General features: G+C 47.5%; 2 protein-coding genes across 4 annotated transcripts; both read right to left on the reverse strand.

The window, feature by feature from the left end:
* Nucleotides 1-17,128: 17,128 nt before the first annotated feature.
* cyp27c1 (cytochrome P450 family 27 subfamily C member 1) lies at nt 17,129-26,924 on the reverse strand. Of its 2 annotated transcripts, none has more exons than NM_001011341.1 (9): nt 26,662-26,924; nt 22,367-22,557; nt 20,728-20,927; nt 20,318-20,527; nt 19,857-20,020; nt 19,164-19,330; nt 18,992-19,070; nt 17,782-17,985; nt 17,129-17,678 (listed from the first exon to the last, which is right to left on the reverse strand). In NM_001011341.1, the coding sequence occupies exons 1-9, from the start codon at nt 26,737-26,739 to the stop codon at nt 17,562-17,564; spliced, it is 1,410 nt and encodes a 469-aa protein (NP_001011341.1). In that variant the 5' UTR covers nt 26,740-26,924; the 3' UTR covers nt 17,129-17,561. The 2 variants fall into 2 exon arrangements, with proteins under 2 accessions (NP_001011341.1, XP_031748479.1); XM_031892619.1 differs by lacking the exon at nt 26,662-26,924 and adding an exon at nt 26,020-26,041.
* A 2,569-nt stretch (nt 26,925-29,493) lies between these two features.
* On the reverse strand, nt 29,494-49,721 carry ercc3 (excision repair cross-complementation group 3). Of its 2 annotated transcripts, NM_001130340.1 has the most exon segments (16): nt 29,497-30,422; nt 31,285-31,440; nt 32,360-32,478; nt 33,233-33,350; nt 34,038-34,134; nt 35,278-35,480; nt 37,587-37,771; nt 37,888-38,202; nt 38,324-38,528; nt 39,273-39,440; nt 40,090-40,225; nt 40,372-40,421; nt 42,483-42,719; nt 45,472-45,680; nt 47,690-47,786; nt 49,334-49,721. In NM_001130340.1, coding segments are annotated over 15 exon segments (2,361 nt in total). In that variant the 5' UTR covers nt 47,718-47,786; nt 49,334-49,721; the 3' UTR covers nt 29,497-30,287.
* Between the last annotated feature and the right edge of the window lie 22,368 nt (nt 49,722-72,089).

Genomic DNA, 72,089 nt, shown 5'->3' on the forward strand with positions numbered 1-72,089 from the left:
GCCCCCTAAGTTTGCTCATAGCCTGTACAGGCAGAATAAATACAATGTGACACTTATCAGACTAATGAAGGAAATGTGACCAGCAGAAGCCACATCACTGCTGCGGCCAGAAAATCATTTTAAACAGGGAGAGGTGACAGAGCTGTGACACCAGGGAACTGGCACACGAAAATCAGGGACAAAGTCCAAGGAGCCGAATGAATTATCACTAAATACATGACATTTTAACTGGGCTTAATATGCACTGAGAGTCCAACATGTGGGGAGAAAGGGAAAGTGAGGAAATTCAGTTCAGCCACAAATATACAGAGAAGGAATGTTCTGGGCACACAATAAGCTGTACCCCCATACTGTACTGTCTAAGGGAAACACTATGGCACCTCCTACCCATATGTATAAATACAAATATACAGAGAAGGAATGTTTCTGGGGCACACAATAAGCTGTACCCCCATACTGTACTGTCTAAGGGAAACACTATGGCACCCCCTACCCATATGTATAAATACAAATATACAGAGAAGGAATGTTCTGGGCACACAATAAGCTGTACCCCCATACTGTACTGTCTAAGGGAAACACTATGGCACCCCTACCCATATGTATAAATACAAATATACAGAGAAGGAATGTTCTGGGCACACATAAGCTGTACCCCATACTGTACTGTCTAAGGGAAACACTATGGCACCCCCTACCCATATGTATAAATACAATATACAGAGAAGGAATGTTCTGGGCACACAATAAGCTATACCCCCATACTGTACTGTCTAAGGGAAACACTATGGCACCTCCTACCCATATGTATAAATACAAATATACAGAGAAGGAATGTTCTGGGCACACAATAAGCTGTACCCCCCATACTGTACTGTCTAAGGGAAACACTATGGCACCTCCTACCCATATGTATAAATACAAATATACAGAGAAGGAATGTTCTGGGCACACAATAAGCTGTACCCCATACTGTACTGTCTAAGGGAAACACTATGGCACCCCCTACCCATATGTATAAATACAAATATACAGAGAAGGAATGTTCTGGGCACACAATAAGCTGTACCCACATACTGTACTGTCTAAGGGAAACACTATGGCACCCCCTACCCATATGTATAATACAAATATACAGAGAAGGAATGTTCTGGGCACACATAAGCTATACCCCATACTGTACTGTCTAAGGGAAACACTATGGCACCCCCTACCCATATGTATAAATACAAATATACAGAGAAGGAATGTTCTGGGCACACAATAAGCTGTACCCACATACTGTACTGTCTAAGGAAACACTATGGCACCCCCTACCCATATGTATAAATACAAATATACAGAGAAGGAATGTTCTGGCACACAATAAGCTGTACCCCCATACTGTACTGTCTAAGGGAAACACTATGGCACCCCTACCCATATGTATAAATACAAATATACAGAGAAGGAATGTTCTGGGCACACAATAAGCTGTACCCCCATACTGTACTGTCTAAGGGAAACACTATGGCACCCCCTACCCATATGTATAAATACAAATATACAGAGAAGGAATGTTCTGGGCACACAATAAGCTGTTACCCCCATACTGTACTGTCTAAGGGAAACACTATGGCACCCCCTACCCATATGTATAAATACAAATATACAGAGAAGGAATGTTCTGGGCACACAATAAGCTGTACCCACATACTGTACTGTCTAAGGGAAACACTATGGCACCCCTAGCCATATGTATAAATACAAATATACAGAGAGGGAATGCTCTGGGCACACAATAAGCTGTACCCCCATACTGTACTGTCTAAGGGAAACACTATGGCACCCCCTACCCATATGTATAAATACAAATATACAGAGAAGGAATGTTCTGGGCACACAATAAGCTGTACCCCCCATACTGTACTGTCTAAGGGAAACACTATGGCACCTCCTACCCATATGTATAAATACAAATATACAGAGAGGGAATGTTCTGGGCACACAATAAGCTGTACCCCCATACTGTACTGTCTAAGGGAAACACTATGGCACCTCCTACCCATATGTATAAATACAAATATACAGAGAAGGAATGTTCTGGGCACACAATAAGCTGTACCCCCATACTGTACTGTCTAAGGGAAACACTATGGCACCCCCTACCCATATGTATAAATACAAATATACAGAGAGGGAATGTTCTGGGCACACAATAAGCTGTACCCCCATACTGTACTGTCTAAGGGAAACACTATGGCACCTCCTACCCATATGTATAAATACAAATATACAGAGAAGGAATGTTCTGGGCACACAATAAGCTGTACCCCCATACTGTACTGTCTAAGGGAAACACTATGGCACCTCCTACCCATATGTATAAATACAAATATACAGAGAAGGAAGTTGCTGATTCGTCGGCCCATGGTTCTGGTGGGTAAGTGGGGGGTGGGGGGGAGTGTCGGACATTACTGGGATGCCATTGCTGGAAATGAACAGAGATGAAAGAGCAGAGACATATAATAATAAGTTGGTTTATACAGGAATTGGGATTTCTGTTTCTCCAGCTGCTTCCGCTACTCACCCTGGGGGGGGGGGTCATATATTTGGTTCAGCCCATTATGGCCCAGTCCCGGGTTTGGGCAAGTGGGTGTGGCTGCTCTAGGCCTCCGTCCAGCTTTGCATTGGGGACAGTCAATGAGTATTTATTTCAGTTGAGGCTTCACTGAGCGCAATAAGGGGGCGGAGCAACTGGTGAAAAGATGGCGGAACACCGTAGAGCTGACAGGAATAACAAAACGGGGCATCTGCTTCACAAACAAGACATTTACCTGCAATGGATAGAAAGTAATTAATACACCCGCTGAAATAATTAATTTACACTTTTATTTACTTTTAATTATTTGTTTACTTTTAATTTACACTTCCTGGTGCTTAAAGAGAAACTGCCCAACCAATTACACCCAATGGGCCGGCTTGGTTATTATACAGCAAACTGGGCAGTGAGCTTCCCCTTTACACGATACGGCATGGGGGATCCTATAAGGACTTGGGGTGCAGGGAGTGGTGACCCCCAAAAGGCTCGACGTGTTGGATCAGAACAACTGGGTCCCGCCCCCTCCCTCCCCCAGCAACAATGGTGTCAGAATCGGCACTTTTTTTTTTCATAACAGGAAGACGAGTCTATAATTAGAGCAGAACAATTAGCGGAGAGTCAGACGTCAAGGGGAAGTAAAACTGCGTATCGAGAGAAATTAGGAATATATCAAAACTGAGATCTGTGGCCCAATAGCTTCATTGTTGTACTGCAACTCCCAGTACCTACTGCTTCCGGGTTTGCCACCCATTTAATTATGGGGGCAGATAGGCAGCCCAGTACCTGGGGCAAACGGGGGCAATAGAAGGGTAAGCAGGTCAGGGGCCCTGTAGGACTAGGGGGCCCCAACAAGAGATTCATGGGTCGCAAAGTGGGTTGGGCTTACAGAGAGGAGGTGTGGTTGGGTGGAGAGTGGGCAGGCTTACAGTGCATTAGGGTGTGTCTGGGCGGGTAAGGGGCATGGCCATATATGCAAAGGGTATGTTCTTTTTCATTGGGGCCCCATTTACTTGTTGGCACCCATTGGCCAAGGGTCCCAGGGGATTGGGGCGGGGGCCCTTCTAACTTAGTAGCATGGGGCCCCATTTACTTGTTGGCACCCATTGGCCAAGGGTCCCAGGGGATTGGGGCGGGGGCCCTTCTAACTTAGTAGCATGGGGCCCCATTTACTTGTTGGCACCCATTGGCCAAGGGTCCCAGGGGATTGGGGTGGGGGCCCTTCTAACATAGTTGCATGGGGCCCCATTTACTTGTTGGCACCCATTGGCCAAGGGTCCCAGGGGATTGGGGCGGGGGCCCTTCTAACTTAGTAGCATGGGGCCCCATTTACTTGTTGGCACCCATTGGCAAAGGGTCCCAGGGGATTGGGGCGGGGGCCTTTCTAATATAGTAGCATGGGGCCCCATTTACTTGTTGGCACCTATTGGCCAAGGGTCCCATGGGATTGGGGCGGGGCCCTTCTAACTTAGTAGCATGGGGCCCCATTTACTTGTTGGCACCCATTGGCCAAGGGTCCCAGGGGATTGGGGCGGGGCCCTTCTAACTTAGTAGCATGGGGCCCCATTTACTTGTTGGCACCCATTGGCCAAGGGTCCCAGGGGATTGGGGTGGGGGCCCTTCTAACTTAGTAGCATGGGGCCCCATTTACTTGTTGGCACCCATTGGCCAAGGGTCCCAGGGGATTGGGGCGGGGCCCTTCTAACTTAGTAGCATGGGGCCCCATGATTACACATTGCAGCCCTGAGGTAGAAGGGACTAAGCTGCTGCTCTTACAGCTATGGGGGACTCCATTTCCCATCATCCTCAGTAACTAACTAATGCTCTAATGCAAGAATGGGTGGAACCGAGTGAACTGAACTGGGAATTTCTGTGAGGTTTTGCTTTGGGGGGGGGCGGGGGGGGGGGATATTTAATCTGAAGGAGAGATTCCTAAGGGTCAGCAGGGTAACAGAGATCTCTAGACCCCCCCAAACATATGTCCCCTTAAAGGAACAGGTGGGAAACAGGTGGCCTGGGAGTCGGAGCCAAGTGTCATCGGGTCGAAATTCATTCAGACGATTCCCAAAATAAGCAGGGGCTACTGCATGGCAAGAGTGGGCTAGTATGTGGGCTACTGCATGGCAAGAGTGGGCTAGTATGTGGGCTACTGCATGGCAAGAGTGGGCTAGTATGTGGGCTACTGCATGGCAAGAGTGGGCTAGTATGTGGGCTACTGCATGCAAAGAGTGGGCTAGTATGTGGGCTACTGCATGCAAAGAGTGGGCTAGTATGTGGGCTACTGCATGCAAAGAGTGGGCTAGTATGTGGGCTACTGCATGGCAAGAGTGGGCTAGTATGTGGGCTACTGCATGGCAAGAGTGGGCTAGTATGTGGGCTACTGCACGCCAAGAGTGGGCTAGAATGTGGGCTACTGCACGCCAAGAGTGGGCTAGACTTGTCACTGCCTTAAATATTAAAGGGGATATAAACCCCCAAAGCAAAATATAGTCCCACTAAAGAAAATCTAATTCTGAATATCTTCCCAATATCCATTCCTGCACTGCTGGTTCTGACTCCTGATACAACTCCCCAATATCCATTCATTCCTCATTCTCACTGGGTTTATAGTTATGTGTAACTGTCACTGTGCCTGTCCCTTTCCCTTCCCTGCACTGCTGGTTCTGACTCCTGATACGACTCCCCAATACCCATTCATTCCTCATTCTCACTGGGTTTATAGTTATGTGTAACTGTCACTGTGTCTGTCCCTTTCCCTTCCCTGCACTGCTGGTTCTGACTCCTGATACAACTCCCCAATATCCATTCATCCCTCATTCTCACTGGGTTTATAGTTATGTGTAACTGTCACTGTGTCTGTCCCTTTCCCTTCCCTGCACTGCTGGTTCTGACTCCTGATACAACTCCCCAATATCCATTCATCCCTCATTCTCACTGGGTTTATAGTTATGTGTAACTGTCACTGTGTCTGTCCCTTTCCCTTCCTGCACTGCTGGTTCTGACTCCTGATACAACTCCCCAATATCCATTCATTCCCTCATTCTCACTGGGTTTATAGTTATGTGTAACTGTCACTGTGCCTGTCCCTTTCCCTTCCCTGCACTGCTGGTTCTGACTCCTGATACAACTCCCCAATACCCATTCATTCCTCATTCTCACTGGGTTTATAGTTATGTGTAACTGTCACTGTGTCTGTCCCTTTCCCTTCTCTGCACTGCTGGTTCTGACTCCTGATACAACTCCCCAATATCCATTCATCCCTCATTCTCACTGGGTTTATAGTTATGTGTAACTGTCACTGTGTCTGTCCCTTTCCCTTCCCTGCACTGCTGGTTCTGACTCCTGATACAACTCCCCAATATCCATTCATTCCTCATTCTCACTGGGTTTATAGTTATGTGCCGGGCAACACTGGGCAGGTTGGTGCAGGAATGATGCCATTGGGTGCCAGTGGGTGGAGGAGGTGGGTGCAACCGCACGTGACCTTTTACCTACTGGTGCCCTCGGGGTTAAGCACTTTCATTTCTCGGCCAATAGGGGCCACAGGGTCCCAAAATAATACCCAGAGACTAAAATTAGCCTGTTCCTCAGCAGAGAGTCGGGGGGGGGGGGGGGGGCAGCCTTCTGCTTCAGCAACAGCTGAGACTTCCCAGTAACAGGGCAGCCTGGGGGGCTCATTCACCTCCGTCTCATCTACATTCCTGCACCAATCAGAGCCGAGTCAGACACACAGGGACCTTTGGCCGTAGGGATCAGAATCTTTAAGACCAAAAAGCAAATATTCCTTCCTTGGAAGAAACATAACAACAGCTGCCTGACACTCAGGGACTGTGTAAGAACTTCTGCAGCAGCTGAGCCCATTGTAAACTCAGAGCCCAACGGCTAAAGCTGCTCCCCCACTGCTACTATAGGCACCATCTCTCCCTACTATACCTGCTATCCCACAGCCCCAGTCCCTTCCCAGAGGCTATTATCCCCCACTGCTACTATAGGCACCATCTCTCCCTACTATACCTGCTATCCCACAGCCCCAGTCCCTTCCCAGAGGCTATTTATCCCCCCACTGCTACTATAGGCACCATCTCTCCCTACTATACCTGCTATCCCACAGCCCCAGTCCCTTCCCAGAGGCTATTATCCCCCCACTGCTACTATAGGCACCATCTTCTCCCTACTATACCTGCTATCCCACAGCCCCAGTCCCTTCCCAGAGGCTATTATCCCCCCACTGCTACTATAGGCACCATCTCTCCCTACTATACCTGCTATCCCACAGCCCCAGTCCCTTCCCAGAGGCTATTATCCCCCACTGTACTATAGGCACCATCTCTCCCTACTATACCTGCTATCCCACGCCCCAGTCCCTTCCCGAGGCTATTTCCCCCCACTGTACTATAGGCACCATCTCTCCCTACTATACCTGCTATCCCACAGCCCCAGTCCCTTCCCAGAGGCTATTATCCCCCCACTGCTACTATAGGCCACCATCTCTCCCTACTATACCTGCTATCCCACAGCCCCAGTCCCTTCCCAGAGGCTATTATCCCCCCACTGCTACTATAGGCACCATCTCTCCCTACTATACCTGCTATCCCACAGCCCCAGTCCCTTCCCAGAGGCTATTATCCCCCCACTGCTACTATAGGCACCATCTCTCCCTACTATACCTGCTATCCCACAGCCCCAGTCCCTTCCCAGAGGCTATTATCCCCCCACTGCTACTATAGGCACCATCTCTCCCTACTATACCTGCTATCCCACAGCCCCAGTCCCTTCCCAGAGGCTATTATCCCCCCACTGCTACTATAGGCACCATCTCTCCCTACTATACCTGCTATCCCACAGCCCCAGTCCCTTCCCAGAGGCTATTATCCCCCCACTGCTACTATAGGCACCATCTCTCCCTACTATACCTGCTATCCCACAGCCCCAGTCCCTTCCCAGAGGCTATTATCCCCCCACTGCTACTATAGGCACCATCTCTCCCTACTATACCTGCTATCCCACAGCCCCAGTCCCTTCCCAGAGGCTATTATCCCCCCACTGCTACTATAGGCACCATCTCTCCCTACTATACCTGCTATCCCACAGCCCCAGTCCCTTCCCAGAGGCTATTATCCCCCCACTGCTACTATAGGCACCATCTCTCCCTACTATACCTGCTATCCCACAGCCCCAGTCCCTTCCCAGAGGCTATTATCCCCCCACTGCTACTATAAGGGTTGCTGATAGGGAAATTAGAGTGTGAGCTCTATGTAACACAATGGCACTCTCTTGCAGTTATAGAACAAGCTCCAAGAAAAATAAAATATAAAATCTCCATTGTAGCTCATTTTTACCCAATGCTGAAAATAACAAATCGATGTATTTTCTCTGCATCTGGACACTCAGTAGAATGTAGGAATGTGACTCCTATTAATGTTTATGGGTTGCACCAAATGTTCAGTAGGAGCTGCCGGTTGCTATGTGACGGTGCTGCGGAGACATGAAAGGGTTTCTCTCTAACCAGTATAAACCTCCTCTCCCGGTTCTTCTAAACCCCCAGAACAATTCCACCAACACAGACTGGAGACTCACTGGGGCCCCCAGGCCAGCGGGGGGGGGGGGGGGTGATATTTAGGGTCCCCATTGTGCTGATCAGCTCCAGGGCTCAGTGTGTAACAATGTGGTGTCACCGCGCTTTGTGCCCCTGCCCCTACACTGCCGGGTCTTGGCTTTGCTTCCTGGGGGGGGGGGGTCTGTAGGTTTCCCTGTGTTTGTTTGGATTTCCTCCGGCTGCACCGGTTTCCTCCCACAGTCCCACAATTTACTGCTACTCTTTCTTATTGAAGTCCATTCTAGCGAGCTAGATTGTAAGCTCACTGGGGCAGAGAGGGCTTATACTTGTCTACCATGAGTAATAGTTTTAATAAAGTAGGGCACAGTTGGCTTTAGGGGCAGGATGCCCAGGGCCCCATATAAAGTGTTACCCAACAGAGACCTGGCAAAGTAAGACAGTAGGGCAAGATGGAGACAGTAGGACAAGATGGGGACAGTAGGGCAAGATGGAGACAGTAGGGCAAGATGGGGACAGTAGGGCAAGATGGAGACAGTAGGACAAGATGGGGACAGTAGGACAAGATTGAGACAGTAGGACAAGATGGAGACAGTAGGGCAAGATGGGGACAGTAGGGCAAGATGGAGACAGTAGGGCAAGATGGAGACAGTAGGACAAGATTGAGACAGTAGGACAAGATGGAGACAGTAGGGCAAGATGGGGACAGTAGGACAAGATTGAGACAGTAGGGCAAGATGGAGACAGTAGGACAAGATGGGGACAGTAGGACAAGATTGAGACAGTAGGACAAGATGGAGACAGTAGGGCAAGATGGAGACAGTAGGGCAAGATGGGGACAGTAGGGCAAGATGGAGACAGTAGGGCAAGATGGGGACAGTAGGGCAAGATGGAAACAGTAGGACAAGATGGGGACAGTAGGGCAAGATGGAGACAGTAGGACAAGATGGAGACAGTAGGACAAGATGGAGACAGTAGGGCAAGATGGGGACAGTAGGACAAGATTGAGACAGTAGGGCAAGATGGAGACAGTAGGACAAGATTGAGACAGTAGGACAAGATGGAGACAGTAGGGCAAGATGGGGACAGTAGGACAAGATTGAGACAGTAGGGCAAGATGGAGACAGTAGGACAAGATGGGGACAGTAGGACAAGATTGAGACAGTAGGACAAGATGGAGACAGTAGGGCAAGATGGAGACAGTAGGGCAAGATGGAGACAGTAGGACAAGATGGAGACAGTAGGGCAAGATGGAGACAGTAGGGCAAGATGGGGACAGTAGGGCAAGATGGAGACAGTAGGACAAGATGGGGACAGTAGGACAAGATTGAGACAGTAGGACAAGATGGAGACAGTAGGGCAAGATGGGGACAGTAGGACAAGATTGAGACAGTAGGGCAAGATGGAGACAGTAGGACAAGATGGGGACAGTAGGACAAGATTGAGACAGTAGGACAAGATGGAGACAGTAGGGCAAGATGGAGACAGTAGGGCAAGATGGAGACAGTAGGACAAGATGGAGACAGTAGGGCAAGATGGAGACAGTAGGGCAAGATGGGGACAGTAGGGCAAGATGGAGACAGTAGGGCAAGATGGAGACAGTAAGACAAGATGGAGACAGTAGGGCAAGATGAAGACAGTAGGGCAAGATGGAGACAGTAGGGCAAGATGGAGACAGTAAGACAAGATGGAGACAGTAGGACAAGAAGAAGACAGTAGGGCAAGATGGAGACAGTAGGGCAAGATGGAGACAGTAAGACAAGATGGAGACAGTAGGACAAGATGAAGACAGTAGGGCAAGATGGGGACAGTAGGGCAAGATGGAGACCGTAGGGCAAGATGGAGACAGTAGGGCAAGATGGAAACAGTAGGACAAGATGGAGACAGTAGGACAAGATGGAGACAGTAGGACAAGATGGAAACAGTAGGACAAGATGGAGACAGTAGGACAAGATGGAGACAGTAGGACAAGATGGAGACAGTAGGGCAAGATGGAGACAGTAGGACAAGATGGAAACAGTAGGACAAGATGGAGACAGTAGGACAAGATGGAGACAGTAGGGCAAGATGGAGACAGTAGGGCAAGATGGGGACAGTAGGGCAAGATGGAGACAGTAGGGCAAGATGGAGACAGTAGGATGAGATGGAGACAGTAGGGCAAGATGGAGACAGAAGGGCAAGATGGAGACAGTAGGGCAAGATGGAGACAGTAGGATGAGATGGAGACAGTAGGACAAGATGGAGACAGTAGGGCAAGATGGAGACAGAAGGGCAAGATGGAGACAGTAGGGCAAGATGGAGACAGTAGGGCAAGATGGAGACAGTAGGACAAGATGGAGACAGTAGGGCAAGATGGAGACAGTAGGGCAAGATGGAGACAGTAGGGCAAGATGAAGACAGTAGGGCAAGATGGAGACAGTAGGACAAAATAGAGACAGTAGGGCAAGATGGGGATAGTAGGGCAAAACATAAGGGATCATTTACAACTGCCCCTGCAATGGAAAGGGGTACAAAAGTTGCCGTCATATTTAGATTGAGAGATTGTGACATTTCACACACAAAAACCCCAAACAGCGCCGCACAGGCCCAATATAAAGCAGCAGCCCCTCTAGGATTGGGCAGTTCCCAGATGACCTGTTTGGGGTTGGTTAGTTTTTGTCCCTTGTCTTCTATATAAACTGTTTGATATTTGGGGAACCCGACCCCCTCAATAGAGATTTATCTTCTGCTCCTGAATTCCAGGCGTCACCCTTAAACTATAATTAAATGGGGGTTCGGCAGGACTTTCCCCCTTTTATCTGAAGCTCAGACTGGGGGAGACACCTGCCCATGGGCATCTATAGACCGGACTGGAATATTCTATCCAGTCTATTTCCAGCCTAACATACAAACCTGGGGGCCACTCACAGGCCATTTGTGCTTGTACACCGCCACCTAGTGTTGCTTAGAGGGAACTGTCACTTTGACTGAATTTCACCTTATTTCTGTTAGGGGTTTGAAATACTGATATAACTGATATACTGATATAACTGATATATTGATATAACTGATATATTGATATAACTGATATACTGATATAATGGATATACTGATATAACTGATATACTGATATAACTGATATACTGATATAACTGATATACTGATATACTGATATAAGGGATATACTGATATAACTGATATACTGATATACTGATATAACTGATATACTGATATAACTTATATACTGATATAACGGATATACTGATATAACTGATATACTGATATAACTGATATACTGATATAACTGATATACTGATATAACTGATATACTGATATAACGGATATACTGATATAACTGATATATTGATATACTGATATACTGATATAACTGATATAACTGATATACTGATATACTGATATACTGATATAAGGGATATACTGATATACTGATATACTGATATAACTGATATACTGATATAACTGATATACTGATATACTGATATACTGATATAACGGATATACTGATATAACTGATATACTGATATACTGATATACTGTGATATAACTGATATACTGATATACTGATATACTGATATAACTGATATACTGATATACTGATATACTGATATATACGGATATACTGAATACTGATATACTGATATACTGATATACTGATATAACCTGATATATAAGGATATACTGATATAATGGATATACTGATATAACGGATATACTGATATAATGGATATACTGATATACTGATATAACTGATATACTGATATAACTGATATACTGATATAACGGATATACTGATATAACGGATATACTGATATAACGGATATACTGATATAACTGATATACTGGATATACTGATATACTGATATACTGATATACTGATATAACTGATATACTGATATAACTGATATACTGATATAACTGATATACTGATATAACGGATATACTGATATAACGGATATACTGATATAATGGATATACTGATATACTGATATAACTGATATACTGATATAACTGATATACTGATATAACTGATATACTGATATAACGGATATACTGATATAACGGATATACTGATATAACTGATATACTGATATAACGGATATACTGATATAACTGATATACTGATATAACTGATATACTGATATAACTGATATACTGATATAACGGATATACTGATATAACGGATATACTGATATAACTGATATACTGATATAACGGATATACTGATATAACTGATATACTGATATAACGGATATACTGATATAACTGATATAACTGATATACTGATATACTGATATAACGGATATACTGATATGATACTGATATAACTGATATACTGATATAACGGATAACTGATATAACTGATATAACTGATATAACGGATATACTGATATAATGATATACTGATATAACGGATATACTGATATAACTGATATACTGATATACTGATATACTGATATAACGGATATACTGATATAACGGATATACTGATATAAGGGATATACTGATATAACGGATATACTGATATAACGGATATACTGATATAACGGATATACTGATATACTGATATAACTGATATACTGATATAACGGATATACTGATATAACTGATATACTGATATAACTGATATACTGATATAACTGATATAACTGATATACTGATATAACTGATATAACTGATATACTGATATACTGATATAAGGGATATACTGATATAACTGATATAACTGATATAACGGATATACTGATATAACGGATATACTGATATAACTGATATACTGATATAACTGATATACTGATATACTGATATACTGATATACTGATATACTGATATAAGGGAATATGACTGATATAACTGATATACTGATATAACGGATATACTGCATATAACTGATATACTGATATAACTGATTATACTGATATACTGATATACTGATATACTGATATAAGGGATATACTGATATAACTGATATACTGATATAACGGATATACTGATATAACGGGATATACTGATATAACTGGATATACTGATATAACTGATATACTGATATACCTGATATACTGATATACTGATATACTGATATACTGATATAACGGATATACTGATATAACGGATATACTGATATAACTGATATACTGATATACTGATATAACGGATATACTGATATAACGGATATACTGATATAACTGATATACTGATATACTGATATAATGGATATACTGATATAACGGATAACGAGCCCTAATCCCATATCTGATACTTTCCCAGGATCAATATTAATTACCCCCCTTATGTATAAAAGCCAGCGGTACTCAATATATTCCCCTGAAATAGAATAAATTCCATCTGATCCCAGGTTACATATAACAATATTGCCCATAGGCTGTCACGGTACTGCCTGCCCATCGGGTCACTCCTAATTCCCTCTCTTTGTTCTCTCCCTCTGCTGCCAACGTTTCTGCAGAGCTAAAGGTCATATTAAACCTCAAGGCACAAAATAGCTTTGATTTGTTTCTAGCACAAGGCTGTGTATGGGCAGGGCAGGTACAAGGGGCAGGTACAAGGGGCAGGTACAAGGGGCAGGTACAAGGGGCAGGTACAAGGGGCAGGTTACAAGGGGCAGGTATAAGGGCAGGTACAAGGGGCAGGTACAAGGGGCAGGTATAAGGGCAAGTACAAGGGCAGGTATAAGGGGCAGGTATAAGGGCAGGTATAAGGGGCAGGTACAAGGGGCAGGCATAAGGGCAGGTACAAGGGGCAGGTATAAGGGCAAGTACAAGGGCAGGTACAAGGGGCAGGTATAAAGGGCAGGGGCAGGTACAAGGGGCAGGTACAAGGGGCAGGTATAAGGGCAGGTATAAGGGGCAGGTACAAGGGGCAGGTATAAGGGGCAGGGGCAGTATAAGGGGCAGGTACAAGGGAGGTACAAGGGCGCAGGTATAGCAGTATAAGGCAGGCAAGGGGCAGGGCAGGCAAGTAGGGGCAAGTCACACAGTATAAGGCAGGGTAGGCAGGGTTATATAAGGCAGGTACAAGGGGCAGGTTAAAGGGCAAGTACAAGGGCAAGGTACAAGGGGCAGGTACAAGGGCAGGTACAAAGGGCAGGTATAAGGGGCAGGTACAAGGGGCAGGTATAAGGGGCAGGTACAAGGGGCAGGTTCAAAGGGCAGGTATAAGGGGCAGGTACAAGGGGCAGGCATAAGGGCAGGTAAGGCAGTAAGGGGCAAGGTATAAGGGCAGGTACAAGGGGCAGGTGTAAGGGGAGGTACAAGGGCAGGTATAAGTGGGGCAGGTACATAAGGGCAGGTATAAGGGCAGGTACAAGGGGCAGGTACAAGGGGCAGGTATATAGGCAGGTACAAGGGGCGGTACAAGGGGCAGGTACAGGGGCAGGTACAAGGGGCAGGTATAAGGGCAGGTATACAAGGGGCAGGTACAAGGGGCAGGTATAAGGGCAGGTACAAGGGGCAGGTACAAGGGGCAGGTACATAGGGGGCAGGTATAAGGGCAGGTACAGGGGCAGGTACAAGGGGCAGGTACAAGCAGCAGTAGGGCAGGTAACACAGGGGCAGGTATAAGGGCAGGTACAAGGGGCAGGTACAAGGGGCAGGTATAAGGGCAGGTACAGAAGGGCAGGTACAAGGGGCAGGTATAAGGGCAGGGGGCAGGTACAAGGGGCAGGTATAAGGCAGGCAAGCAGGTATAAGGGGCAGGTAGGGGCAGGTATAAGGGGCAGGGGGCTAGGTAGGGGCAGGTACAAGGGGCAGGTATAAGGGCAGGTACAAGGGGCAGGTAGCAAGGGGCAGGTACAAGGGGCAGGTATAAGGGCAGGTACAAGGGGCAGGTATAAGGGCAGGTACAAGGGGCAGGTACAAGGGGCAGGTACAAGGGGCAGGTACAAGGGAGCCCTGTGTTTATTTGCAGAGGGAGGAGGGGATATTAAAGCCGCACTCAGTACCAATAATCCCAATAAAATGAAAGTAATAAATACAGATAATACAAACCTGCTCCTGCCGAGACAGTAAATTCTAATAGGGAATTGGGCTGATTAACCCTTTGTATTGTCTCCATAGAGACCTCTAATGAACTGTTATAGATATTATTCCAATAACTCATTGCCGTTCCCCCCAGAGCACAGCCCATATATACGGGGGGGTCACTGAGAAACTAACCTGTAAGACTACAATTGACTGAGGGTCTCGCCCACAGAGCTTACACTGAGAGGGATGGAAGGAGAGCGCCCCCTACCCCTGGTCTGTTTTGGTGAATTGAATGCAAGGTGAACATTAAAGGGCAACTAATACCTGAGTTCTCTATGCCCCTCCCCCTTCAACACTTTCCTGCTGTTTGTACCTAGGTGAATGGGTTGATGGAACATTCCGAGTGCAGTTCCTGGCCCCGGGCCCAGTGTGTGAGCCTTACGGGTCAGCGCCAGGAGCAACCGATCCACCCTTTGTAAATACGTTGGAGTAAAGCCCCGGGGCAGATAATGTTTATTAACCAAGTGGATACGGAACTAACAATTAGTGCTGTGAGTGCGACACGTCCTGATTCTACATAAACCAATACGTTCCCAGGGCCGTTCCTGCTGGAGTTGGCTCTGCTTATGTGAAGCTTCTAATGCTCTGATTGGCTAAAGGCAGATCTGCCCATGTGATGCTCTAATGCTCCAATTAACCAGTTAGGCCCTGTGGCCCTGAGATCACCCCCCCCCCCCCCCGCTCTGACTGCAGGTCTAGGCTTGTGATTGTCCCAATGGCTACTGGGTGTGGCCCTGTAACCATTCTAATGCTCTGACCTGGCCTATAGAGTGCAGAATAACAGTTCTTTGGTTACTGTTATTATTATTTCTGTCCATTTTAGAGTTTCAGCAGTGATTTGGTTGCTAGGGCCCAAGTTACCTTAGCAACCAGGGAGTGGTTTGGATGAGAGGCTGGTATATGAATAGGGGAGGGGCTGAAAAGAAATGAAAGTTATAAAAAGTAACAATAACAATAAAACTGGAGCCTCACAGAGCAATAGGGTTTGGCTGCCGGGGTCAGTGACCCCCATTTGAAAGCTGCAAAGAGTTGAAAGAAGAATAAAAATGAAAAACTATAACAAATAAATAATGAAGACCAATTGAAAAGTTGCTTAGAATAGGAAATTCTGAACCCTCCCTTTAAGTTCATTCTCTACCAATAAGAAAAACAGAGGCTTTTAGTTAATTGCCCCCCCCCCCCCCCCCACAGGACCCTCAGCCCCGGGATTCACTTTATTGCTTTATCTGCCGCTTGTGCTCAAATAATTCCAGGGGAGACAGCGCCCCCTGGTGTCCGGCAGGAAAATCACCAGCAACAAAGAATTTCAGCAGTTTTGACCAGATCAGATGATCATATGGGCCAAAAACTCCCTGCTCAGGATTATATCGGCCGACCAGGTAGGTACAAGGATATATATATATATATACCAACTGTATCACAATAGCTTCCCACTGCCTGGTTGCTAGGGTACAGTAGTTTTTCTTGTCTTTTTTTTCCTAACTCTTTCCAGCTTTCAAATGGGGGTCACTGACCCCGGCAGCCAAACCCTATTGCTCTGTGAGGCTCCAGTTTTATTGTTATTGTTACTTTTTATTCCTTATCTTTCTATTCAGCCCCTCCCCTATTCATATATCAGTCTCTCTTTCAAACCATTCCCTGGTTACTAGGGTAAACTGGACCCTAGCAACCCTAACACCAAACTCAAGACCTTCTGAGCAACAATTGAAATAATTAAAAAACTACAAATAATAAAAAATGAAGACCAATTGCAAACTGTCTCAGAATGTTACTCTCTACATCAAACTAAGAGTTAACTCAAAGGTGAACATCCCCTTTATAATTCTAAAAACCCCCCAAAAAAGACCAATTGCAAGTTGTCTCAGGATAAACTACTCCTTTCTGATAAGAACAACATAAAACATCGTATAAAGCCACAATACAAATATTTTTATAATAACGACGCTGAACTCGTTAGAGGGCGGTTAATAAATTTTTATTGTTGATTTAGAAAAAAAAAATTCAAGCTAAAATTAAGGGTAAAATCTCCAGAAAAAGGAGAAAGAGTTAAAGTTGCTGCGACTCACTATATAAATACTAATAACGTCAGTGATACTAAATGTGCCCAGCGGGGGGCAGTCGGGGGTCCGTTCATGGAATCGATTGCCCAGGCTGGATGCGATTGGCTGCGGCGGTACAGCGAAAGTGCAGGGTAGCAGTGTAATTGGCTAAAAGACACACAGCTATGTACAAGGGGAATGGGCACTGCTTGTCCTATGCCACTATCTGGCAATCAGTGGGGGCCACAGTGCATTGTCCTTAGGGGGCCACAGAGATCTATTCCACAGGAACTGTCCCTCCGTGGCAGTCAATTTTGGGGGGGTTAATAGGGATTTTCTGATCCGGGATATTTTCACTGTCGGTCCACGAAGCGAACGTTGATCTTCCCCCCGGGACACAGGAGCCCGTGGGTTTTGGGCAGAACGGTCGTGGTTTGGGGCGACGGTTTAATCTCGAAATTCTGAAGAAGCTGCAACAGAGATTAAAGGGGAAGTAATACTCAATATCTGGCATTTGTACAGCGCTGCGGAATATGTTGGCGCTTTATAAATAAATAATAATAATATTTGTACCTGGATGAGCAGCAGATGCATCTCCAGTTCCGCCACCCTGCGGCCGATGCAGCTGCGGATCCCGTAGCCGAATGGGATGGAGCCAAAGTTCTCCTTGCGTTCTAGGTTTCCGCTGCGGATCCAGCGCTCCGGTCTGAACTCTTCCGCCGCCGGGAAGCACTCGGCATCGTAGGACGTGGAATAGTGACACAGCGCCAACTGGGTCTGTAAGGGGCAAAGGGGAAGGTTGGCACAGACATTGGGCTCCCCATTGGCTCCTGGGTTCAGGGGTTCGGCAGCCTATTGGCCAGTTCTCAGCCATTGGGGAACTGCCAGATCCACTGGGACAGAAACACCAGACCCAAAGTATCAGTTCTCTTTGGCAAACTGGATTGAAACCTTCTCCCCATATGTGCGGCCTCCGTACCCACCCCCATTATTGCCCCACTATTGCCCCATGTACAGCAGCCCAAGGCTTGTGAATGTTGCCCCAAGGTGGGTTCTTCTTACCCTTAAAGGCACCAGGTTTGCTCTGGGTGTGAAGAACCTGCAGCCTTTTACTCTAAAATGTCCATTACCCAACCCTCCGACTCTTATCCCAACAGGGGGCCAGTGGTCACGTGACCATGTAAGTAGCCCCCAGTACCCCACTGCCCTGTGATTGTAGCATTTTGCCCCAGTACTCCCTGCTCTATGATTGTAGCATTTTGCCCCAGTACCCCACTGCTTTGTGATTGTAGCATTTTGCCCCAGTACCCCCCAGTACCCCCTCTGCTCTATGATTGTAGCATTTTGCCCCAGTACCCCCCAGTACCCCACTGCTTTGTGATTGTAGCATTTTGCCCCATTACCCCCTGCTCTATGATTGTAGCATTTTGCCCCAGTACCCCCCTGCCCTGTGATTGTAGCATTTTGCCCCAGTACCCCCCAGTACCCCCCTGCTCTATGATTGTAGCATTTTGCCCCAGTACCACCTGCCCTGTGATTGTAGCATTTTGCCCCAGTACCCCCTGCCCTGTGATTGTAGCATTTTGCCCAGTACCCCCCTGCCCTGTGATTGTAGCATTTTGCCCCAGTACCCCCTGCCCTGTGATTGTAGCATTTTGCCCCAGTACCCCCTGCTCTATGATTGTGGCATTTTGCCCCAGTACCCCCTGCCCTGTGATTGTAGCATTTTGCCCCAGTACCCCCTGCCCTGTGATTGTAGCATTTTGCCCCGTTCTGTACTTACCCCTTTGGGGATGAAATATCCACCCACAACCAAGTCATCCTGGGTGACTCTGCCGTTCCCGGGCAGGACGGGGAAGAGCCTGCACAGAAGCACAGAGGGTTCCATTCAGTCAAACTCCCCATTACGGTATATAATACCCCCCCCCCAGGAACCCAGGAACGGCCAATCTCACCTCAAGGTTTCCTTAACGACAGCCCTGACCAGGGGCATTTTGGGAACATCTTCTGCCGTCGGAACCTGATCTTTCCCAAAGTTCTGCACAATCTGCTGATACACGGCCTCCTGGATACCGGGGTTCTTTGCCAGCAGATATGTTGCCCAAGAAAGAGTAAAGGAAGTCTGGGGGGGGGGGGAAGGTTTAAGGTTATAAATGACTTTAAGAAAAATTAGTCTGAACAATTATGTATCTAGATCAAGAACTAACAATTATTCTTAATGGGTAGAAACAGTGCACGGAGACAAATCTAAATCTTATGGTCTTGTCCTACTGCCTCCATCTTGCCCTACTGTCTCCATCTTGCCCTACTGTCTCCATCTTGCCCTACTGTCTCCATCTTGTCCTACTGCCTCCATCTTGCCCTACTGTCTCCATCTTGCCCTACTGTCTCCATCTTGCCCTACTGTCTCCATCTTGTCCTACTGCCTCCATCTTGCCCTACTGTCTCCCTCTTGCCCTACTGTCTCCCTCTTGCCCTACTGTCTCCCTCTTGCCCTACTGTCTCCCTCTTGCCCTACTGTCTCCATCTTGCCCTACTGTCTCCATCTTGCCCTACTGTCTCCATCTTGCCCTACTGTCTCCATCTTGCCCTACTGTCTCCATCTTGAGGAGAAGGAAAAGCAAAAGGGCACAATAATGATTCGTTACCGTGTCGACACCAGCCAGGAGCATTTCGGTCATATTGGCATAAATCTCTTCTAAATCCAACTCTTTGGAGAGCAGAAGGTGGGTGAGGACCCCTCCTTGTACCTCTTCTCCTTTCTCCAACTGGGACTCGATCTGCCGCAATCGGTCGTCCACGTGGATCTGACCTGTGAGAAAGGGATCACCGTGACTCTTTGCTGTCCGTGGGTTTAACGTACAGAGAGAAAGGGCCGGGATGTGGCAAAATTTATATTAAATGTATTTTATCCCCATTCAATAAGGCCCATTGGTTATTTTACCGAAAATCCAATTTCTAAAGCTGCATTACTGCCAATGGCCACTAGGGGTGTCTTCAAAAGCTGAATCCAAGCAAAAAGTCCAACTTTTTTCAGGGTAATTGTGGCCCCTGGGGGCCATTGTTATGTTTACTGACTATTTACAGAAATAAATAAATGGGAACTCACTGAATTTGAAGAGTCCGTCCCAGGACCTGCAGAATTCTCGCCACGGTTTGGGGATTAAGGGGCGTAACCACTTGGGGATGGCGCCGGCGTACATGGTCGTCTTGAACATGCTGAACATGAGCTCCAGAGCTTCGATGTATTCCTTGGTCTGCTGAGGGATCTGGTCGTCCAGGCACCCCAGGCGGCACTCGTACAGGATTGTGGCAATAGCTAAAGGGGAAAAGGGAAGAGCTTAGGGCCAGAGATTGACTGCGAGTATCTGGGTGCAGATAATCACTGCACTGCTGGTTCTGACTCCTGAAACAATGTAGCAGGAACCAGCTGGTTAACTAACCTGAAGGAGAACTGCTACACTGTTTCACGAGTCAGAACAAGAGAATATAACGGGTCAGATACTGGAGGCGACTCACCTTCCATGGAGTACTTGAAGTATAGATCATTGACATTGGTCACAGTCAGCCCATCACTTTCTTGGACTCGGAGCTTGCGGATCCTCTTTACCAGATCTTCAACAACCTCATTTACCCCTCCGGAATACATGGCCACGTCCCTTGGCCGGAGAATCTTCTGCCGCAGGACACTTCGCATGTTCAGCCACTTCTCCCCTTCCCTGCGGGGCAACAATAGAACCTATCAGCTGGAACTGCCATAGTGTTTCCCTTAGACAGTACAGTATGGGGGTACAGCTTATTGTGTGCCCAGAACATTCCTTCTCTGTATATTTGTATTTATACATATGGGTAGGGGGTGCCATAGTGTTTCCCTTAGACAGTACAGTATGGGGGTACAGCTTATTGTGTGCCCAGAACATTCCTTCTCTGTATATTTGTATTTATACATATGGGTAGGGGGTGCCATAGTGTTTCCCTTAGACAGTACAGTATGGGGGTACAGCTTATTGTGTGCCCAGAACATTCCTTCTCTGTATATTTGTATTTATACATATGGGTAGGGGGTGCCATAGTGTTTCCCTTAGACAGTACAGTATGGGGTACAGCTTATTGTGTGCCCAGAACATTCCTTCTCTGTATATTTGTATTTATACATATGGGTAGGAGGTGCCCTAGTGTTTCCCTTAGACAGTACAGTATGGGGGTACAGCTTATTGTGTGCCCAGAACATTCCTTCTCTGTATATTTGTATTTATACATATGGGTAGGGGGTGCCATAGTGTTTCCCTTAGACAGTACAGTATGGGGGTACAGCTTATTGTGTGCCCAGAACATTCCTTCTCTGTATATTTGTATTTATACATATGGGTAGGAGGTGCCATAGTGTTTCCCTTAGACAGTACAGTATGGGGGTACAGCTTATTGTGTGCCCAGAACATTCCCTCTCTGTGTATTTGTATTTATACATATGGGTAGGAGGTGCCATAGTGTTTCCCTTAGACAGTACAGTATGGGGTACAGCTTATTGTGTGCCCAGAACATTCCTTCTCTGTATATTTGTATTTATACATATGGGTAGGGGGTGCCATAGTGTTTCCCTTAGACAGTACAGTATGGGGGTACAGCTTATTGTGTGCCCAGAACATTCCTTCTCTGTATATTTGTATTTATACATATGGGTAGGGGGTGCCATAGTGTTTCCCTTAGACAGTACAGTATGGGGGTACAGCTTATTGTGTGCCCAGAACATTCCTTCTCTGTATATTTGTATTTATACATATGGGTAGGGGTGCCATAGTGTTTCCCTTAGACAGTACAGTATGGGGGTACAGCTTATTGTGTGCCCAGAACATTCCTTCTCTGTATATTTGTATTTATACATATGGGTAGGGGGTGCCATAGTGTTTCCCTTAGACAGTACAGTATGGGGGTACAGCTTATTGTGTGCCCAGAACATTCCTTCTCTGTATATTTGTATTTATACATATGGGTAGGGGGTGCCATAGTGTTTCCCTTAGACAGTACAGTATGGGGGTACAGCTTATTGTGTGCCCAGAACATTCCTTTTTCCCGTTAGGGTACAGGCAGGGCAGTTAACAAGCTGGCGTTGGTCTTTATCAGTCACATGACAGTAAATTAACCCCCAGTGGAAACTCACGCTGAAATGAGTCCAGTGGACCGTCCCCTTAATTCTCGATACTCGTGCCAGGACTCCATGTTGGCCCTTTGGGGGGCATCTCTTTCTGCCCTGAGCACTTGGGCGACCATGTCTTTATCAGCAATCGACACCACAAACTGAGGCCCAAAGTGCGACTTGAATATCCGGCCATATTGGCGCGCGTGTTTTTGCTGGAATTAGAAAGGGGGAGGGGGGGGGGTTATTTTATCTGCAACCTGAAACCTTCACAAATAAGCAAATTCTGAAATACATTTCCCATGATCCTCCCAAAGGCTGGAAAGCAGCCGCCATGATTACAGAGTTATTCTGTCTGATCCCCCATTGTAAGCAGCAGTCCTGCCCTGCTTTATGGCTGAGATTCTAGCTATCTGTATAACAGAGCATTCTGTCACAGTGGCACAGATCCTATCTGATCCCCCCATTGTAAGCAGCAGTCCTGCCCTGCTTTATGGCTGAGATTCTAGCTATCTGTATAACAGAGCATTCTGTCACAGTGGCACAGATCCTATCTGATCCCCCCCATTGTAAGCAGCAGTCCTGCCCTGCTTTATGGCTGAGATTCTAGCTATCTGTATAACAGAGCATTCTGTCACAGTGGCACAGATCCTATCTGATCCCCCCATTGTAAGCAGCAGTCCTGCCCTGCCTTTATGGCTGAGATTCTAGCTATCTGTATAACAGAGCATTCTGTCACAGTGGCACAGATCCTATCTGATCCCCCATTGTAAGCAGCAGTCCTGCCCTGCTTTATGGCTGAGATTCTAGCTATCTGTATAACAGAGCATTCTGTCACAGTGGCACAGATCCTATCTGATTCCCCCCATTGTAAGCAGCAGTCCTGCCCTGCTTTATGGCTGAGATTCTAGCTATCTGTATAACAGAGCATTCTGTCACAGTGGCACAGATCCTATCTGATCCCCCCATTGTAAGCAGCAGTCCTGCCCTGCTTTATGGCTGAGATTCTAGCTATCTGTATAACAGAGCATTCTGTCACAGTGGCACAGGATCCTATCTGATCCCCCATTGTAAGCAGCAGTCCTGCCCTGCTTTATGGCTGAGATTCTAGCTATCTGTATAACAGAGCATTCTGTCACAGGTGCACAGATCCTATCTGATCCCCCCATTGTAAGCAGCAGTCCTGCCCTGCTTTATGGCTGAGATTCTAGCTATCTGTATAAACAGAGCATTCTGTCACAGTGGCACAGATCCTATCTGATCCCCCCATTGTAAGCAGCAGTCCTGCCCTGCTTTATGGCTGAGATTCTAGCTATCTGTATAACAGAGCATTCTGTCACAGTGGCACAGATCCTATCTGATCCCCCCATTGTAAGCAGCAGTCCTGCCCTGCTTTATGGCTGAGATTCTAGCTATCTGTATAACAGAGCATTCTGTCACAGTGGCACAGATCCTATCTGATCCCCCCATTGTAAGCAGCAGTCCTGCCCTGCTTTATGGCTGAGATTCTAGCTATCTGTATAACAGAGCATTCTGTCACAGTGGCACAGATCCTATCTGATCCCCCCATTGTAAGCAGCAGTCCTGCCCTGCTTTATGGCTGAGATTCTAGCTATCTGTATAACAGAGCATTCTGTCACAGTGGCACAGATCCTATCTGATCCCCCCATTGTAAGCAGCAGTCCTGCCCTGCTTTATGGCTGAGATTGTAGCTATCTGTATAACAGAGAATTCTGTCACAGTGGCACAGAAACGTTAGGATATTTCCCCTTTATTACAATGGGGGGGGGGGGGGGGGGGGGGGGGGACTGAGCCACCTGCACTTTTATTTCCTGCTGAGTTCTGGCTACAGCTCAGTGCCTGCTGCTGGATATATGATCTGGCTGGAAAGCCAATTCCCCGGGGGGGCAGGATACACATGTGAGTGATATTATGTTTCCTTAATAGATTTCAGGGCCCCTTAAAATCCTCCAGTTTGATTGGTGCTCGTTGGCTGTTTCATAACGAATCTCCCCCCCCCCCCCCCAACACTTGGCAGCGCGCCCACGGCGAATCAACGAAACCCAATCCGAGCCCAGTGGAACGCAGAGCCGGGTACGGGGGCCGAGGCAGCTGTTACATGGAGGCGGCACCGCTGGGTCTGCTCAGCTCTAATGAAAAATCTATAGAACTTGGGGCTCCAGTTTTATTGTTATTGTTACTTTTTATTACTTATTTTTCTATGCAGCCCCTCCCCTATTCATATACCAGCCTCTCATTCAAACCACTCCCTGGTTGCTAAGGTAATTTGGACCCTAGCAACCCTAACACCAAACTCAAGATCTTCTGAGCAACAATTGAAATAACTAAAAAACAAATAATACAAAATGAAGACCAATTGCAAGTTATCTCAGAATATCACTCTCTACATCATACTAAGAGTTAACTCTAAGGTGAATATCCCCTTTAAAAGCCAAATCTGTGATAATAACCTCCTTGGGTGCTACAGTATCCCACCCCCCCTGGTTAAGCCCCCCCGGTTATGCCCCCCCTTGCACCATTAAAACAAACCCCTGACCCGCCTCTGATGGTTTCCCCCATTCTGGCCAAGCTCTTCCCTGCACTTTGCTTGGGGGCCTCCAAACCTAAACATCTCGGTGCCAAGCTCTTCCCTTTGATGTGCCCTCTCCTGCCACTCATACCCCCCCCCCCCGGGGCAGTCTCCGTGCCCCACTAATACACACCTTGGCTCCATTCCCAGACGTGCCCCCCCCCACACCTTTCTCCTCTCCTGAATACTAAGTAACTCTATTGTGATTCCCAGCTGGCCCCTCTCCCACCTCTGCCCCATCCCTTCCCACCTTTCTCTTCCCCTTCAACTGAGTATTTAAGGGGTTAAAGGTGAGTCTCCAATAGAGAATAATGTCCCTTCAGCCCCTCCTCCTCTTCCTCCTCCTCAGTTCTCACATCTCCAGTTAAACTGCAGGGAGTTACCAAGGATTGGGGAAAAGGAACCCCCATATTCTACCCCCAAATCCACAATATAAAGCCACACAACAGCCAATCAGATTGCGGATCTCTCAGGATGCCCTGGAGCCCCAGTAACAAGGTAACGCCCCATCTAATTGCCCCCCATGTTCTATAGAACAGATTTCCTTTGGGCGGGAAACTTCACCTTTAACCTGTTAGTGGGTTATAGATGCCCCTTTTGTAAGCAGATTTTCAATTGGTTTTCATTATTTGTTTTTGGAATATTTTTTGTTCCTATTCTGCCTCTATCGGTAATGGAAAGGTTGTACATTACCTGTAGGGGGGTATTAACCCTGTGACACCCCCCAGGGCACAGACCCTGGCTATTACCCCTCTCCAGCCTATTACATCACATTACACCCACCCAGTCGGGAGATTCAGGCTGGAGCTATTAACCCCCTCCAGCCCATTACATGCCCCAAGGAGGCTCAGGGACATACAAAAAGAGTTATTAACCCTTTCATCTCTACAGAATGCAAATGCAATCAGGGGTTACACAATAATAACTATTAACCCCCCCATATATCATTACAATCCCCAAGGGGTCAGACCCCGGCCGCAGCCACACAGTGAGAAATAATAACCCCCCCCCCTTCAGCCAGGGGGCAGATAAAGCTTTGGCAGCGTAGAAATAGCCAAATAATACCCCTCTGCAGCCCATTACCCACCCCAGGGGCACATACAGGCTGGGTACCACAGAGTGAGACACCCCCAGACAGGGCGGAGAGAAGCAGCAGGGGGTGGGGTCCCAGTTGTGTAACTGCTGGAGCACATGGTGGGGGGAGGGGCAGCTAATTGGCTGCTAATTACTAATTACTTAACCCCCCTCGGACCCTCCTTCCTGCTCTCTCTGGGACTCACACTTTGCTCTGCCTGCACTGGGGAGAAATCCAGGGGATCATCGCTACCACCCAAGAATCAATGTAACTTTTACACCGCCGTCCCCCCCCCCCCCCCAGCAGCTGGATTTGCTGGGATATTAACCCTTGTTGTGCTAAAGACCCCTCATCTCTGGGACAAAACCTTACAAATCAGCATCTGAAAAAAATGCCCCTCTATGAAGCACTCAAAGAGAGACCCCCCCATGAACCCCTCAAACAACTGGAACCAACAGAGACTTGTTACCAACTATCTGCCCCAGATAATGGCATCTGGATATCCTAAAGCAGCAGGAACCCCCAAGTCTGCACTTGGACCCCCCAAATCGGCTGCACTCACCCTGGCCCTAATCTTCAGCTTCAACTCAGCAAATGGACCCCCCATAATCTGTACTTGGAGCCCCCCAAACCCCCTGATGTTCCATTCAGTACCTGAATCTCTTGGATGCGGCCGAACCCGTCCCGCCAGAAGAACTCTACCAGGTTGGCCATGGTGCTGGGACCAGGCATCTCCTTAAGGTTCTTCACCATTGGGGACCCCTTGACTGTGGCCCCCAACACCCCCTCCGCTTGCTCGTGCTCCAACGCCTGACCGGCTGCCTGCGCCCCTGGGAATCGGTGGAAACTCCTGGCCAAGCCCTCCAGCCGGGCAGAGCCCCTCAGTAATTGCCCCAGTGCTGCCATCTGATGCCTGGATAGGGTGCCTGGATCTGAGTGCGGTACCTTCCCTGCACCATCATTTATCCGCCTCCCCTGGGGGCAGGACCGGGGGTGGGGGAGCAGAATTTTATGTAATGCCCCTCTGTGTAACACACAGCCCCTTTGTTCCACCTCATTAGCTACAAAGTCACTTTATAAGATGCAGATTTATGCGCAGGATCCAGGTAAGTTGTAATTAAAGAGAAAAAAGTGCCTTTATATCTATTTATTCTATTTACTCCCAAATCCCTCTCTGTATATCTACATGTTGTGCTCTATATACACAGATATATCCGTATACTCGCCCACAAGCGCCGATATCCACAGGCTTTAGATCGGAATTTGTCAATTAAAAAATATATATATTTATATGTACTTATTGTACAGCGCTGCGGAATATGTTGGTGCTTTATAAATAAATGTTAATATAAATAAAAGTAGGAATATATATTTATAAGTCACTTTCTAAGAGCCGGACATAGAGGTGATGGCAGATAAAGCTCAGATTTATGACCCATTGCCCCTACTCCCCACTGCCTTCCGTACAATAGGGGGCCAACTCAGGGGGAGTCTGCTTAGTGTTACATGGGTATAAGCACCGGAACTGGGGGATAATAGCCTCTGGGAAGGGACTGGGGCTGTGGGATAGCAGGTATAGTAGGGAGAGATGGTGCCTATAGTAGCAGTGGGGGGATAATAGCCTCTGGGAAGGGACTGGGGCTGTGGGATAGCAGGTATAGTAGGGAGAGATGGTGCCTATAGTAGCAGTGGGGGGGATAATAGCCTCTGGGAAGGGACTGGGGCTGTGGGATAGCAGGTATAGTAGGGAGAGATGGTGCCTATAGTAGCAGTGGGGGATAATAGCCTCTGGGAAGGGACTGGGGCTGTGGGATAGCAGGTATAGTAGGGAGAGATGGTGCTATAGTAGCAGTGGGGGAATAATAGCCTCTGGGGAAGGGACTGGGGCTGTGGGATAGCAGGTATAGTAGGAGAGATGGTGCCTATAGTAGCAGTGGGGGAATAATAGCCTCTGGGAAGGGACTGGGGCTGTGGGATAGCAGGTATAGTAGGGAGAGATGGTGCCTATAGTAGCAGTGGGGGGATAATAGCCTCTGGGAAGGGACTGGGGCTGTGGGATAGCAGGTTATAGTAGGGAGAGATGGTGCCTATAGTAGCAGTGGGGGGATAATAGCCTCTGGGAAGGGACTGGGGCTGTGGGATAGCAGGTATAGTAGGGAGAGATGGTGCCTATAGTAACAGTGGGGGGATAATAGCCTCTGGGAAGGGACTGGGGCTGTGGGATAGTAGGGAGAGATGGTGCCTATAGTAGCAGTGGGGATTCCAAGCAGAACCAAAGACCTCGGCTAAACATCAGTACTCAGGGTGCATTAGGGGTGGATTGCTAGGTACCAAGTCCCCCTCCATAGCCAAACAAAATTCTTTAATCTGCTGTTTGGTTGCTAATGTAGTGAAGCCCTAGCAACCAGATAGTAGTTCAAATTCTAAGCAGAGAAAGTTTAAATATATAATCTTATATCTATGCAGTGAACATTGTGGGAAACATTTGTCATTTTCACATTTATTGCCTTTTGCACAGGTTCTCGTTAGAAACCACTAGGGGGCGTATGGCGATGCAATATTGGATCAGTCCTGCTGGCTTCTGGGCAATCCCAGGGGCCCACACTGGCTGTGGGCTCCCCAACACACACATATGGGGGTTCTCCTTGGAGAGTCAATCCTTGCACTGCACAGAGTCCTGTCCTATTACTTTACCCAAAGTTAAAGGGAAACTAAAGCCAAAATGGTGTTGACAGGTTGGATGTATTGAAGAATATAAAGATGTCCGACATTTGCCCCTCTAGCTGAACTATACCCCTGGCAGTTGGGAGGAGCTAGAGGGCCCCAAAATAAAGCTGATTGGATCAGTGCTGTTGTATAATATCCATACACCGACCAACTGTTTAATCAACTTGATTGGCCAAATACTGGGGCCGGAGTGGCTCTTATGTAACTGCAGGGGCCACACTGCAAAGGGAAGTGCTTACAGGCATTTAGCAGATCAGACAGGGATGTCAATTAACACTTAGTAATTAGGGGGATAATGAGGCAGTCAAACGTGAAATCAGGTGTCAGAAATGGCCGGAGCGGCTCATTATCCCACTAATGACGGGGGGGAAGTATGTAACGCCTCTGATCAAAGTATCCCCCCCCCACTCCCAACACCAAATGTCACTAATTTCATTTCCCGTTAGCAGAGGGACAGAAACAAGGAAGTGGGGCCCCTGCTGGGAACCCCATTGGCTGTCAGATAATTTACTATAATTTAGGGAGGGGCCCTAAAATGATCCATTTGCACAATACAAACCTACCCCCCCCACAGGGGCCCTTTTATTAAATGATGGCCCCACCAGTATACATAGACACCCAGTTGCCAGACCCCAAGTGCTGGGGATTATGGGAAATTCCTTGGGAATGATGGGAAGGGACACTAGGCTGGTCTTGGTTTCCTGTATGCCCGCTCCTGATTGGCCAGTGGCACCAGAGGGTGAACGCTAATTCTCACTCTTGCACCAATGAAAGTCCATTTTATTAAATGTCTATTAAATGCAACACTTGTCCAGGCTGAGCCTATGATTAAAGGGGAACTGTCACCCTAAGAAATAAATCCAGATCCCTTTCTATCATGTTCGTTGAACAAAATAAACTTTACTGACACTGTATAAATGATTTAATTTGTTTCCCCTTCAGTCTTGGAAGTTACAGTCACAGCCAGCAGGGAGACGCCATTTTGTGTACCCTGTTATTAATGGAAGCTTTGTATCCCCCCCCCCCCCCAAATCTTATGCATTTGCCATCTAGGAAGTGCTGAATGGAAAGTTGGAGTGATTGTAATTGAAAATCTGAGCTGCCAATCTTATATTGCCTGCCCCGCCTCTATGCCGAAGGCATAGAGGCGGGGCAGGCAATATATGATTGACAGCTCAGATTTTTAAATACATTTATAACAGGTCTGGATGATTTAATGAAAAAAATAATTTGGGTTTCATGTTTAATTTGTAAAGAATATTATACAGCTTTTTACATGACAGTTCCCCTTTAAGTGCCGAGTGAGCACAAACATGGCAGCCGCCATAACACAAGTTAACTCCTCCTCTATAAAGGCACCGTATCAGTCCATCAACTGATTGCAACAACAAATAAAGCAAAACGTGGCAGTTTGGGCGAAATACCGGACTGGCCAATAGAATCCTCTGGTGCCGGCTCTGTGCATGTACTTTATACATATAGATACAAGTCCGCGCTCCTTGGCTCCGCCCTGACTCCATATTGCGCTATGGAAAAGCCGAAGCTGCTTCTTCTCACTTTCGGAAGCGCTTGAACAGTGGGTGCACGTGTTTGTTCGACGCCCCCCTGTTTCGTGACGTGTGATATTCCATGTAGACCGCGTCGTCGGCTCCGGACATGGAGCTCATGGTCCCCACGCGTCTGGACACCTGGGGGAGAGGAAAGGGTTACTGGGTGGAGTTCCCCTTTACAAAGATGCTCAGATCCCAATGGCAGCATTGGGTGATCAATTAAAGGGGATGTAAAGCCCTAGATTTGCTATAAAGGTTGCCGAAAAACGTAATTATAGATGCAAGGGAATTCGCCAATGAGAATTCTACTGAGCAAAGATCTCATTATAAATGCAGGAGACCTGACCAATGAGAATGTGGATTCCGAGCACTGTGTCAGCCATCTTGCTGGTACCTTACATATAGAGAGAATTAATTTTTCCCATCATTATATGACACAGGAATCAGACATGGGGATAAAGGGACAGACTTGTTCAGTGCTGGGAAACTGTGCTGGGATTCTCATTGGAGAATTTCTTGGCATTTTAATGCAGCCGCTGACATGGGGGATTTGGGGGAAAGTTTAGGAAAAGTTTTATTGTGCGATATTGCTTTAAGAATACAACCCTGATGTTGCTGGACTACAGCTCCCACCATGCCTCACCCTTCAGGAAAAGTTTTATTGTGCGATATTGCTTTAAGAATACAACCCTGATGTTGCTGGACTACAGCTCCCACCATGCCTCGCCCTTCAGGAAAAGTTTTATTGTGCGATATTGCTTTAAGAATACAACCCTGATGTTGCTGGACTACAGCTCCCAGCATGCCTAACCCTTCAGGAAAAGTTTTATTGTGTGATATTGTTTAAGAATACAACCCTTATGTTGCTGGACTACAGCTCCCAGCATGCCTCAAGCTTCATTATATGTTACATTATTCTGGGATTTGTAGTCCAGTAACAACTGAGTCTGGTTGAGCAGTGCAGCAGGATTTAGTTCCCCTTTAACACCGGAACACGTACCTGCATGGTGGACCTGGATCCAAATTCTCCGACCACCACTTCCTCCTCAGCATCAAGGTCAGAGGCTGCCAGGACTTTCTGCAGAAGTTGCTGTTGATCCTCCTTGTTGGAGAATGCAAGATCCTCTTCCTCCATCCCCGCAAGCTTCGTAATCACCTGCACAGTAACAAGCAGTAAGTGTCCGCTCTGTGGGCGAGTCCTACCTAGCCAGCCCAGCAGGCTCACTTTGTGGCATCAATGCAATTACAGCTCACATTAAAGGGGTAGTTGAACATTAAATGAACTTTTAATATGATATAGACATTATTGATTGCAATTGGTCTTAATTTTTTTGGTTTTTCAGTTATTTAGCTTTTTGTTCTCCACTTGGTATTTTAGCAACTAACGGGTTGCTAGGATCGTATTTACCCTAGCAACCAGGCAGTGGTTTAAACGAGAGATGGGATTATGAATGGTAGCGAGATAAGTAATACAAAGTAACATTAATAATGAAACCGGAGCCTCACAGAGCAACAGTTTTTGTCTGCCAGGGTCAGTGACCCCCATATGAAAGCTGGCAAAAGATGATAAGTACTTCACAAACTATAAAAAACGAAATAATAACGACCAACTGCAAAGTTGCAAGGAATAGGGCATTCTGCAACATACTAAAAATTAACTTAAAGGTGAACCACCCCGTAAAGTAATCAGAGAAAGCAGCTTGCCCCCCTAAGACTGTGGGGGGTGGGGTTAAGGATCAGCTACTTGCACCCAGTGTATAACCCACAGAGCATAGCAGCTGAGGTTGAAAAAGTCCCCACCCACTCACAACTAAGTTGGGGGCCGTTTTTACCAGGACCTTCCCTTTCAACGTAATCACTACCTTTACTGCAAACCCCTCCAGTGACATCACAAGACCAATTACCTCGCCCACTCCAGTGACATGTCCGCCAATACCCCGCCCATTGCTGATGTCACAGAGGGGGCTGGGTTTAATAAACCACTGGGAAACAGGATTGTGTTGGAAAGGGGCAGGTTAATCTCCGACCTGAACTGATGAAGAATGGAAATGCCCAACTGGTATTTCTGCTCCTACCTTAAAGCTGTAACCCTGGTCCACGAGGAACCTCTGTCGTTTTGTGGAATAAGCCATTTCCTGCGTGTCCTGGGACACCAGCGAATAGAAGAAGGCGTTGTATTCCTCCGCCACCATCCCTGCGCACACAGAGACAGTAACAACGGATTAAAGGAGACATGCTGGATGATGGTTTCCCTTTGGGCCAAACATTAATCCTATCTGTAACAATGGCCCCTTTATTGGAGCTCCCTATAGATCCTCTCAGGTCCCTGTCTTGGTTTCAAATGAGGGGTGGGCGTGTCCTAACGATCCCTGCCAGAAGCACAGTAGGAGGGGGAGAGCCAATCACAGCCCTGCAGTCACACAAGCACAGACAGGCTTCAGTTCCCTATCAGGTCAGCCTAGCTGCTGGGGTTGACATAAACTTTCTATACCATGTTCCCTTTAGAATAAAGGGCAACTAGGCTAGTTTTTTTTTTTTTTGCTCATAATCCCAATAAATCTTTCTGTGTTATATACAGGCAGCTCGTTAGCAAGTATATAATTGAAAGCTTCATGACGGTTTTGGCTAAAATCAGTAGAATGTTCCTCCATTAAAGGAGATTTCTAGGGCTAAGCTGCTTAGCGGGTAGCGTTTACAAAGTGTATTAGTTCCTCTGGTTTAGCAACAGGATAATGGGGTCTGACTATGAGGGGCTCTCGCACGTCAAGCCTCGGCCAGCTTAGGGCAGGAGAAAACAAGGTGACTGAAGTTCACTATGAGTTCATAGAATCCAGAGTTCCGCTCGCCCCGGGACCTGTATTGTGTATAAGGAGGGTAGGGGTGAAACACTGGATACAATAAACTGCTTGAGTTTCTATCACGATGGGTCAGAGTTTAACTAAATTTACCCTTTTTTGCTCTTAAGACTCTTCCAAGACGCTGAGCTTCTTGCCTCCTCGACCCACCGTGGGATGAGATCTGAATCAGCACATTCGCTTCCGGCAGATCGAAAGACGTGTCCCCTACCTGCGTAAAGCAATGTCTCATTTAAAGGGAAACTAAAGCTTAAAAAAGTAGCGTCAAAATGCTGCACCTTATATAATTGGATTATGGACCTCCCAGCCCTTTAGCACTGTACCTCCCAAAATGCCCCCAGCAGCTTCTGCTTATTCATAATACATGCTCTGGGCTGACACTCAGGGACTGACTCACAATATACAGTATATACAATATAACAGTCCCAATATACAGTATATATACACAATATAACAATCCCAATATACAGTATTTATACAATATAACAATCCCAATATAGAGTATATATACAATATAATACTCCCAATATACAGTATATATGCAATATAACAATCCCAATATACAGTATATATATATATATATATATATATATATATATATATATATATATATATACACACACACATACAATACTACCAATATACAGTATATATACAAGGTAACAGTCACATTACAGATTCACATTACATGGCAGCACAGAAACCAGTGCAGCACAGAAACCAATTTTAGTATCTAAAATACTATCCGGTGGGCCCTGAACCCCCCCAGTCTGGCCCTGGCCACAGGGAGGTGCCTATATAGTCTTACAAGCCCCACCTAGCTATGAGCTACACAATGAATTCCAATTGCCCCACATATCTGCCCAATAATACCAAACAGTAAATACAAGTGCCCCACCTTAGATATAAAGATAGTGTTGATCTTTGGGTTATGCTTGAAGTTCTGCAGAATGTGCATCCTCTCCCCCTGGGATGTGGGCCCGTAAATGTAAGGTCTAAGAAACAAAAATAAAGTCATTTTCTGAGTATTATAGCGGTTCCACAGTTGGCATTTGTACCAAGCGGCGCTGGGGGGGCTCAGTTGATTTCAGCCGGAGCTGAAGAAATCTCTTTTGTTTTCTCTGAACAAAGTACTGATTAAATGGCAAATGATTTATGGGCCGGTCATTTCGTTACCTATGAAAGGCTTGTGGCCAGGTCAGGGCACGGTCAGCCTGATGTGTGGCTATAGAAGAAAGTGCTCTGGGCCCCCCCTCCCGCCGTGCTTTGCCCTTTTCACATCAATAACAGCAACGTTATCCTCCATAGGGGCCGCCCCCAGGTCACTTCCCAGAACCTATAAAAAGGCTTTCAGTCCTGCTATTTCCTACCTCATCTGACTGGTCTACTGATATAAAAAAACTTTAATTGGAATGAATCTTGTTATTCAGAGCTATATATGCCGGTGGTACTGGGCAAACTGTGAATTGTTCTATAACCGAGGGGCGCAAAAGGTAAACAAAGGGGCCTATTTATACAACCTACAGATATATAGAAACATTGGGGTAACAGTCACCCTGCTATAGTTCCAGGGGTACCCAGGGCACAAATAAGCACTCACCCCAAATCTCCCCCTAACTGGCCTTCAGGCTGGGCCCCCTTATCCCATAACAAGGTTACAGATATATAGAAACATTGGGGTAACAGTCACCCCGCTATAGTTCCAAGGGTACCCAGGGCACAAATAAGCACTCACCCCAAATCCCCCCCTAACTGGCCTTCAGGCTGGGCCCCCTTAGCCCATAACAAGGTTAAAGATATATAGAAACATTGGGGTAACAGTCACCCCGCTATAGTTCCAAGGGTACCCAGGGCACAAATAAGCACTCACCCCAAATCCCCCCCTAACTGGCCTTCAGGCTGGGCCCCCTTAGCTCATAACAAGGTTACATGAAAGGAATGCATAGGAGTGGGACAGTGGAGACTGGAAATAAATAAAAGATCATTGCTTTGGGAGGGGTAATGCTCCTTGCAGAGACCCCAAGATAAACCTGGCACAATCCATTTAATGGAGCACAGGGCTAATTGGGTAGAAAAGCTACCGAGCCAGGGAAACGCATGTATAATCCCCCCGCCAGCGGGCCCCCCGGGTCGCTTACTTGCTCAGCCGAATGGCATACTCTTTGAGAGCAAACACATTGTCTGCAAACACAATGATCTTGTCATTCCTCCTTTCATGGAACTTAATAAGGAACTGGCAGGCCCGAAATTTATTTGGGTTCATAGTGTACAACAGAATTCGCTTCTTTGTCTTGATGGCAACATATTCTCTGTAGAACTCGGGAGACATGGGGCACCAGACCTGAGGGATAAACACAGACAGAATAGGAGCCGATTCCACACACGTCCTACCGCTCATGGGCTGAATGGGCTGCGTCTCAATGGCTGGGGAAACGGTCCAGAACCAGCACAATGTAGCACTGGCTTAGGCACAGCAACCCGCTCCTACTGTGTCCCACTGAAACACGCCCCCTTTCAGATTATTTGGGAAAATGTACCCCCCTACTGTAAATGATAAGGATATTAGCAGTCACTGAGGGGTTCTGTGCCCCCCATATAAAGGCACAAGGCTGCAGGCTGAGTTATACAGGGAACTCTGAGTATCACTCATGTATTATAAGGGATAATGTACCCCCTACTGTAAATGATAAGGATATTAGCAGTCACTGAGGGGTTCTGTGCCCATATAAAGGCACAAGGCTGCAGGCTGAGTTATACAGGGAACTCTGAGTATCACTCATGTATTATAAGGGATACTGTACCCCCTACTGTAAATGATAAGGATATTAGCAGTCACTGAGGGGTTCTGTGCCCCCCATATAAAGGCACAAGGCTGCAGGCTGAGTTATACAGGGAACTCTGAGTATCACTCATGTATTATAAGGGATAATGTACCCCCTACTGTAAATGATAAGGTTATAGGATATTGACTCCCTATATGTGTGTTCTACTTGTATGGAGTTTATAGCATAAATTCTTCATGTTCTTAATTTAATTAAAGATCTAAAGATACACTCATAGCTAGGAACAGATTCATCATGTAAGAGGGCTAAAATGCCAGACTTGTTAGAAAGGTAAATGTCTTCAAGGTATCTGGGAGTTTTATCAGCAGTTAATAGGAACAAGCTGGGAATGTGCTGCGGGGAGTCTAAGTCACCCCTGAGCAGAAGCTGAGAAACTGCCAGGCACTGTGACTCACCGGCAAATCTGAGATTTATGTAACTCTACATATGTTCTATGGCCTCTGCCCAAAAATTTGACACTCGGAGCTATCGGGAAAGAAACAACAGGGTGAGCTTTCAACTCAAGATCCATTTTAAATTTGGGCTCCTTAAAGAGCAAGGAAAGGCTACTACTGTAGCCCTTAACATAGTGTAGAGCCCCCTTGCCCATAGCAAAACGCCAAATTTATTTTTTAAAATAATTGTCACTTCTCCCAAAAATTGGGATTAATTTAGCTGTATCTGCAGCCTCTCGCAGCCGCCATCTTGGATTCCCCCGCTCGAACAGACAGACCCCCCTGCTCGCATCCCCCGTGGCGCTCGAACAGATAAAGTACCCCCTATTGTAACATATAGGGATATTATAAGTCACAGAGGAGTTCCTTATAATATATAGTGAATAAAGTGCCCCCTATTGTAACATATAGGGATATTATAAGCCCCCGAGGAGTTCCTTATAATATATAGTGAATAAAGTGCCCCCTATTGTAACATATAGGGATATTATAAGTCACAGAGGAGTTCCTTATAATATATACTGAATAAAGTGCCCCCTATTGTAACATATAGGGATATTATAAGCCCCCGAGGAGTTCCTTATAATATATAGTGAATAAAGTGCCGCCTATTGTAACATATAGGGATATTATAAGTCACAGAGGAGTTCCTTATAAATATATAGTGAATAAAGTGCCCCCTATATGTTACAATAGGGGGCACTTTATTCACTATATATTATAAGGAACTCCTCGGGGGCTTATAATATCCCTATTGTAACATATAGGGATATTATAAGTCCCCAAGGAGTTCCTTATAATACATAGTGAATAAAGTACCCCCTATTGTAACATATAGGGATATTATAAGTCCCCGAGGAGTTCCTTATAATATATAGTGAATAAAGTACCCCCTATTGTACAATACAGGGATATTATAAGTCACAGAGGAGTTCCATGGCCTGTATAAAAGCACAAAGGCCGCCATGGAACACTGAAGTGACTTCTCATATCCCTATATTTTACAATAGGGGGTACTTTATTTATTATAATATACAAGTTTTAGTGAGTCATGTGACAGAAATCACTAAGCTCCGACTATAACTGATGACATCACTGGACACTATGTGCAATATAGTACTGTTCTCCCCTTGTATCCGTGGCCACAGGGCACGGCACTTTATCACTCACCTCGGCACACTGCACCTTGGCAATATAGCCATTGTTCTGAAGCTCCATCCAGTTGGCCTCGTACAGTTTTGGACCAATCAGGAAATTCAAATCCACAATTTTGTCATCTTCTCGTACCAGTGTGGCAGTGAGTCCCAGCTTGCAGTGCGCCTGGACTATGGTCAGGACTCTACGGAACATTTTAGCTGAAAGGAGAAGGAATTGGCTCTCAGTATTTATTACTGTACTGCATCTGTATAAAGGGCACCTAAAGGTAAAATCTCCCCTCCAATCCCAGTTCCCCATGGCAGAAAATCATTACCCGGTATGGTGTGCACTTCATCGAGGATCATTAACCCCCACTCCTGACTTTTTAGCCACTCCATGACGCGCTCTGCTTCCCACGACCGTTTGGTGGTGTGCCCCAGCATAGAGTACGTGCTGATGGCGATGGAACAGCCAATGGGCTTGTCCTTGGCGTCTGAGGTAAAGCGGCATATCTGACTGTCGTCGATGGTTGACCACATTTTGAACTGGGCTTTCCACTGCTCCACAGAAACGGCAGAGTTACCTAGAACCAGGCACCTTTTGCGAACGGTACAGGCAGCGGTGACGCCGACCAAGGACTTGCCGGCCCCTACGGAGACACAGTCATACTCAGAACTGAGGGCAAATGGGCCTATCTAGCATGTTTATACAGGTTCTGCTGGCCCATTACATGCTACCTGGACTCATGTTCCCGGGACACAGGTTCTTACCGCAAGGAAGCACAATGACGCCAGATCTTGCCCGCCCGTTGCCGAACATTTTGCGCAGGCTCTTCTCCTGGTAGGGCCGCAGCACCGCTGTAGGCTTTAAATCAATATTAATGTCTGGATTCATTGTGTCGTTCCTAAAGTCGTACTCTGCCAGCAGAGGGTATTCCAAGTGTATGCACTGCTTCTGAAGTTCTTCTATATTGTCCTGCAGAGCAAAAGAACGGAATATTTAACCTACTCAGTTTTAGAAAATGGTAACTATATTCCGGATCAATCATTTCTAAAGGGGAAGTAAACCCTTCCCAGGTCACAATACTACAACCTGCCCACACTGTGGCAGAACAGCTGTGCAGTGATGTTGGCATCATGGTTGCATAATTTCTGCTTCCAGCTTGGGTGTTGGAGATCAATAAAGAGCAGCAACTGATCTGGAAGACGACTCGAGGTCCTGGTCTCTAATCCCTGACATCTAAGCTGGGAAAGGAAGTAGCACGGCCAAAGCTGGAAGCCGCCAACACCAAGTCACAGCTGTTTGGACTATCAACGGTTACGTTCAGCCAAATGGCAGTGATGCATTCTGACTATCTCAGTACTAATTAATTAAAGGGGAGGTTTAAAGGGGAAGTCCATCTTTATGTGAACCTTGTTAGAGAATGTTCTATAAAGACCACTTTTCTACTGGTCTTCCTCTTCTGTCTCATTCCAGCTTTCAAACAGGGGTAACTGACCATGGAAGCAAACAAAAACCCCAGAAATGATTGCTCACTTGGGCCATAATTTTATTACTTTATTGAGGCCCTTTCCTATTGATCGTACAGTCCCTCAATCAAACCAGTGCTTGGTTGCCATTTTAAACTGAACCCTAGCAACCAGATAGCTGCTAATGTTCTCTGCAGCAACTACTAATTGGAAAGGGGCTTAAAAGATAAGTAGAGGTTGGAGATTTTACCTGTTTGACCTCAAAAGAAACCGTTTGGGTCTCTTCTTCCTCCTCCTCCTCTTTATCCATCTGTTCATAAAATTCAAATAAATCAGCCGGCACGTTTGTTTTGTCTTGTCCCTCTGGGACCTGGGATGTAGAAGGTCCACTGGCTGCTGTTTCACTTGCCTTGGATATCTGAGGAAGGTGGGAGAATTATTCAGTGAGGGTAAGACACAAACAGGCAAGGAGTACAGTAGGGATTACCTACTGGGAGCTGCTATCTTGCTCCCTTCCCATTGTTCTGCTGATCGACTGCTGGGGGTGACGGGGGGAGATATCACTCCTACTTGCAGCACAGCAGTAAAGTGTGCCTGAGTCTGAGCTTTCAGAAGGAGCCAGTGCTACACATTAGAACTGCTTTCAGCTAACCTATTGTTTCTCCTACTCCCATGTAACTGAAGGAGTCCCAAGCCGGACTTGGATTTCTTACTATTGAGTGCTATTCTGATAAATACTGGGAGCTGCTATCTTGCTCCCTTCCCATTGTTCTGCTGATCGGCTGCTGGGGGTGAGGGGGGGGGGGATATCACTTCAACTTGCAGCGCAGCAGTAAAGTGTGAGTGAAGTTTATCAGAGCACAGGTCACATGACTGTGGCACCCTGGGAAATGAAGAATATGGCTAGCCCCATGTGACATTTCAAAATGAAATATTTAAAAAAAAAAATGTATTTTAATGCAGGATTCTGTTGAAGAAGCTCTAATAACTGATGACATGTTTTCCCATGTCAGTATTCCTTTAAAAATGGTCCAATGGGCTTAGGCTGGTGCCGGTTCTGGCCTTACTGCAGATTTGCTCAGAAAGGTCTCAGTGATGAGGTCAGTTTCATTTCCCTCTGCGTCTCGCAGCCGACAGCCTCGGATGACAGAATCTTGAAGCAGCTCTTGGATGACTTCTGGGTGGGTGCTCTCCACAAAGTACCTACAGAATAGAATCACACTCAGCATGAGAAGAACAACCCTACACTGGGGCCCCCCAAAATATCAGGGATGCAGGAGCACATCTTGCTAAGAGGTGAGCAAAAATGCATCATTACTGCAAGTTCCACACTATAGCCCCCCCTGTACCTGTTGTGTTTCAGGACCAGCTTCACTTTCCCGTAGCTGACAGTGCAGAGCTGTGGAGAAAGGAAAGCAGGAATGTTCCATATTCATCAGACAATCATTAGAAGATTCATAAAGCAACCTATACTGAAGAAATATATCTAATGCCAAACCAATTGATAGCTCATTAGTCAAACACATGGAGCTACTAGTAGCAGCTACTTGTCATGGCTACTAAAACAGACAATACTGATCATTTACTGATAATTGTCTCTACGTGTGTGTGTTTTAGTAGAGGCAATTATCAGTATTGTCTATGGCAGGGGATTTTCTGGGGTTTAGCAGCCGTGACAAGTAGCTGCTAATAAGTAGCTGTGTGTGTCTTCGTCAGGGATTCCAAACCGTTTTTACTTTTGAGCCACACAAGCATATAAAAGTTCCTTAAGGATGCAAAATACAGGCTGTGATTGGCTATTTTGGTAGCCCCATTTGGTAGCCCCAGTTGGTAAAACTGTCTTTCTATGATTCCAAACTTGTCTCTGAGCCATAGATTTAACAAAAACAGGCACCTACTCTGAGGCATTCTGGGAGAAACATGTTGCTCGCGAGCCACTGGTTGGTGACCACTGCTCTATGTCATCACTATAACACCAATAAATCAGCCCCTAACTCAGACAATGACCAGTCATGGAGCTGCAATGGTTACTGATCCATGCCAGGACCAGAGTCCAACTTACAGCTGCCGGTCAGTGACCATTCAGGCTCCAGACTGGATTCTGTTAAATGATTTCTGCAGCCATAAAAAAACAGTGTGTTCTGACTCTGTACACAAAGCAAAGGTGCAGGGTTACATGTGCCAGGTCTTACTACAAACAGAACCCAATTGGGGAGCAGCTGAACAGCTTAAGCGAGCGGATCTTCTCCTGATATCCCCACCTACGGGTGGGCAATATCGGGGGAAAATGTAGGCTAATTTGGTTGTTTGACACTGGGGCCAAATGATCGAATTATAATGGTGGCTATGGGGCAATTGGTTCGGGAACCACATCAACGAGCCGATGCAGTCCCCGATCTCACTAAATCTTTTAACCTGCCTGATCGAAATCTGGCCAATTTTAGGCCAGATATCGGTTGGGCAGGATCCTCGTTCCTTCCCCTACATGGGCCAATAAGCGGCCGCTTGGCAGCTACAATTGGCCCGTGTATGGCCACCTTTCGTCTGTGGGTGGAGACGTCACTTTCATTGCTCACATCTACTGCACAAGCTATACACAGAGAATTATAGAATGTGATTTTTGATAAAGTTCCCCTTTAAAGAAGGTGATGTGACCTGCGATTCTGACCCAGTGCAAATTCTCCCGGTTGTCAATCACTTCCTTCAACCTGGTAACAGAAGTGACACAGCCAAACAAAGCAGCTGCCCCCACTGCTGTGCAACTCTGCAGTTCCCCATTTCAGTTGGGGGTGATGTGCCTGGGCAGATTAAAAGTGGGGGTGCCAAATGTTAGGGACCCCCAGTGGTTGTATTTGCTTATCTTTCACCACGGGTTGGTGCTCCTGTTAGGAGAAATCCGCACTGGTCTTCTGAATCCCAAGAAGATCCCTCTCTGGCAGCTACCCAGGGCTGGGGCATTTTTCTCCTAACAGGAGCACCAGCCTAACATTTGATACACCCCCCCAGTGATTTTTACCTTTACTTCTCCTTTAATGTGGTCGAACTCCAGCTCTATTGGCCATACACAGGCTGATAAAAGCCAATGACTCTTGCTAACTGGGCCATGTGTTGGAACCATGTGACCAAAAATCAGCCAAATATCAATCAGGGAAGTTTAATAAATCCTGTTGGACAGGAAGTGCATCAGCACAATGGTCCTGTCCAACAGGAGTCAATAGGCCCCTGTATATAATTTGGCTGGATTTAGCTCTGTGCGGGGGGGGCCCAAACCCACTTGTTTACTGACCCCCTCACACAAGTGCCTCTGGCCGTACTTGGCCAGCTTTCATTACATATAATGCATTTTGTCCACAGATAATTCCAGCTATTTTTTTTCCCCTGGGCAAAAGCCAAAAATATCAGGTATTTCCTCAATAAACCTCAGAGCAGAGACCTAGGTCAGTCCATGCAGGGCACTTACCTTAATGAACTGTACAATCCCTTCAGGGACCCCGGTTTTGCTCAGTTTCTGCAGATACTCGACAATGTCGCTCGTTTGCAGCCCGACACTAACGGCCGCGTACAGCGAATAAGCCGTGAGTTTGTATTCGTGGGTGTGGGAGGGTCTGCACACGGGTTCCGATATGGCCACCAGGAAATCCTGAGCGTACTTGTACACTGGCGAGAAGGCTTCTAGGAAGATGTGCCCGTCGGGTGCCTGCCAAACAGCATAGGAGCATAGTAACTCAGGGTGAAAAAAGATACATGTCAACTGAATTATAAGGGAAACACTATGGCACCTCCTACCCATATGTATAAATACAAATATACAGAGAAGGAATGTTCTGGGCACACAATAAGCTGTACCCCTATACTGTACTGTCTAAGGGAAACACTATGGCACCCCCTACCCATATGTATAAATACAAATATACAGAGAAGGAATGTTCTGGGCACACAATAAGCTGTACCCCCATACTGTACTGTCTAAGGGAAACACTATGGCACCCCCTACCCATATTTATAAATACAAATATACAGAGAAGGGATGTTCTGGGCACACAATAAGCTGTACCCCCATACTGTACTGTCTAAGGGAAACACTATGGCAACCCCTACCCATATGTATAAATACAAATATACAGAGAAGGAATGTTCTGGGCACACAATAAGCTGTACCCCCATACTGTACTGTCTAAGCGAAACACTATGGCACCCCCTACCCATATGTATAAATACAAATATACAGAGAAGGAATGTTCTGGGCACACAATAAGCTGTACCCCCATACTGTACTGTCTAAGGGAAACACTATGGCACCCCCTACCCATATGTATAAATACAAATATACAGAGAAGGAATGTTCTGGGCACACAATAAGCTGTACCCCCATACTGTACTGTGTAAGGGAACAAAAGTTCACAGAAGGAATGGGCACACTACAAGCTGTACTTTCCATGTTTGCACATTAAGTCCTATTTACAATGACGTAGAATGCTTCACTCTGAAGAAGGAGGAGCTTGCTGTGTTCCAAAACCTTAATACCCAAATAATAAATGCCCCCCCCCACCCCATGTCTGCACTGCTCAGCTGATCAACTGATAAAACCCAGAGTCTGTTACAGAGTTTCTATATATCTAAGCAGATTAGGGAGTTTAAAGCAGATTGGACATATACGCAAACGAGCAGGGAATTCAGTGTTCTTCGCCCAATGCCAACGTCATTTCTCTGAACTCACATGACCGGAGCCGCTGAATAAACATAATGGGGAGAGGCAAGCCCAGCTAATGGTCCACTTTTAGTATGTTATAGAATGGCCAATTCTAAGCAATTTTCAATTGGTCTTCATTTTTTTATCTTTTATAGTTTTTGAAATATTTGCCTTCTTCTGACTCTTTCCAGCTTTCAAATGGGGGTCACTGACCCCGGCAGCCAAACCCTATTGCTCTGTGAGGCTCCAGCTTAACTGTTATTGTTACTTTTTATTCCTTATCTTTCTATTCAGCCCCCTCCCCTATTCATACATCAATCACTCAAACCACTTCCTGGTTGCTAAGGTAAATTGGACCCCAGCAACCAGACCACTGATGAAATTCCAACCTGGAGATCTGCAGAACAAAAAGGTAAAATACTTCAAATGATAGAAAATGAAGACCAATTGCAAATTAGTTCAAAATAGCCCTCTCTAAAAGCATAAGGAAAGTAAATTGGGCTGGGTGGTGCCAGGATGCCATTAGATCCAATTCAAGAAATTCTGACATCTGCCTGTCTATGGCTACCTTAACAAATTAGGGTTGTCCACCTTGGAATTAACTTTTAATATGATATAGAGTGTAATTCTGAGAAAATTTGCAATTGTTCTTCATTTTCTATTATTTGGAGTCTTTTAATTATTTCAGTTTTTGTTTGGCAGCTCTCCAGCTTGGAGTTTTAGCAGCTATCTGGTTGCTAGGATCCAAATTATCTTAGAAACCAGTGTGTGATTTGAATGAAAGACTGATATATATATAGGAGAGGGACTGCATAGAAAGATAAGGAATAAAAAGTAACAATAACAATAAAACTGGAGCCTCACAGAGCAATAGGTTTTTGGCTCAGGGGTCAGTGACCCCCATTTGAAAGCTGCAAAGAGTTGTGGGAAACTACTATAAAACACAAAAAATGAAGACCAATTGAAAAGTTGCTAAAAATGGCCTTTCTATTAAATACAAAAAATTAACTTAAAGGTCAACTGCCCCTTCCATTGTCTTTCCAAAAGGTGACAGTTACGTTCTCCGTGCCGACCTGGCGGAGGAAGGAAGCTGAGACAGACACAGGCCTCCTGCAGATCCTACAAGAGTAATCACAAGAGCTTACAATCTAAGGATTAACCCTCAAGGGGATTATCAGGAGCCAAGGGCCCTGTTACAGAGTGTTGAAACATTAAGTAGCTGAGTGGATTAAGGGATTAGCACAATATACGTAAACGAGGAGGTAAATCCAAGGGGTAATTTGGGCTGAACCCCGCGCCAACTAATGGTACAGCTTTCCCTTTAGCCCAACCACCCCCGAGTCAGGAGAGTTCACAGATATTTTAGATTAAATTAAATCCAATGTTTTTCCATCAGCGACTGATTTACTTCTACATTTTTCCGGCTTTCAAGTGACCCGACAGCCGAAAACTATTGCCCTGAAGTTTACAATTGTATTAATATTGTAACTTTATACTTTTTTCTTTAATCCGGGCCCTCTCCTCTTCATATTCCAGTCTTTCATTTAAACCACCGCCTGGTTGCTAGGGTAAACAAGACCCTAGCAACAAGGTAGCAGCTGAAATGCCAAACTGGAGAGCTACTTAACGACAAAAAATAAAAACCAATAAAAAATTGGCTCAGATTAATGTCTACGTCATATTAACTCAGTTAATTCAAAGGTAAACAAGCCCTTTAATGGAATCCGCTAGCCGCCTCAGAGTAACATATGGAACGTACCACCCACAGGGGGCGAGAGGAATGATCCATTTTCAGAGGCATCTGCAGGCGATAGTCTTTGGCTCCGTACTCATCCTGCTTTGTGCCGGCTTCGTCCACTTGCTTTCCCGCGGCAGAAGGAACGGCTTCCTGGTATTCGCCCCCGGGCACCTCCTCTTCCTCTTCATCCTCTTCCTCATAGTGACGCCGCTTGAACTTCTTTTTGTCTCCTGGGAGGGAAATCAGAGTAGGTCAGTGGCGCCTATTGGGGGTATTATCCTGCTGCGCCTATTGGGGGTATAACCCTGAGGCGCCTATTGGGGGTATAACCCTGAGGTACCTATTGGGGGGTATAACCCTGAGGCACCTATTGGGGGGTATAACCCTGAGGCACCTATTGGGGGTATAACCCTGAGGCACCTATTGGGGGTATAACCCTGAGGTACCTATTGGGGGGTATAACCCTGAGGCGCCTATTGGGGGTATAACCCTGAGGTACCTATTGGGGGTATAACCCTGAGGTACCTATTGGGGGGTATAACCCTGAGGTACCTATTGGGGGGTATAACCCTGAGGCGCCTATTGGGGGTATAACCCTGAGGTACCTATTGGGGGTATAACCCTGAGGCACCTATTGGGGGTATAACCCTGAGGTACCTATTGGGGGTATAACCCTGAGGCGCCTATTGGGGGTATAACCCTGAGGTACCTATTGGGGGTATAACCCTGAGGCACCTATTGGGGGTATAACCCTGAGGTACCTATTGGGGGGTATAACCCTGAGGCGCCTATTGGGGGTATAACCCTGAGGTACCTATTGGGGGTATAACCCTGAGGCACCTATTGGGGGGTATAACCCTGAGGCACCTATTGGGGGTATAACCCTGAGGCACCTATTGGGGGTATAACCCTGAGGTACCTATTGGGGGGTATAACCCTGAGGCGCCTATTGGGGGTATAACCCTGAGGTACCTATTGGGGGTATAACCCTGAGGTACCTATTGGGGGGTATAACCCTGAGGCGCCTATTGGGGGTATAACCCTGAGGCACCTATTGGGGGTATAACCCTGAGGCACCTATTGGGGGTATAACCCTGAGGCACCTATTGGGGGTATAACCCTGAGGGGCCCTATTGGGGGGTATAACCCTGAGGTCACCTATTGGGGGTATAACCCTGAGGCACCTATTGGGGGTATAACCCTGAGGCACCTATTGGGGGTATAACCCTGAGGCACCTATTGGGGGTATAACCCTGAGGCACCTATTGGGGGTATAACCCTGAGGCACCTATTGGGGGTATAACCCTGAGGCACCTATTGGGGGTATAACCCTGAGGCACCTATTGGGGGGTATAACCCTGAGGCACCTATTGGGGGTATAACCCTGAGGCACCTATTGGGGGGTATAACCCTGAGGCACCTATTGGGGGTATAACCCTGAGGCCAATTGGGGGTATAACCCTGAGGCACCTATTGGGGGTATAACCCTGAGGCACCTATTGGGGGTATAACCCCTGAGGCGCCTATTGGGGGTATAACCCTGAGGCAGCCTATTGGGGGGTATAACCCTGAGGTACCTATTGGGGGTATAACCCTGAGGCACCTATTGGGGGTATAACCCTGAGGCACCTATTGGGGTATAACCCTGAGGCCTATTGGGGTATAACCCTGAGGTACTATTGGGGGTATAACCCTGAGGCACCTATTGGGGGTATAACCCTGAGGTACCTATTGGGGGTATAACCCTGAGGCACCTATTGGGGGTATAACCCTGAGGTACCTATTGGGGGTATAACCCTGAGGCACCTATTGGGGGTATAACCCTGAGGCACCTATTGGGGTATAACCCTGAGGCACCTATTGGGGGGTAATAACCCTGAGGTACCTATTGGGGGTATAACCCTGAGGCACCTATTGGGGGGTATAACCCTGAGGCACCTATTGGGGGGTATAACCCTGAGGCACCTATTGGGGGGTATAACCCTGAGGCACCTATTGGGGGTATAACCCTGAGGCACCTATTGGGGGTATAACCCTGAGGCACCTATTGGGGGTATAACCCTGAGGTACCTATTGGGGGTATAACCCTGAGGCACCTATTGGGGGTATAACCCAAGGCAAATGCACGGAATTACGTGAAACTCCCAGAAGGCCCCTGCGTTATTAACCCCCTCCCTCCCCTGAGTTTAGCGCTACCACACGGCACAAAGCCCCACAGACTATGGGACACTGTCCCTACCTCTGTCCGCCTTATCCCTCTTGCCCATCGCAGGTTCCCTGGCAGCAACACCTTCCGGCTGCTTCTTCTGCTGCTTCTTCCCCACTTCCGGTGCGCACTACGGAAACCGGCAAGAGACATTTGCTACTTGTTGCTCTGGAAAATCTCAATGCTGCCACCTGGCGGCCCCTTTGTGTAAAGCACCCACTATAGAAATCGCTAGGATCGTTCTCGCTGGGGAAAAAACCCACAGAGATGATGGGCAGGGGGGAGAAAAGGGCGGGGGAGTCATGACAGAATCTCAATTGGAGGGATTGTTCACCTTTGAGTTAACGTTTAGTATAACATAGAGAGTAATATCCTGAGACAATTTGCAATTGGTCTTCATTTTTTTGTATTATTCCTGGTTTTGTAAATATTTCCCTTTTTGTGCAGCAGCTCTCCAGTTTCAGCAGTTATCTGGTTGCTAGGGTCTAAATTACCCGAGCGACCAGGAATTGGTTCGAATGAGAGACTGATATGTTTGTAGGAGAGGGACCTAAACAGAAAGAAAAGTAATAACAATAACAATAACAATAAAACTGGAGCCTCACAGAGCAATAGGGTTTGGCTGCCGGGGTCAGTGACCCCCATTTGACAATTAAAGGGGAAAAGAGTCAGAAGAAAGCGGCAGATATTAAAAACTATAACAAATAAATAATGAAGACCAATTGAAAAGTTTCTTAGAATAGGCCATTCTATAACATACTAAAGGTTCACTGAAAGGTGTGGGAATAATAGACATGGAAATAGCTCCTGCCAGGGCCGGACAGGGGCTGCTGGGACACCGGGAAAATACCCTGTGGGCCCCTGGACATGGTGGGCCCCCGGACATGGTGGGCCCCATCGGCCCAGACCCGACCCTGTTGCAGCTTCCCCTGGCCGTTGGTGTCCCCCCCTGATGGGTTTCACATACGCAAGCTCGGGGGAGGACGTCGGGCGGGGGGCCCTGTGAGGGGATAGGGGTGTGCGGTGGGGGCCCCAGCAGGGGACGCAGCCAGAAGAGGCCCCTTGTGGGGTGCGGGCCCCCCGGGGGGTAGCCTCGGTGGGCCCTGCACCCCCCAGTCCAACCCTGGCTCCTGCTACTACTACTATGACTATAATGTATGTCCCCTAATTACAAATACATGGGGGACAGAGGCTACGGAAGAGCCCAGAACACACTGCAGCGAATGGACTAACAAAATCAGAAACTGGCTCGCTGCTGGGTCATCACAGTTCTAGGACTCATGAACCTACCTCTATACCAGGGATCCCCAACCTTTCTTACTCGGGAACCACAGTCAAAGTAAAAAGACTTGGAGAGCAACACAAGCACCATAAATGTTCATGGAGGAGCCAAATAAGGGCTGTGATTGGCTATTAGGGGCCTCTATGCACCCTATCAGCTTACAGGGGAATCTTGTTTTTATTCAACCAAAACTTGCCCCCAAGTCAGGAATTCAAAAATAACTCCCTGGTTTGGGGGCACTGAGAGCAACATCCAAGGGGTTGGGGAGCAACATGTTCCCCCCGAGTCACTAGTTGGGGATCACTGCTCTATACAGTATATAAAATACAGCATTTCTAGCCATTTCATTTTGGGCTTTAGTTCTCCTTTAAAGCCAGCAACAGCCGATCTCTTACCGTTTGCTAACGAGGGCTGGCAGTGCTGTATACCATTGGCACCGAGTATCATTTCTGCCATCTGGACTGATAAAATGGCAGCCAGGCGGCCCCCGTTAGCGGCGTTGGGCAGGAGGCGTCACGCTCTCTCTCTGGGGGTCCCTGTTTCAGATCTTGGATTTAACGTTTACAAGTCTGAACTTTTCCTCCTTTTCTCAAAAGCCGAAACAGATTCCCGCTGCCGGCGCCCGACGCTTCTCCGCTCTTTGTGCCGGCAAATTACCCGGGAGCCAGAGGCAAATTGCCGGGAAGGAACGGCTCTGAATGCTGCCGGGTAAATAACTGTTATTTAAATCGACACCGGCACCGTCGCCATTCAGGGGAAGATCCATACGTTATTGGGGAAACGTGTAATTACCTCCGTATCTCCCCTGACATTTACACAAACATTTAAAGGGCAACGTCGCCCTGTGACAAATCATAGGCTTTTCCCTTTAGTCATGATAAATGCTCTGTTAAAGGCAAAGGCAATAAATAGTCCCAAATATTCCAGACAGGGACAAAAACCAGAGGCCAATTCCTTAATTATTGGGCAATGTTGTTGTATCTCAAAAAGACTGATTGGGGCAGCCACATTGAAGGACAGTGGGCTAGGTAGGACTGGCCTGCCGGGTACCGGGAAAAAACCCAGTGGGCCCCAACAGCCCAGATCCGATCCCCCCAGGGCACTCCTGCGATCCGCTGTCTCCCTCCATCGATGTGCCGCAGGTAAGTTTCCTTTAGGAGCACTCAGGGGAGGGTGAAGGGCCCACTGGGGCTACTGTCCCCCCCAAGGTGCCTCCGCTGGCCGCATCCCCAGCAGGGGCCCCTGCTGTGTACCCCTAACCCCCCGCAAGGGCCCCCTCGACATCCTCCCCTAAATGCACGTATGTGGCCGCTAGGGCCCACCAGGGCAGGGGCCCACTGGGATTTTCCCTGGTGTCCCGGTGGCCCAGTCCGACCCTAGTGTTGGGGGCCTCTGTGGGGGGGGGGTAGGTGCAGGGGCCCCTGAGACAGAAGCACTGGTGGGCCCTGCACCCCCTAGTCCAACCCTGACTGTGGGTGGTATAGAGCTATGGGTGCTAACAAGTGTTAGGGCTATTATTATTTCCTTTCCATTTATACCTTTACTTGGCCTTTACTCAATACCTAAAGAATCATAAATGGATCGTGTTGTCTGACTGGGACATTGGGGGCTCCTCTACATTGAGAAATACGGAGCTGAAATGATTCTACCGGCCTTTTAGCACTAAGGGACTGTCCCGTCTAGGGGACCAGGGTTGGACGGGGTCTGTTTGGGTTCCCCGGAGAACCTGACCCCCTGGGCCCAATCTCAGAGCAATTAGATACAACTAGTGCCAAATGGTTTTGGGTTTATGTGGAAATAAGGATGGGCTGATGGGAATTCTTCTGGTTGGCCAGTACAACCCTCTTGGGGGACCCAGTCAGCGGGTGCATATGGACCTCCTTGGTGGTCTGGTTCTGGAGGACCCATTTAGGGGGATGCGGAAACCTAATACTGTAATTGTAATACTTAACACTTGAGACAAACCAATCAGCAATCAGATTTTAACTATCGCCAACAAGTTAGAAAACAAAAGCAAAGATCTGATTGGTTGCTATGGGCAGCATCGCCGGTGATGTTTGTCCCCAATGTTAACAAAACACCCCCTTAGTTTGTGGGGCTCCACAGGGTGCAAATTTGCACCCTTTCATTCTCCAGAATTTGCACCTACCTGGGAGTAAATTAGTAGTAACTATTAGTAATAGTTTCTTAGCAGTTCGGAGAGGAGCTCTTGGAGATTTTTAATTGGCTGGAAAACCAGGTTAGAGAATGACCCCCGAAACTCACTTCTGTACCCCTCAACCAACATTGCGTGGGTGTATATATTTATATTCAACCTGGCCAAACCCATTGGGCACTTACATAGGATAGAAATAAATCCCAAATTTCAGCGAATTACTGAATCTGTCATTTTCGCTCTTGTCCTTCCGCTTTGGGGGGGCAAAATCCATTAAATTCACCGAGAGCGACGCAGTTTCAGCCCATGGGTGTAACAAGGAAAATATTAACCTTTATATCAAAATGTTTTCATTTATCCTGAGACAGAGCTGGAAATATCCTGAAAATCAGAACAAAATAACCAATCTCTCTTCTCTCCAGCAGACTCAGCACTAAAGAGAAACGTCCAACTGCTGAAATTGAGAAAATATAATGAAAGGTTAGTTTGGCCTTGAGATGTATCTCAGCTTAATATACAGGGGAACTGCGGGTACAATATCTTATTACTATGTATCCAATGGCTCCCATGATAAATGGCACAGATTTCTACCCACAGTATATAGAGCACATTCTAATTTCTAGGCTCAATGCCCTTAGCAACCATATGGCAGTTTGAAATGCCAGGTGACAGAATGCTCTGTTATACAGATAGCTAGAATCTCAGCCATAAAGCAGGGCAGGACTGCTGCTTACAATGGGGGGATCAGATAGGATCTGTGCCACTGTGACAGAATGCTCTGTTATACAGATAGCTAGAATCTCAGCCATAAAGCAGGGCAGGACTGCTGCTTACAATGGGGGGATCAGATAGGATCTGTGCCACTGTGACAGAATGCTCTGTTATACAGATAGCTAGAATCTCAGCCATAAAGCAGGGCAGGACTGCTGCTTACAATGGGAGGGATCAGATAGGATCTGTGCCACTGTGACAGAATGCTCTGTTATACAGATAGCTAGAATCTCAGCCATAAAGCAGGGCGGGACTGCTGCTTACAATGGGGGGGTCAGATAGGATCTGTGCCACTGTGACAGAATGCTCTGTTATACAGATAGCTAGAATCTCAGCCATAAAGCAGGGCAGGACTGCTGCTTACAATGGGGGATCAGATAGGATCTGTGCCACTGTGACAGAATGCTCTGTTATACAGATAGCTAGAATCTCAGCCATAAAGCAGGGCAGGACTGCTGCTTACAATGGGGGATCAAGATAGGATCTGTGCCACTGTGACAGAATGCTCTGTTATACAGATAGCTAGAATCTCAGCCATAAAGCAGGGCAGGACTGCTGCTTACAATGGGGGATCAGATAGGATCTGTGCCACTGTGACAGAATGCTCTGTTATACAGATAGCTAGAATCTCAGCCATAAAGCAGGGCAGGACTGCTGCTTACAATGGGGGATCAGATAGGATCTGTGCCACTGTGACAGAATGCTCTGTTATACAGATAGCTAGAATCTCAGCCATAAAGCAGGGCAGGACTGCTGCTTACAATGGGGGGATCAGATAGGATCTGTGCCACTGTGACAGAATGCTCTGTTATACAGATAGCTAGAATCTCAGCCATAAAGCAGGGCAGGACTGCTGCAGACCTTGGCAAATGAAGTATCTCCTATTACACGAGGCTACCTGCCTTTTAGGGTTCTAGTGAAACCAATTAGTAAATCATTAAAGTATGGTCACAAAAGATAAATTTACAAAATCGATTCTATTAAACAAATTTTATTGCAGGAAGATTTGAAAACGTAACACTTTTATGAATCCCCCTCCCCAAATCCCTGCACATAAAATAAAAGTAAAATAAGAATATCGCTGTGTGACCATCCAGCTGTTTTATATCAGAAGGAAAAGCAATTGTAAATAAATTATATTCTTATTATTTCTGTGCTGTTTGGGCTCTGGTGTCTCTGGAACGTAAATGTATAAAAGACTCAATGTTTTTGGAATGAGGGAAAAAGGAACAGAGCAACTGGCAGAGGCTATTATCCCCCCACTGCTACTATAGGCACCATCTCTCCCTACTATACCTGCTATCCCACAGCCCCAGTCCCTTCCCAGAGGCTATTATCCCCCCACTGCTACTATAGGCACCATCTCTCCCTACTATACCTGCTATCCCACAGCCCCAGTCCCTTCCCAGAGGCTATTATCCCACTGCTACTATAGGCACCATCTCTCCCTACTATACCTGCTATCCCACAGCCCCAGTCCCTTCCCAGAGGCTATTATCCCCCCACTGCTACTATAGGCACCATCTCTCCCTACTATACCTGCTATCCCACAGCCCCAGTCCCTTCCCAGAGGCTATTATCCCCCCACTGCTACTATAGGCACCATCTCTCCCTACTATACCTGCTATCCGACAGCCCCAGTCCCTTCCCAGAGGCTATTATCCCCCCACTGCTACTATAGGCACCATCTCTCCCTACTATACCTACTATCCCACAGCCCCAGTCCCTTCCCAGAGGCTATTATCTCCCCACTGCTACTATAGGCACCATCTCTCCCTACTATACCTGCTATCCCACAGCCCCAGTCCCTTCCCAGAGGCTATTATCCCCCCACTGCTACTATAGGCACCATCTCTCCCTACTATACCTGCTATCCCACAGCCCCAGTCCCTTCCCAGAGGCTATTATCTCCCCACTGCTACTATAGGCCACCATCTCTCCCTACTATACCTGCTATCCCACAGCCCCAGTCCCTTCCCAGAGGCTATTATCCCCCCACTGCTACTATAGGCACCATCTCTCCCTACTATACCTGCTATCCCACAGCCCCAGTCCCTTCCCAGAGGCTATTATCCCCCCACTGCTACTATAGGCACCATCTCTCCCTACTATACCTGCTATCCCACAGCCCCAGTCCCTTCCCAGAGGCTATTATCTCCCCACTGCTACTATAGGCACCATCTCTCCCTACTATACCTGCTATCCCACAGCCCCAGTCCCTTCCCAGAGGCTATTATCCCCCCACTGCTACTATAGGCACCATCTCTCCCTACTATACCTGCTATCCCACAGCCCCAGTCCCTTCCCAGAGGCTATTATCTCCCCACTGCTACTATAGGCACCATCTCTCCCTACTATACCTGCTATCCCACAGCCCCAGTCCCTTCCCAGAGGCTATTATCCCCCCACTGCTACTATAGGCACCATCTCTCCCTACTATACCTGCTATCCCACAGCCCCAGTCCCTTCCCAGAGGCTATTATCCCCCCACTGCTACTATAGGCACCATCTCTCCCTACTATACCTGCTATCCCACAGCCCCAGTCCCTTCCCAGAGGCTATTATCCCCCCACTGCTACTATAGGCACCATCTCTCCCTACTATACCTGCTATCCCACAGCCCCAGTCCCTTCCCAGAGGCTATTATCCCCCCACTGCTACTATAGGCCCCATCTCTCCCTACTATACCTGCTATCCCACAGCCCCAGTCCCTTCCCAGAGGCTATTATCCCCCCACTGCTACTATAGGCACCATCTCTCCCTACTATACCTGCTATCAAACAGCCCCAGTCCCTTCCCAGAGGCTATTATCCCCCCACTGCTACTATAGGCACCATCTCTCCCTACTATACCTGCTATCCCACAGCCCCAGTCCCTTCCCAGAGGCTATTATCCCCCCACTGCTACTATAGGCACCATCTCTCCCTACTATACCTGCTATCCCACAGCCCCAGTCCCTTTCCCAGAGGCTATTATCCCCCCACTGCTACTATAGGCACCATCTCTCCCTACTATACCTGCTATCCCACAGCCCCAGTCCCTTCCCAGAGGCTATTATCCCCCCACTGCTACTATAGGCACCATCTCTCCCTACTATACCTGCTATCCCACAGCCCCAGTCCCTTCCCAGAGGCTATTATCCCCCCACTGCTACTATAGGCACCATCTCTCCCTACTATACCTGCTATCCCACAGCCCCAGTCCCTTCCCAGAGGCTATTATCCCCCCACTGCTACTATAGGCACCATCTCTCCCTGTATACCCCAGCAGTGAGTAGTAACAAACTCCCATACACAGAGGGAAGGGACAAAGCCGACCAAGACAATTTTAGCCTCATTTACCCAGGACTCTCAGTTCAATTACCCGCGGGCAGGGGGGACGCTGCCCCTCAGCTTTAGGGAGCGTTACCTTTTCCAATGGATTCCTGCCGGGGATTTTTATTACGTCCTATTTCAGTCTCTGACATTTTTATGGCTCTACCTAAAATTTTTATGACTTCTTTCAGAAAGTATTTATGGCAGCGAGGGATTACACCTCATTGCGTCTGTGATGATAGACATACAGCGGCCGCCACACGAGGACAGAATTCGCTGTCGCACGCCGCTCGGACCAGTGCTCTTTCCCCTTAAAGAGACAGTAATCTGACTAATTAGGGGCTGAAATAGCAATTAGTATTATGGACTAATTTCCTGCTGTACTAAGCACAATTCAGCAGGAACAGCCCCCTAAGTTTGCTCATAGCCTGTACAGAGAGATACCATAAAACTATGGCACATAGGGATTCCCCTGTACTAAGCACAATTCAGCAGGAACAGCCCCCTAAGTTTGCTCATAGCCTGTACAGAGAGATACCATAAAACTATGGCACATAGGGATTCCCCTGTACTAAGCACATTTCAGCAGGAACAGCCCCCTAAGTTTGCTCATAGCCCGTACAGAGAGATACCATAAAACTATGGCACATAGGGATTCCCCTGTACTAAGCACAATTCAGCAGGAACAGCCCCCTAAGTTTGCCCATAGCCTGTACAGAGAGATACCATAAAACTATGGCACATAGGGATTCCCCTGTACTAAGCACAATTCAGCAGGAACAGCCTGCACAGAGAGATGGGTTTAGTGCTATTTACAGAAGGAATAAGTCCTTTAATATAAAACCAGAGCCTTGTTTTCTCGAGAATTAAAATGAGGGCAGTGAAATACTGGAGTGAGATTATATTGAGTGTATTTAGGGCAAATAAAAGCCCATTTGTATGAATCGCTGTTTCTGCTTCTCTCTGATACAATAGGAAACCCTTGGAGGGGGGGAATATATGGGGGGGCCCAGCCGGGATGCTGTTTGCTCTTCCTTATTATTTTCTCACCTTTGATCGGTCGCCATTGAAGGTACAAAACCCGACACACAATACATAAAGCCCAGAGCCGAGGGGCCCCGTGTCTCAGTGGGTCAGACCTGCCTCCTGCCCTATAAAGCTGCTTTATCCCTCAGTAACTGGGTCTCGGAGCAACAAAACCAGCGTATGGCGGGGGGGCGCACTAACACAGGCCTGGGGTTATGTAGGGTTGCTAAGGGCCCTTTGCCTGAGGAACAAATGCTTCCCCCCCCCCCGACAGCGAAGGAATGGTAACGTCTCCTCTCATGAATTATCAGATGAGTTTACAATGGGAAAATGCAGGTTACAAAGTCTTTCTGGGGTCTCCACCCAGTCACCTCATACTAAGTCTTTCTGGGGTCTCCACCCAGTCACCTCATACTAAGTCTTTCTGGGGTCTCCACCCAGTCACCTCATACTAAGTCTTTCTGGGGTCTCCACCCAGTCACCTCATACTAAGTCTTTCTGGGGTCTCCACCCAGTCACTTCATGGTGAGCATTTCTGTGACCTTCATCAGATCCCCATATGTTCAGTTTTTCTTGGATCTCCACCATAACAACCTATAGTAAGTATTTTTTGACTGTGGGATCTTCATCCAAGCACCCCATAAAAAGGCTTTCTGTGGCCTTCACCAGATCCCCACATGTTGAGTCTTTCTTGGATCTCCCCCATACCAACCCATAGTAAGTCTTTTTTTGAATGTTCTTCTGGGTCTCCACCTAGTCCCTTCATGGGGAGCTTTTCTGTGGCCTTCATCAGATCCCCATATGTTCAGTCTTTCTTGGATCTCCACCATACTAACCTATAGTAAGTCTGTTTTGACTGTGTGACCCAAGCACCCCATAAAAAGACTTTCTAAGTAAAGTCAGATCCCCATATGTTGAGTCTTTCTTGGATCTCCTTATCTCCACCATACCACCCTATATTAAGTCTTTTTTTGGCTGTTTTCTGGGATCTTCACTTAATCACCTCCTACTGATTCTATCTGGCGTCTTCACCTAGTCACTTCATAGTGAGCCTTTCTGAGACCTTCATCAGATCTCCATATCTTGAGTTTTTCTTGGATTTCCACCATACCAACCTATAGTAAGTCTCTTTTTGACTGTTCTTCTGGAATCTTCACCCAATCACCTCATACTGAATCTTTCTGGGGTCGCCACCTAGTCACTTCATGGTGAGCTTTTCTGTGACCTTCATCAGAGCCCCATATGTTCTGTTTTTCTTGGATCTCCACCATGGCAACCAACCAACCATCTTTTTTTACTGTTTTTCTGGGACCTTTGCCCAAGCACCCCATAAAAAGACTTTCTGTGGCCTTCACCAGATCCCCGTTTTTCTGGGATCTTCATCCAAACACCTTATATTACATTTTATTATTGTAAATACTTGTACCTTTATTGCACACTTTTATTATATTTAATATTTGTATTTTTTTGTTTTTTGTTTTGTTTGTCTATGTAAAGTTGGGAGGAACACGGGTCAAAAAAATTTCATTACAGTAATGATGCTTCATTGTTATTTGTATATGACAATAAACTTGAAACTTGAAACTTGAAACTATACTGATTCTTTCTGGAGTTTCCACCTAGTCACTTCATGGTGAGCCTTTCTGAGACTTTCATTAGATCCCAATATGTTGATTCTTTCTGGGATCTTTAGCAAATCACTCCATAGTAAACCTTTCCATGACCTTCATCAGATCCCCATATGTTGAGTCTTTTTTGGATCTCCACCATACCAACCCATAGTAAATCTTTTTTTGACTGTTTTTCTGGGATCTTCACCCAATCACCTCATACTGAGTCCTTCTGTGGTTTCCACCTTCATGGTGAGCATTTCTGTGACCTTCATCAGATCCACTCATATTGAGTCTTTCTGCCATTTCCATCCTGTCACCTCATGCTGTTTCTTCCTGGAGTTTCCACCCAGTCAACTAATGTTGAGCTTTTCTGAGCGATCCAACTCATCATCCTCATCTGAAGCCTGAGACCTCCACCCCAAGACTTTATGTTGAATTAGTGACCTAATGTTGAGCTCAGGCCTGGACTGGAGATCTGCACCTATTTTGTTACTCAGTGCAGACGCAGCTGAGATTCTTTGGGAACAAATGGAACAGGAGGAGATGGGTGTTAAAGTTGTAGCCTCACAGAGTTTTCTGACTGCCGGGGTCAGTGACCCCCATTTGAAAACTGGAAAGAGTCAGAAGAAGAAGGGAAATAATTAAAAAACTATAAAAAATGAAGACCAATTGAAAAGTTGCTAAGGATAGGTCATTCTATAACATACTAACAGTTAACCTGAAGGTATGTCTAGTATATGTAAATCTAAAGCAACTGGACTTGCTAAGTAGATCACCTTCAGGTGATCTTGGGATTTAAGGTGTGGGTGTCAGAGAGGTTGTTCGGAGGTACCCAAGATCACCTGGAGGTGAACCAACCCTTTAAGGGTTAAATGTATATTATGTGTAATGTGTGGTTTTCACCAATCGATGGCAGCAATACATAGGAATGGTAATAATGAAAGTCCCCATCAGAGGGAGGTAGCGAGAAAGGGGTTGGTCCTGGCAGTTTGGTGGGAGGGCCCAGAAGGTATAAAAGGGAGAGTAGCGTAGGGTGTGACTGCCTAAGGGCAAATGGGAAAGAGGGGGGTCCGAGAGCATCAAGAAGGCAAGCAAGAAGGAAAGGGTAGCTAGGGGGTGTGAGATAGGCAGGGCCGCAGGGGCAGTTAGTACGGGCAGCACGTGCCCCACCAAGGAGGAAGAAGGTTAGAACCTCAGCAGGTACCCAGCAAGTTATGGATGGGAGTGTAGTTCAGGGTGAGGACCCCCTGTGATTCCAGCTGATGCCCCAGAGGTTGTTCGGAGGGACCCAAGATCACCTGGCAAGTCTGGTACCATTGGGCTGAGCCCTGTGATATGTATTTATTAGTGTGGGTGACGTAATTATGAGTTAATTCCTGCCTACACAATGGCTCTCCAGCCCCTCACTGCCCCTGGGGCAGTTCTTCTGCCCCTAGTTCCAGCCTTCCTCAGAAGAAATTTGCCACCAAATACTTGATCCCTTATACCCCCCCACCTCAAATCTGCCCCTCCCAGCACGGCGGGGACTAAGGTGCTTCCAACAAGAATATAGGGGAGGACAGGGTGCAGTTTTAGTTTTCAAAGGCCGATCTACTGCTGTTTAGGGGTTCGGTGCTGGAAATAATTGAGTTTAATGCCTCCAGCGATGATTCCAAGAACAAAGAAGAAGGGGGCCGGGGGCATAGAGAGCAAGCAGGATTCTCATTGGAGGATCTTCTTGTATTAAATAGCTTGTGGGCCCTGAAAAACTGTTTAAGAAAAGGAAAAACAGAGCTTTTTTGTCTGCTGAGCTTCAATTCTGAGAGATAAAAACCTCATTCCCAGCAAAGTGCTGTTCTCCCAAGCAGCCACTTGGTGGCAGTGCTGTGCCATCTCGCCGGTTGGTTTATAGGACCATATTTTCCAATCATATTGTGCAGGTTGATATCATCTTGGTGCAAAGCTGCAGACAGAAAATTCCATAAAAGCCACAGATCTGCCCCGGGCCAAACACTTCCCCTCGCGTGGAGCCGGCTGTTTGCTGCTGTAGTGCCATCAAGCGCTGCCTCATTGCTGTATATGTATATTGTATGGCGAATGGGGATCGGTTTAACCCGCTGCTGATGATTTAATTCTCACGAATTAACCCCCCATGGGGCCCTTTAAGTGCTGCAAAGAAATGGGCTGGAAAAATGAACGTCAGGTTTAACCCTTTGCGCTGAATGTTATATTGATTCCCTCAAGCTGTAGTTGAACTACAACTCTCAGAATCCCCTGATGGCTTTGGCTGGTTATTGATATGTGGCTCATTCCCCTACAGGAATTGATCCCTTGGCAACTACAGAAGGGGTTAATAATATATAAAGTTATGAAAAAGCCAAAAAGGCGGAATATATCGGCCCGTGGCCCGGCTACCTGCGGGCGCTGCCATTTATTGGCCCCAACACTGTGAGGTTAAAAGCAAAGTAACGATCTCCGGGCGACTCCCCGCAGCTCCATTCCAACCTGTTTAACAAAATCATTTGCAGTTTAAAAGGCAAAATCCTTTAGTCGGATCGATGTGCTGGAAGGGGCCCGGGAGTTCCATCTGCTGTGTCCTTATTGGTGCCCCTGGGGGGCACTTACTGCAGGTACCTACCTGCCCATTCAGCAATTACTATTTTACTATTTGCCCCGGTCAGAAGCCATAATTGCTTTACCCAGGGCCGCCACCAGAAATCACGGGGCCCCTCGCAACAAAATTTCTGGGCCCCCCTCCCCCAGTGCCCCCCATACACAGGGCCCCCCTAATGCTATACAGGCCAGGGCCCCCCTAACGCTATACTGCCCAGGGCCCCCCTAATGCTATGCTGGCCAGGGCCCCCCTAACGCTATACAGGCCAGGGCCCCCCTAACGCTATACAGGCCAGGGCCCCCCCAACACTATACTGCCCAGGGCCCCCCTAATGCTATACAGACCAGGGCCCCCCCAACACTATACTGCCCAGGGCCCCCCTAACGCTATACAGGCCAGGGCCCCCTAACGCTATGCTGGCCAGGGTCCCCCATACGCTATGCTGGCTAAGGCCCCACGTTATACAGGCCAGGGCCCCGTAATGCTCTGCTGGCCAGGGCCCCCCTAACGCTATGTTGGCCAGGGCCCCCCTAATGCTATGTTGGCCAGGGCCCCCCTAACACTATGTTGGCCAGGGCCCCCCTAATGCTATGCTGGCCAGGGCCCCCCTAACGCTATGTTGGCCAGGGCTCCCCTAACGTTATACAGGCCGGGGCCCCCCTAACGCTATGTTGGCCAGGGCCCGCCTAACGTTATACAGGCCAGGGCCCCCTTAACGTTATACAGGCCAGGGCCCCCCTAACGCTATGTTGGCCAGGGCCCCCCTAACGTTATACAGGCCAGGGCCCCCTTAACGTTATACAGGCCAGGGCCCCCCTAACGCTATGCTGGCCAGGGCTCCCCTAACGCTATGCTGGCCAGGGCCCCCCTAACGTTATACAGGCCGGGGCCCCCCTAACACTATGCTGGCCAGGGCCCCCCTAACATTATACAGGCCAGGGCCCCCCTAACGCTATGCTGGCCAGGGCCCCCCTAACATTATACAGGCCAGGGCTCCCCTAACATTATATAGGCCAGGGCCCCCCTAACATTATACAGGCCAGGGCCCTCCTAACGTTATACAGGCCAGGGCCCCCCTAACGTTATACAGGCCAGGGCTCCCCTAACATTATACAGGCCAGGGCCCCCCTAACGTTATACAGGCCAGGGCTCCCCTAACGTTATATAGGCCAGGGCTCCCCTAACGTTATACAGGCCAGGGCCCCCCTAACGCTATACAGGCCAGGGCCCCCCTAACGCTATTTTGCCCAGGGCCCCCCTAACGCTATGCTGGCCACGACCCCCCATACACAGTACCCCCAATTGCCCCATAGACAGTACCCCCCCATACACAGTGCCCCCATAGAAAGTGCCCTCATGGACAGTGCCCCCAATTGCCCCCCATAGACAGTACCCCCCATAGGTTACCTGGGGCATAAAGGGGGAAAGACTGGCAGATCTAGGGCAACACTCTACCCCCCAGGGGGAAGAACAATGAGAGCACAAGGAATGTATAAAAGGGGGTGAGTCTCCTGGAGACCCTCAGGGGTGTAAGGAGGACGATGCCCTGGGGCAGGAGCACTCTGGGCCCTCACTACCCACACATGCACCCATGACCATCTCACCCCCCCCATTTGGGCTGCAGGGGAAGAAGTCAGACACAGAACCCCAAAAACAACATTTCTGATGCAGTTTATGGACATGATATTCCTCTACTGGCAACAATTGGTACTGCAGGGACCTGGCACTGAGGTCTTCAGTTTGCAATTGGTCTTCATTTTTTATTTGTAGTTTTTTTTAATTATTTCACTTTTTGTTCAGCAGCTCTCCCGTTTGGAGGTATAACAGCTATCTGGTTGCTAGGGTCCAAATTACCCTAGCAACCAGGGAGTGGTTTGAATGAGAAACGGATATATGAGCAGGAGAGGGACTGAATAGAAAAAGAAGGTACAATGAGATATTCAGAGCACAGAGTCTGCTAATTAGGTTTATTAGGGAATCGGATGAGCCCAGTCGCCTCCATTAGATTTTATTCTAAGCAGCAAAAAGTCATTATTTCTCCGATCATAAAGGAATCAGCACCGTTTCCCTTGCAAATGGCCTCATAGAAAAGGGAAACATAATTAAAGAAAAAATTCCAATTAATTTGACCGTATAGACATTAATAATGAATCTCGCAACAGTGTTAATTTCTCCCATGCCTGGAATGTTATTTTAACACTTACTTTCCCCTGTCCCTGCCCCTATATATTAGGTACCTACCTAGTGCTACCAACCCCTATTTCTGTAGGGAAATGAGAGCAGGGCAGGCAGTAACCCTTCCAACACTTTCCCCTGTCTCTGCCCCTATATATTAGGTACCTACCTAGTGCTACCAACCCCTATTTCTGTAGGGAAATGAGAGCGGGGCAGGCAGTAACCCTTCCAACACTTTCCCCTGTCTCTGCCCCTATATATTAGGTACCTACCTAGTGCTACCAACCCCTATTTCTGTAGGGAAATGAGAGCAGGGCAGGCAGTAACCCTTCCAACACTTTCCCCTGTCTCTGCCCCTATATATTAGGTACCTACCTAGTGCTACCAACCCCTATTTCTGTAGGGAAATGAGAGCAGGGCAGGCAGTAACCCTTCCAACACTTTCCCCTGTCTCTGCCCCTATATATTAGGTACCTACCTAGTGCTACCAACCCCTATTTCTGTAGGGAAATGAGAGCAGGGCAGGCAGTAACCCTTCCAACACTTTCCCCTGTCTCTGCCCCTATATATTAGGTACCTACCTAGTGCTACCAACCCCTATTTCTGTAGGGAAATGAGAGCAGGGCAGGCAGTAACCCTTCCAACACTTTCCCCTGTCTCTGCCCCTATATATTAGGTACCTACCTAGTGCTACCAACCCCTATTTCTGTAGGGAAATGAGAGCAGGGCAGGCAGTAACCCTTCCAACACTTTCCCCTGTCTCTGCCCCTATATATTAGGTACCTACCTAGTGCTACCAACCCCTATTTCTGTAGGGAAATGAGAGCAGGGCAGGCAGTAACCCTTCCAACACTTTCCCCTGTCTCTGCCCCTATATATTAGGTACCTACCTAGTGCTATTAACCCCTATTTCTGTAGGGAAATGAGAGCGGGGCAGGCAGTAACCCTTCCAACACTTTTCCACTGTCTCTGCCCCTATATATTAGGTACCTACCTAGTGCTACCAACCCCTATTTCTGTAGGGAAATGAGAGCAGGGCAGGCAGTAACCCTTCCAACACTTTCCCCTGTCTCTGCCCCTATATATTAGGTACCTACCTAGTGCTACCAACCCCTATTTCTGTAGGGAAATGAGAGCAGAGCAGGCAGTAACCCTTCCAACACTTTCCCCTGTCTCTGCCCCTATATATTAGGTACCTACCTAGTGCTACCAACCCCTATTTCTGTAGGGAAATGAGAGCAGAGCAGGCAGTAACCCTTCCAACACTTTCCCCTGTCTCTGCCCCTATATATTAGGTACCTACCTAGTGCTACCAACCCCTATTTCTGTAGGGAAATGAGAGCAGGGCAGGCAGTAACCCTTCCAACACTTTCCCCTGTCTCTGCCCCTATATATTAGGTACCTACCTAGTGCTACCAACCCCTATTTCTGTAGGGAAATGAGAGCAGAGCAGGCAGTAACCCTTCCAACACTTTCCCCTGTCTCTGCCCCTATATATTAGGTACCTACCTAGTGCTACCAACCCCTATTTCTGTAGGGAAATGAGAGCAGGGCAGGCAGTAACCCTTCCAACACTTTCCCCTGTCTCTGCCCCTATATATTAGGTACCTACCTAGTGCTACCAACCCCTATTCTATCATCTATCTCAGGGAAAGGCTGATATTATAGAGCCCCCCTGTGGGTCGGTGCCAGATAACGCCAGTAATTATGGGCCGGTTCTGCTTAATGAGTGAATTCTCTGGATCACTCAGCTATTTGCACGTTGTTGTCTCATTCAGACGCCGGTGCAGAAATCTCTATTTCACTCCCCCCCCCCGACACTTTCCTTGGGTTCCTTTAATTACTTTTAGTTCAGGATGACTTGCCGTCTGATTCTATGTAATGAAACTCAGATGAGACCCATCTAAACTCAGCCCAAAGTCAATCAGCACCGGCGCTGAAGAAGCAGAATACAAAGCAGACGATCGGCCTAAACAGCTCCATAAATTAAGTGGGTTTAGGGGGGATGATAAATGCTTTAGGGACAGATTGACTTTACTGTGCAAAACTGAACTGTGACAGTTCTGCTGGTTCCGACTCTTGAAACAATGTAGGAAAAATCAGTTCTGGCTTCAGCTATGCTGATTCATGAGTCAGAACCAGAAGTGCAGAGGACATATATATATATGCTGCGTTCCACTTTATTTTATTCCCCCAGAAGCACAATGGCTGCCAGAGAATCATTTATTTAATTCAAAGTCCCGTCAGAACCTGCTCCAGAGCAGGGGACACTTGGGCTGGTCACATGATCTGATGTGTCCAATGGGCAGTCGGGGGCATGTGGCTTGGGCGGGGCAAATTGGTGGGAACACTACGTCACCTTCAAATTAAAGTTTAGTATAGTGTAGAGAGGGCTATTCTGAGCCAATTTGCAATTGGTCTTCATTTTTTATTATTTGTGGTTTTTGAATTATTTAGCGTTTTGTTCAGCAGCTCTCTAGTTGCTAGGGTCCAATTTAACCTAGCAACCAGACAGTGGTTTCAAAGAGAGACAGAAACATGAATAGCAGAGGGCACAAGTAGAAAGATAAGGAATAAAAAGGAACAATAACAATAAAACTGGAGCCTCACAGAGCAATAGGTTTTGGTTGCCGGGGTCAGTGACCCCCATTTGAAAGCCGCAAAGATTTTGAAGGCAAATAATTCAAAAAGTATAACAAATAAGTAATGAAGACCAATTGAAAAGTTGCTTAGAATTGACCGTTCTATAACATAATTCTACTAACAGTTAATTACCTCTTTAACCATTTCCTCTCTGCGCACAGGAAGGTCATTATCTCTATGTATTACGTCCCTTCCCTAACGAGCATGGAAATGACTGCACGCTAATGTGCTCGCAATGAAAAAAAAATGAAATTATTAAAAACAAAAACCCATTATCTTGTTTATCATTACGGCCTGTGGGTAAATAAATATGGATCCAATCTACGGAAAACAAAGGGAAAACTAATTAAACTCGCAGCCCAGGAAATAAAGGGGAAATAAGGGGCAAATAGAGACGCAGCGATTGCTTTTGTGCCGCTGTCGGATCCGATTGGTTTATCTGATTTGACTTAATGGACTTGGGGGCTCGGCGTAGATGATTGAATATTGATGTTGGGTCTCATTATCTGTAGGTGAACCCAAAATGCCACCGCCGCTTAGCCGGGAAATGAACAGAGATGGATGAGTCCCGGCCTCCATTCAGGGAGACTGACTCTCATCTAAGTGGCTGAGACAGTCTGTGCCTTGGGGTGACAGTCGGAGAAGCTCTGTGCCCCCCCATCTCTAGGGGCTTTGTTAGGGTACAGGGCAAATAGTAAAAGCACCGGGGGTCTCCAATAGCTATTAAGTTTACTAAGTACTAGTGATGATTTCAAAAGATCCACGAAACGATGAAAAATTTGCGAAACGGCGAAAATGTTGTGCGGCAAAAAAAATTGTCGCCCACTGCTACTATTTTGTCGCCCGCGGCTTTTATTTTGTCGCAGGCTATTCTTTTGTCGTCCGCGACTTTTAATTTGTCGCCCACGGCTATTATTTCGCCGCACAGCTATTATTTTGTCGCCTGAGGCTATTATTTTGTCGCCCGCAACTATTATTTAGACGCGCGGCTATTATTTAGTCGCCTGCGGCTATTATTTTGTTGCCCGTAGCTATTATTTTGTCGCACGCGGCTATTATTTTGTCGCACGTGGCTTTTATTTTGTCGCACACGGCTTTTATTTTGTCGCACGCGGCTTTTATTTTGTCGCACGCGGCTATTATTTTGTCGCACGTGGCTTTTATTTTGTCGCACGCGGCTTTTATTTCATCGCACGGCTATTATTTCGTCACACGGCTATTATTTAGTCGCCTGCAGCTATTATTTTGTCGCCCGAGGCTATTATTTTGTCGCCCGCAACTATTATTTAGACGCGCGGCTATTATTTTGTTGCCCGTAGCTATTATTTTGTCGCACGCGGCTATTATTTTGTCGCACGTGGCTTTTATTTTGTCGCACGCGGCTTTTATTTCATCGCACGGCTATTATTTCGTCACACGGCTATTATTTAGTCGCCTGCAGCTATTATTTTGTCGCCCGAGGCTATTATTTCGTCGCACGGCTATTATTTCGTCGCCTGCAGCTATTATCTTGTCGCCTGCGGCTATTATTTTGTCGCCCGTGGCTATTATTTCATTGCACGGCTATTATTTCGTCGCACGGCTATTATTTCATCGCCTGCAGCTATTATTTTGTCGCCCGAGGCTATTATTTTGTCGCCCGCGACTATTATTTTGACCCGCGGCTATTATTTGGTCGCCCGCAGCTATTATTTTGTTGCACGGCTATTATTTCGGCGCACAGCTATTCTTTTGACGCCTGCGACTATTCTTTTTTGACGCTGGCGTCAATTTTTGGACTTGCTGCAAATTTTTCTGCGCCGAATTTTTTCATCCGTTTCCAGAAACATTCTGCCAATTGTGAAATGCAGAAATTCGCCGCGAATCCATGCCTGGCGAAACATTTCACCCATCACTACTAAGTACATATGTATCTCATATTTGCACATATAGGATTGTATTGGTAGTTTTGGGGGTTCAGTTTGATGCCATTATAGGGGGGTAGGAAAGAGTGGTGGAACCTACAGGGCTCTCCATGTTCCAATAATTGGGCCTCATTTATAATTGTGGGGGGCAGAATGGAGCACAAAGGCCTATGGGTGCTTAGCATAATGCAGGGGGCACCCCTAAGTCTGGATCTGGGGGTTTCATTCATTTCCATTCACAGATGTTCCTACCAGGCCAGAAGGAGATTCAGCGTCACATTTATAGCAATGATTTCTCATCTTCTGCCAAAATCCTTAATGTCCGACTGACAAAAATGCGCTGATTTTATGCCTATTAACCATAGGAGCTAGCGCTCCGCCGCCGGCAGCATCGGAAATCTCACAGATTTTAGCCACTTTCTGGCCGCTCTCGGCTTTCTGTGCCGCTGGAATGAGGTGTCGGGGATAATCTGCCAGGTGTGGGGCTCAAGTCTTCCTCCCATTGTGTCCGGATACATGGGGGGGTCATAGATGCAGCTCGTTCCAGCGGCCAACGAGAGGCAGAGTCTTACTGGTTTTATAGTTATGTGTTAATGTAATTGTACTGAGAGCAGCAACTGTCTGGCTGTTGTACTGGGAATCTGTATCAGGAGTCGGAATGAGGGATGAATGGATATTGGGGAGTTGCTTAGAGTTATATTTTTATTGTGCAGTTTTGGGTAGAGACCCAAGAACAAGAACAATACATGTATTGATTTGTTCCTCCCAGTGAGCCTCAGATGGGCAATTTAAATGCAAAATTCAGTCTATGTGACTGGCCCAGATGGAGACAGTAGGGCAAGATGGAGACAGTAGGGCAAGATGGAGGCAGTAGGGCAAGATGGAGACAGTAGGGCAAGATGGAGACAGTAGGGCAAGATGGGGACAGTAGGGCAAGATGGAGACAGTAGGGCAAGATGGAGACAGTAGGACAAGATGGAGACAGTAGGGCAAGATGGAGACAGTAGGACAAGATGGAGACAGTAGGACAAGATGGAGACAGTAGGACAAGATGGAGACAGTAGGGCAAGATGGGAGACAGTAGGACAAGATGGAGACAGTAGGACAAGATGGAGACAGTAGGACAAGATGGAGACGGTAGGGCAAGATGGAGACGGTAGGACAAGATGGAGACGGTAGGACAAGATGGAGACGGTAGGACAAGATGGAGACGGTAGGGCAAGATGGGAGACAGTAGGACAAGAAGGAGACAGCAGGACAAGATGGAGACAGCAGGGCAAGATGGAGACAGCAGGGCAAGATGGAGACAGTAGGACAAGATGGAGACAGTAGAACAAGATGGAGACAGTAGGGCAAGATGGAGACAGCAGGGCAAGATGGAGACTGGGGCTACGGGGCTTGGGTAGATATGGGCCGGGGCTACGGGGCTTCGGTAGATATGGGCCGGGGCTACGGGGCTTGGGTAGATATGGGCCGGGGCTACAGTAGATATGGGCTGGGGCTACGGGGCTTGGGTAGATATGGGCCGGGGCTACGGGGCTTGGGCAGATATGGGCCGGGCTACGGTAGATATGGGCCGGGGCTACGGGGCTTCGGTAGATATGGGCCGGGGCTACGGGGCTTGGGTAGATATGGGCCGGGGCTACGGGGCTTGGGTAGATATGGGCCGGGGCTACGGGGCTTGGTTAGATATGGGCCGGGGCTACGGGGCTTGGGTAGATATGGGCCGGGGCTACGGGGCTTGGGTAGATATGGGCCGGGGCTACGGGGCTTCGGTAGATATGGGCCGGGGCTACGGGGCTTCGGTAGATATGGGCCGGGGCTACGGGGCTTGGGCAGATATGGGCCGGGGCTACAGTAGATATGGGCCGGGGCTACGGGGCTTGGGTAGATATGGGCCGGGGCTACGGGGCTTGGGTAGATATGGGCCGGGGCTACGGGGCTTCGGTAGATATGGGCCGGGGCTACGGGGCTTGGGTAGATATGGGCCGGGGCTACGGGGCTTGGGTAGATATGGGCCAGGGCTACGGGGCTTCGGTAGATATGGGCCGGGGCTACGGGGCTTCGGTAGATATGGGCCGGGGCTACGGGGCTTCGGTAGATATGGGCCGGGGCTACGGGGCTTCGGTAGATATGGGCCGGGGCTACGGGGCTTGGGCAGATATGGGCCGGGGCTACAGTAGATATGGGCCGGGGCTACGGGGCTTGGGTAGATATGGGCCGGGGCTACGGGGCTTGGGCAGATATGGGCCGGGGCTACGGTAGATATGGGCCGGGGCTACGGGGCTTGGGTAGATATGGGCCGGGGCTACGGGGCTTGGGTAGATATGGGCCGGGGCTACGGGGCTTGGGTAGATATGGGCCGGGGCTACGGGGCTTGGGTAGATATGGGCCGGGGCTACGGGGCTTGGGTAGATATGGGCCGGGGCTACGGGGCTTGGGTAGATATGGGCCGGGGCTACGGGGCTTGGGTAGATATGGGCCGGGGCTACGGGGCTTGGGTAGAAATGGGCCGGGGCTACGGGGCTTGGGTAGATATGGGCCGGGGCTACGGGGCTTGGGTAGATATGGGCCGGGGCTACGGGGCTTGGGTAGATATGGGCCGGGGCTACGGGGCTTGGGTAGATATGGGCCGGGGCTACGGGGCTTGGGTAGATATGGGCCGGGGCTACGGGGCTTGGGTAGATATGGGCCGGGGCTACGGGGCTTGGGTAGATATGGGCCGGGGCTACGGGGCTTGGGTAGATATGGGCCGGGGCTACGGGGCTTGGGTAGAAATGGGCCGGGGCTACGGGGCTTGGGCAGATATGGGCCGGGGCTACGGGGCTTGGGTAGATATGGGCCGGGGCTACGGGGCTTGGGTAGATATGGGCCGGGGCTACGGGGCTTGGGTAGATATGGGCCGGGGCTACGGGGCTTGGGTAGATATGGGCCGGGGCTACGGGGCTTGGGTAGATATGGGCCGGGGCTACGGGGCTTGGGTAGATATGGGCCGGGGGGGGGGAACACAAGACACGACGAGCTGCCGGCTGAGAAGAATTTGAGTTAATTACATGCAATTTGTTTGCATTAAAGCCGCTCGTCTGTGCAACATGCCCTTAATTGCACTCTCAACACTAATAAAAGAAAGTTTTCTCAAACTCATAGAGCGTTCTGACTCGTTAATTAAACGGTTCATTTAATTTATCATCGGGGGACTCGCGGCTTGGAACAGAGCAAAAGGCGGCAGAACGGAACCGACAGACAAACAGGAGAGGGGGACGGTCACCAGAAACCGGGAGTGGAACCGTTGGGGACCCCTTTAGGGACCCGCCCCCATGTGATGAATAGGAGGGGCTTCTGCTCATAATGGAACTCACCTCTACTGGGTCATAGATATTGTTATTTTTACTTATTTATCCTTTAAAACACAGTTTGCAATAGGGGATACTGTCTACAGGGAATGTTGGTGGGAGCTACCATACTGATTCAGTTCAAATTGTGGGGCTTATTGTAAAGTGGGTGGGGTTTCAGGCAGATTGGGGGTGTGGTCAGGGTGCATTGTCATTCCCTTGATCATCCCTGGTCAACCCACCTTATAGCAAACCCTACCCATGATCCTCCAAGCCCTGCCCACTCCTGAAAAGCCCACCCCCTTTTCAATCTAGAAAGTGTACCTCCATGATTCTTGGGGCCCCCCGTCACAGGGTGCCTGACTGTAGTGCCCCCTAATGGTGGACCTACTTTGCATTGTGGTCAATGGACTAATGCTGTGTAATTGCAATCAATGGGGTTTCCAGTATGATGTAGAGGGTAACATTCTGAGACAATTTGCAGTTGGTCTTCATTTTTTTATTATCTGCAGGTTTTTTTTTAGTTATTTCACTTTTTGTTCAGCATCACTCCAGTTTGGCGTTTCAGCAGCTATCTGGTTGCTAGGAACCAAATTAGCTTGGCAACCAGGGAGTGGTTTGAATGAGAGACTGGTATATGAATAGGAGAGGGGCTGAGTAGAAAATAAGTCACAATAACAATAAAACTGGAGCCTCACAGAGCAATAGGGTTTGGTTGTCGGGGTCAGTGACCCCCATTTGAAAGCTGCAAAGTTAGAAGAAGAAGGGAAATAATTAAAAAAGATTAAATTAGACGAAGTATTTGGCTGTAGAAGCCCAGGAAGCACAAAGCACAGAACGGCTGCCGGGAGTTGTATCCGGAGGCTTCAGGGTTATTTCCAAGCCGGAGCGGAAAGAAATAGAACTTTCCAACCCAATGAACATTCCATTTGCTCCCCTCCCTCCCCGGTTCCCCTGGTAAGTGACCCTGGCAGGTCTGTTCCTGGCAGAACTCTGCCCCGAAGATCCATTAGGTACAAACTGACAGCGGAGAGATCAGGCAGGATAGTGGGTCTGTCGGCTAATTGGTACCGAGGTGCCGGGAGTATTTGACTTGTTTGCTCTGCTGGAAGGGAAAGGCCTTCAATTGCTGTAAACAAACGTGGCTTTTCTCTATTCTATTCCCGTCTCCGGAGCTCACTTACCTAGAGACGAGCTGCTCCTGGCGGGGGGCCCGGCTTCAGCGCAAATAGGCCAGGTGATGGGAGTTGATGGCTAAGGGTATTGATGCAGGAGTAACGCCGAGTCTTTTAATAAATCATCCGTGGGGCAGGTTAACTGGAGTAGGGCACCCCCCCGCCTGTAGCACCCTTTGTCTTAACCCCCTGCAAGGGAAAGGGTCCTGGGAGTTACTGGAAAGGTACATGACTGGCTTAGTGCGTCTCTGTATTACAGGTATCGGACCCCTTATCCAGAAAGTTTAGAATTACGGAAAGGCCATCTCCCATAGACTCCATTAGAAGCAAATAATTCTAATTTTTCAACATGATTTCCCTTTTCTCTGTAATAATAAAACAGTACCAGTACTTGATCCCAACTAAGATATAATTACCCCTTATTGGGGCAGAACAGCCCTATTGGGTTTA

Source organism: Xenopus tropicalis, chromosome 9 (assembly GCF_000004195.4).
Source record: "Xenopus tropicalis strain Nigerian chromosome 9, UCB_Xtro_10.0, whole genome shotgun sequence".
Lineage (NCBI taxonomy): Eukaryota > Metazoa > Chordata > Amphibia > Anura > Pipidae > Xenopus > Xenopus tropicalis.

Bases quoted from the DNA above. Each gene is read 5' to 3' on its own strand.
- cyp27c1 (NM_001011341.1), bottom strand. From the start codon at position 26,739: ATGCCTGGTCCCAGCACCATGGCCAACCTGGTAGAGTTCTTCTGGCGG. The intron at 19,331-19,856 runs GTAACGAATCAT...CCCCCCCCCCAG, and splicing joins TCCTGGCTGGTGTCGACACG to ACTTCCTTTACTCTTTCTTG. The intron at 19,071-19,163 runs GTGAGATTGGCC...GCTTCTGTGCAG, and splicing joins GTCGTTAAGGAAACCTTGAG to GCTCTTCCCCGTCCTGCCCG.
- ercc3 (XM_012970168.3), bottom strand. From the start codon at position 47,717: ATGGGCAAGAGGGATAAGGCGGACAGAG. The intron at 40,226-40,371 runs GTACAGGGGGGG...TCTATTCTGTAG, and splicing joins CTGGTCCTGAAACACAACAG to GTACTTTGTGGAGAGCACCC. The intron at 30,423-31,284 runs GTACGTGTTCCG...CCTCTCCCCCAG, and splicing joins GATCCAGGTCCACCATGCAG to GTGTCCAGACGCGTGGGGAC.